This window comes from Aotus nancymaae, unplaced genomic scaffold (assembly GCF_030222135.1).
Source record: "Aotus nancymaae isolate 86718 unplaced genomic scaffold, 86718_ANA_hifiasm-v0.15.2.pri h1tg000010l, whole genome shotgun sequence".
NCBI lineage: Eukaryota > Metazoa > Chordata > Mammalia > Primates > Aotidae > Aotus > Aotus nancymaae.
In genome coordinates this window covers 78,322,395-78,376,893 of record NW_026988421.1, presented here as the reverse complement: position 1 = coordinate 78,376,893, position 54,499 = coordinate 78,322,395, and the positions used below count along the sequence as shown (strand labels likewise).

General features: G+C 42.6%; 1 protein-coding gene across 1 annotated transcript; it reads right to left on the bottom strand.

Annotated features, from left to right (window-relative positions):
• Positions 1-10,819: 10,819 nt before the first annotated feature.
• On the bottom strand, positions 10,820-41,763 carry LOC110568599 (wings apart-like protein homolog). Its single transcript, XM_064373647.1, has 5 exons — positions 41,679-41,763; positions 39,268-39,285; positions 15,361-16,386; positions 12,880-12,998; positions 10,820-11,360 (listed from the first exon to the last, which is right to left on the bottom strand). Exons 1-5 carry the CDS (start codon positions 41,761-41,763, stop codon positions 11,142-11,144), a joined length of 1,467 nt encoding a protein of 488 aa, XP_064229717.1. The 3' UTR covers positions 10,820-11,141.
• Between the last annotated feature and the right edge of the window lie 12,736 nt (positions 41,764-54,499).

The following is a 54,499-nucleotide window of genomic DNA, read 5'->3' as shown; positions in this document are numbered from 1 at the left end:
GAATTCCAGAAAGAAGAGACCAATAGAGGGAGAACCCCCAAATCTGTATATAACTCCTCTCAAATTCTTGGCTGACAAGCTGCACTGGTACGGAGGAAGACTCCAAGGAATCCAGACGAAAACAGGCACTGACCAGAGATATCAACAGCCACCCTGAGCTAGAGAAACAGTGCAGAGCTCAGATCCCATCATGTAATATTAATTTCTTGTTTGTCATGCACATCACAAATATTTTTTCCTGGCTTGTCTTTTTTTTTTTTTTTTTTTTTGAGACGGAGTTTCGCTCTTGTTACCCAGGCTGGAGTGCAATGGCGCGATCTCGGCTCACCGCAACCTCCGCCTCCTGGGTTGAGGCAATTCTCCTGCCTCAGCCTCCTGAGTAACTGGGATTACAGGCATGCGCCACCATGCCCAGCTAATTTTTTGTATTTTTAGTAGAGATGGGGTTTCACCATGTTGACCAGGATGGTCTCGATCTCTTGACCTCGTGATCCACCCGCCTCGGCCTCCCAAAGTGCCTGGCTTGTCATTTAAATTTTAACTTTGCTTATTGCATTTTCCCCCATAAACAAGATTTACAGTTTTATGCACACAAATGTGTGAATATTTTTCAATGTGGCTTTGTTTTGCTGAAATGCTTGGGCAGCCTATAAAATTATGAAAATATACTCTATAATTTCTTGATTGGTAGATTTGATTTTGTTCATATTATTGTTTTTTTTTTAATTTTGTTATGGCTGATGTTTTTAAAAAACTATTAAATCTTTGCTCTAAATTAATATCTGATATTTTGGCAAAAGTGATATCTCTTATTAAAATAGATCAAAATCGGTTCTTTAAGTGTTTAACAACATTTATTGAATAATCAACTCAGGTTAGATGATCTTGGGAGGTGGGCGTGGGGGTAAGGAACATGATCGTCAAAGGATGCAAAGTTTCTGTTAGGTGGACTCAGTTCAAGAGATCTATTTACAACATGGAGATTATAGTTAGTCACAAAGTACAGTATTGTATTCTTGAAAATCACTAAGAGAATAGAGTCTAGGTGTTCTCACCACAAAGATGATAAGTATATGAGGTAATATAAATGTTAATTAGCTCAATTTAGCCATTTTACAAGGTATACATATTTCTTTTCTTTAATCTCCTACAGAAAGGATCTATACATATTCCAAACGTCATGTTATATATAATAAATATACATAATTTTTGTCGATTTAAAAAATTTATTCATTTATTTATTTTGAGAGAGTGTCTTGCTCTGTTTTCCAGGCTAGAGAACAGAGGTGTGATCAGAGCCCACTGCAACCTCTACCTCCCAGGCTCAAGTGATCCTCCTGCCTCAGCCTCCTGAGTAGCTGGGACTGTAGGTGTATACTACCACGCCCAGCTAATTTATATGTATATATATTTTTTGTGGAGATGGAGTTTTGTCATGTCACCCAGGCTGGTCTCAAACTCGTGGATCCAAGCAATCCACCCACCTCAGCTTCCCAAAGTGCTGGAATTACAGGCATGAGCCACTGTGCCTGGCCAAAAAACTTAATTACTTTTTAAAAAGGAAAAGCTTGGTAAACTCTTTGGTTTTCCATTAAAATCCCAGAAAGGACACACCTCAGAGTAACGGCTACTTCCCAGGACTAAGGACTATGCCTGAGGACTAAAGGCAAAATTGAAATAGACCTGCTCTGAAAAGTCTAAAATCAAGTTTCCATAGGATCAAAATGAGGTGCCTGTGATTAACCTTCCTCCAAGAACAACAACAACAAAAAAATTCTTTTTTTTTTTCTTTTTTTTGAGATGGAGTTTCGCTCTTGTTACCCAGGCTGGAGTGCAATGGCGCGATCTCGGCTCACTGCAACCTCCGCCTCCTGGGTTGAGGCAATTCTCCTGCCTCAGCCTCCTGAGTAGCTGGGATTACAGGCACGCGCCACCGTGCCCAGCTAATTTTTTGTATTTTTAGTAGAGACGGGGTTTCACCATGTTGACCAGGATGGTCTCGATCTCTTGACCTCGTGATCCACCCACCTCAGCCTCCCAAAGTGCTGGGATTACAGGTGTGAGCCACCGTGCCCGGCAAAAAAAAAATTCTTAAGTGGCAGATAACAGAATTGAGTCTCTAAAATGTATCAACCACAGTATTTAGAGGACAACAAAAATTTGCTAGCTATGATAAAAAGCAGAAAAATGTGACCCACAATATACATTGTCATTAGAAGCAGACCAGCAAATGACACGAGTGTTGAAACTGGGCAACAAGAATTTTAAAGTAACTATTATAAATATATTAAAGAGTATATGGAAAAAGATAAATATAAAAAAGCAAAAGACAGGAATTTCAGGAGAGATATGGAAGCTAAGGAGAGAAATTGAAACTGAAAAAAGGAACCAAATTATAAAACTAAACATATACAATATCTGAAATCAAAAATTTATTGAAAGAACTTAAAAGTAGATTGGACCTGCAGAAGAAAGAATGAACTTGAAGACAACCAATAAAAATTATCCAAACTGAAGAACAAAGAATGAAAATCAAGAAAATTGAACAGAATCTCAATGACTTGTGAGACGCTATCAAGCCATCTAATATATATACAATGGGAGCCCCAGAAGGAAAGGATTAAGCAAGGAGATGGAAGGAAATTATTCATTATTTGAAGGAAAAGAATGAGAGAGGGTAAGTAGGAGTATACTGTTGTAAGATTCTAGTATTATATTTGAAATGGCATAATACCAATTCAAAGTAGACTTGATATGCCAGTCACAGTGGCTCACACCTGTAATCCCAGCACTTTGGGAGGCCAAGTCAGGCAGATCACTTGAGACCAGGAGTTCAAGACCAACCTGGCCAACATGGCAAAGCCCCATCTCTAATAAAAATACAAAAATTAGCCGGGTATGGTGGCATACAACTATAGTCCCAGCTACTTGGGAGGCTGAGGCACAAGAATCACTTGAACCCAGGAGGCGGGGAGGTTGCAGTGAGCTGTGATCACACATACCATTGCACTCCAGCCTCGGCGACAGAGTGAGACTCTGTCTCAGAAAAGGAAAAAAAAGAGAGAGAAGGAAAAGTAGATTTGATAAATTAAGTTTGCATATTGTAATCTTTAGAGAAACTACTACAAATATAGTAGAAAGAGCTGTAGACAAAATACCAGTAAAGGAGAGGAAATGCAGTACTGAAAAACAATGCCCTGTTGACCCAAAAGAAAGCAAGAGAGAAGATACAAAGAACAAGTAGCACAAATAGAAAACAAACAGCAGGATTGTATTCTTAAACCCAACTACATAAAAATGACATTCAGTGAAAAACAAATTAAACAGAAGGAATAAATTGTGAAACTGTATACTATCTGTTATTTACAGAAGATACAAGTTGAAAACAAAATGGAAAAGCTCTACCCTGAAAACACTAAGCATAAAAAAATCCTGGCATGCCTATACTATTAATATTATCAAAGAGATCTTAAGGCAAGGATTTACCATAGATGAAAAGGTACATTTCATAATGACAAAAGGGTTAATCAAGATAACACGAGAATCCTAAATGTATATGTACATGATAACAAGGCTTCATGTTCTATGAAAAAAAATTAAAGAAATTAAAAAGTGGGATTTAGCTGTTCTATGAAAAAAAATTTTTTTTTTAAATTTTAGCTTCAAAACACATTAACAGAAAAAAAGGACAGAAATAAAAGAGGAAATAAATAAGTCCTAAGAGCTGGAGATTTTTGACTCCCAACAATGAGGGCCTTTCACGAGTATGAAAGCAGAGAGGGTTGAAGAGTTGGGACAAGTTATTCAATGTACCTCAGTGGGAGTGAGAAGTACAATTTCCAGCTTCAGTTGTAAGAGGTAAGATGAGGCTAAGTAAAGAAGATCTTCGGCAAGGTTGGAGCCCAGAGTATCAGAATCAGTGAATGATTCAGCATGAGGTGGGACAGGGCAGGTGGCCCGATGAATGCTGGCCTCAGCAAGGGCATAGGAACCCACTTTATGCAATGCCAGGTGGGAGACTTGCACAAACCAGAGGTCCCTGAAGAGCATCCTTTGTTCCTTTCTGCACTTCCTGGTAGTTCCACAAATGCATGCTGGACAGAACTACTTACTCCATGTAGGGAAATATCTAGGAGGGCCCCCTGGTATGGAAGGAAAAGTCCAATTACCTCCTCACTTTGGTTTTTTCAAACTATTATCTGTGGGACCCTGCTGCAGAAGTGTGGGAAATGCCAGATACCATTTCCATCTCAGAGAGTTATGATGCACAGTGGCATAAAGGTTATTGGATGCCTGTTGGAAATATAGCTGGGTTTTCTTTTGTCTCTTCTGTTTATGAGTGTATGAGGTAATATAAATGTTAATTAGCTCAATTTAGCCATTCCACAATGTATACATGTTTCTTTTTAAACATCTCCTATGGAAATGATGTATGCTTATTCCAAATATCATGTTATACGTGATAAATATGCATTACAGAAGTAGCACATAGATTATGATAGAACCAGGATGCTGGACACGGGACCTCAGCTTGATCAATCAGATTTTTTTCCCTGAGTCTTTGAAAATTGAGCTGATATTGCAAGAACACTAGGATAAGTCAGAAGCCTTTCAACACATGGCTGTGCGCAGTGCGCAGTGGCTCATGCCTGTAATCCCAGAACTTTGAGAAGCCAAGGCAGGCAGATCACCTGAGGTAAGGAGTTCAAGACCAGCCCAGCCAACACAGTGAAATCCTGTCCCTACTAAAAATAGAAAAATTAGCCGGGCGTGGTAGTGCAGGCCTGTAATCTCAGCGACTCCAGAGACTGAGGCACGAGAATCACTTAAACTGGTTAAACCCGGAGGTGAAAGTTGCAGTGAGCCAGGAGCACACCACTCCAGCCTGGGGGCACAGAGTAAGACTCCGTCTAAAAAAAAAAGAAAGAAGCCTTTCGGCACAGCCAGGGTAGCCCATGAGCAGAGGATATTTGCTACATTTCTTCTTCCCTTCTTCTTTATCCTCTGTAGCTCTTTTGGTCATTTCTATTTACAAGCCCAAAATAGATTAGTCCTCCGATTCGTAAGTATATTTTGCTTCAGTTATCCAGAATTGGCTGGGTGTTTTGTTTTGCTTTGTTTCATCCCAGAATCTCAAATGACATAGAAAGTGGTACAAGTGGTTCAAAAGAATGGGCTGTGGGCTACAGAACCCCAAGGGAAAGGGAGGTGTTTGGCAATCATGCAGCCATGAAAATAGGACAGTGAAATTCTCATTCATATTCCAGAGTGAGAATATAGTAGCCTTTTGTATCTAGTTACAAAAGAGTTAAGTTCCCTGATGGACCTTCAGAACAGCAAAAAAATTAAAATAAAAGTAAATAAAAAAGAGTTAAGTTCCTGCTTCTAGTCAAATAAAATTAAGTGTCCAATTGAGGCCAAATTCTAGAACACATATCATCTTCCACAGATTATTATGAGAGGTATAAGGAATTCAAACAACCCAGCATAGGGTCACTGCTTCCAAATGTGTAACTTAGAACATGATGACAAAATTGATTCCCTAAATTCTGATCTGAAAGCATGGAGCAAAACTGAAGACTGATTCTGGTGAATAATTTTCTAAATTGTGATAAAAAGATACATGGCATAAAATGTATCATTTTAACCATTCTTAAGTGCACAACTCAGGGGCATTAAGTAATGTAACATTGTTGTGTGGCTATCACATCTACCCATCTCTAGAATTTTTAAAAATTGAAACTTTGGGCAGGGCACGGTGGCTCTCGCCTGTAATCCCAGTACTTTGGGAGGCCAAGGCGGGGGGATCACCAGGTCAGAAGTTTGAGACCAACCTGACCAACAGGGTGAAACCCTGTCTCTACTAAAAATACAAAAATGAGCCGGGCATGGTGGTGCTAGCCTGTAATCCCAGCTATTCAGGAGGCTGAGGCAGGAGAATCACTTGAACCTGGGAGGTGGAGGTTGCAGTGAGCCGAGATGGCACCACTGCACTCCAGCATGGGTAACAGAGTGAGACTGTCTCAAAAAAAATGAAAATAAAAAATAAAAATTGAAACTCTGCACCCATCAAACAATAACTCCCTATTCTCCCCCTCACAACAGCCACTGGTAACCACTATTTTACTTTCTGAATCTATGACTTTGCCTATTCTAGGTACCTCGTATAAGTGAAATGATACAATATTTGCCTTTTGTCTTCAGTGTTTTTTTATGGAGTTTCTATTCTCTGTATTATTTGTCTCTGCTTGAACATTATTTCCTTCCTTTTGACAGCTTTGGGTTTAATTTGTGCTTTTTCTAGTCCCTTAAGGTGTAAAGTTAGGTTGTTGATTTGAGATCTTTTTCTTTTTGTAAGTAATCATTTATATCATTTATAGCTACAAATTTTTCTCTTAGGAGTGATCCTGTAAGTTTTGGCATGATGCTTTTTTTTTTTTTTTTTTTTTTTTTTTTTGAGACAGCTTCTTACTCTGTCACCCAGGCTGGAGTGCAGTGGCATGATTTTGGCTCACCACAATCTCCGTCTCCTGGGCTCAAGCCATCCTCCCACCTCAACCTCCCAAGTAACTGGGACCACAGGCATGCACCACCACACCTGGCTAATTTTTCATATTTTTGGTAGAGATGGGATTTCACCCTGTTGCCCAGGCTGGTTTCAGACTCCTGAGCTCAAGCAATCTGCCTGCCTCAACCTCCCAAAGTGTTGGGATTACAGGCGTCAGCCACCACACCCAGCCTGGCATGCTGCATTTTTGTTTTCATTTGTTTTAAGACACTTCCGATTTTCCTTTGAGATTTCTTTTTTGGCCTGTTGGTTATGTAAAAGTATGTTGTTTGATTTTCATGTATTTGTGATTTTTCCAGCTTTTCTTCTGTTATTGATTTCTATTTAATTCTATTGTGATCACAAATGATACTTTGTATAATTTCAATCTATTAAAATTTATTAAGAATTGTTTTGCTCTCACGCCTGTAATCCAAGCACTTTGGAGGCCAAGGCGGGCAGATCACCTGAGGTTGGGAGTTCAAGACCAGCCTGACCAACACGGTGAAACCCCGTCTTAAAAAAATAAAAATAAAAAAAGAATTGTTTTGTTACCTATAATGTGGTCTCTCTTAGAGAATGCTCCATGTGCTCTTGAGAAAAATGTTATATTCTCTTGTATGAGTCTGTTAGGTTCAGGTGGTTTGTAGTGTTTGTTTTAGTCTATTTAGACTGTTATAACAAAGTATAATAAACTGGGTGACTCATAAACAACAGTAAATCTGGCATCTGGTGAGGGCATGCTTCCTCATAGACAGCCATCTTTTCACTGTTACTTCTTGTGGTTGGAGGACTGAGGGATCTCTCTGGGCTTTTTTTTTTTTTTTTTTTTTTTTTTTTTTGAGATGGAGTCTCAATCTGTCACCCAGGCTGGAATGCAGTGGCGCACTCTCAGCTCACTGCAACCTCCGCCTCCCGGTTTCAAGCAATTCTCCTGCCTCAGCCTCCCAAGTAGCTGGGATTACAGGTGTGTGCCACTACTCCCGGCTAATTTTTGTAGTTTTAAGTAGAGACCAGGTTTCACCATGTTGGTCAGGCTGATCTTGAACCCCTGACCTCGTGATCTGCCCACCTCAGCCTCCCAAAGTGCTAGGATTACAGGCGTGAGCCACCGCCCCCTGTTTGGGGTCTCTTTTTTAAGGGCACTGTTCTCATTCATGAGGAATCTGCTGTTGTAACCTAACCTCCCAAAGTCCCCACCTCCTGATACCATTATGTTCAGGATTGGATTTCAAGATATTAATATTGGGGGAACATAAACATTCAGTCCATTGTGGTATTGCTCAAGTCTTCTATTTCCTTACTGATCTTTGATCTGGTTGTGGTATTCATCATTGAAAATGGTATATGTAAGTGTCCAATTACTTTTATTTTTATTTTTTTGGGATGGAGTTTTGCTCTTTTTGTTCAGGCTGGAGTACAATGGTGTGATCTCGGCTCACCTCAACCTCCGCCTCCCAGGTTCAAGTGATTCTCCTGCCTCAGCCTCCGAGTAGCTGAGATTACAGGCATGCACCACTGTACCCAGCTATTTTTGTATTTTTAGTAGTGACAGGGTTTCTCCATGTTGGTCAGGCTGGTCTCGAACTCTTGACCTCAGGTGATCTGCCCACATCAGCCTCCCAAAGTGTTGGGATTACAGGTGTGAGCCATCACACCCAGCCAAGTGTTTAATTATTTTTGTAGAACTGTCTATTTCTTCCTTCAATTCTGTTGGTGTTTGTTTCATATATTTTGGAGATAGGATGTTAGGTCCATATGTTTATAATTGTTACATCTTCTTGCTGTTTTAACCATTTTATCAATATATAATGTCTTCCTTTGTTTATTGTAACCATTTTTAATTTGATAATCTATTTTGTCTGATTTTATTATAGCCACCCCAGTCAATCTTTTAGTTACTATTTGCATGGAATATCTTTTTCTCTCCTGTCATTTTCAGTCTGTTTGTGTTCTTAGCTTTAAAATGAGTCTCTTGTTGACAGCATGTAGTTGAATCATATTTGTTTTTTAATCCATTCTCCCAGTCTATTCCTTTTGACTGAGGATTTTAATCCTTTTACATTTAAAGTAGTTATTGATAAGGAAAGATTTACTTTTGCTGCTTGTTTGTATTTGAATGTATTATAGCTTTGTTGGCTCTTACTTGCTTCTTTACTATCATCTGCTGTGTTTAGTTACATTTTTTCAGTGACACATTTGGATTCTTTTCTCATTTCCTTTTGTGTTTATTCTATCAATATTTATTTTACTTTATTTTAAGTTCTGGGGTACATGTACAAATGTGCAGGCTTGCTACATAGGTAGACATGTGCCATGGTGGTTTGCTGAAGCAGGAGAATTACTTGAATCCGGGAGGCAAATGCTGCAGTGAGCCAAGATGGCACCATTACACTCCGGCCTGGGTGACAGAGTGAGACTCCATTTAAAAAAAAAAAAAAAAATCAGGACATGCACACACACGTGAAGGAGAGACAATGTGAAGACAAAAGAAGAAGATGGCCATCTAGAAGCCAGGGAGAGAGGCTTCATAATGAAACCAACCCTGCCAAACCCTTGATCTTGCACTTCCATAGAAAAATAAATTTCTGTTGTTTAAATCACCCAGTTTGTGGTACATTTGTTATGACGACCCTGGCAAACTAATACAGAGAGCAACACTTTTGTTCTTTTCTTCCTGAGTATTACATCCAGTTGAGAGGATCTCTACATCCATTGAGAGATTTTAATGATGGATGTGACAGAAATAACCTTGGTTGGATCCTTGCCTGAAATATGAGTTCTAATAGTCTTTTTTTGCTAATATTCCTCTAAATTTTATAGTTTATTAATTGGAAATAAAACACATGCCACTCTCAACCCTGCAAATTGCTGAGTTTCTACACTCTCTATTCCCTTCTATTCCTGCCCTACAAATTAATTCATTATTTTCTTGGTGCATCTCTTTCTTGAATTAGCATGTCATGCAGCCAACACTAATATTTTGTTTTCTAGTCTCTTCTCCTGGAGCTACAAGCATACAAGGTTCATTATCTACCTTTCAAGTTATTGTAGGTGAGGGTTTTGTCAAATGTACCAAGGAAAACAGGTTCCAAAATTAGTTTTCTTGCCCCATCACTTGATTTCTAAGCCAATGCCACAAGAACCAGGTTTTTGTAAAGATCCTTCATCTCTAGGCATCAATTTTTGTAGCAATCAAGACATACTAGGCTATGTCAAAGTCTTATTGACATAGAATAACAAAGATTTATTTCTTATTCATGCTGGATGTCTATTGGTTGCTGGGGCCTCTTCATTTGCCATCTTCTTACACTGGGATCTAGGCTAATGGAGCAGTCATCATCTTGAACATTGCCTGACTCCAAAACAAAAAGACAGAGCGCTCCAGAGGGTGATAAATTGGTAATTAGATGCTCTGGCCCTGAAGTGATGACACACATCATCTGCTTATAGCTGATTGGCCGGACTAGACATATGGTCCCACCAACCACAACAGAACCAGGAAGTGCAACTAACCAGGTGCCCCAAAGGTGGAGCATGGAAAATATTTGGTCAGCAGCATTAACCTAACTGCATATTAACCGTATAATCAAATGCACCTAGGTCTGGTGACTTGAGGCCCAGCTTCGCGAGAGTTGCAGCCCCTCACCCATTCAATTCCCAGACTTAAGAGGCTGCTGGTGAGCTTTAATGGCACAAGTACATAGTGTACACGTTTCTGCTAGTCTTCCACAAAGGAATATGTGATTATTTTGGTAAGTAACTCTGCCAAGTGAAGAGTAATCCCCAAAATTTTCAGTTACAATTGACCATGGCTCTGTGATAAAACCAATTCCTTGGTACCCAGACCACCAGGTTGGTTCACCAATCAGGGTTCTCACAGTCTCAGGTAATAAATGAAACTGATCAGAGTAAACAGTCCCATGGGGCAGCAGCAATCATTCAGGGTCATTTCCTCAGTTTTTGGATGTGTAGATGGAGCAGATGGCCTCACTGCCATGGAATTGCTTCCTGATTTAGGAGGATAAGTCTATTGCAACAGGAAAAACCAAGCAGAAGCCACTGGAATACCTCCCCTGGCTAAGGGAGGAAATGAAAAAGAAGTTAACTCTCTGACTCTTGAGGCTTGAGGTTGTTGGAGTTGTATTTGCTTCATCTCTTTGAATTTTTATGTCAGCAATTGCTCCCACGTAGCATCAAGGGTGTGTGCAGTGAGGGGAAGTGAGTCCGAGAGAAGCCAGTAGAGACTCAGATAAAAGCAGTAGAGCCAGTGGTACCAGGGCGTGGCCGATAACCAGAGACCAAATCCGGGGCATCCTCACAGAGTTCTTCATGTGGTGCATGTGAGAGACCTGATCAAGGGCAGTGGTAGGAGGAGTGACTTCACAAAGTCAAAGACAGAATGTTAGCAGGACAGGGGGAGGTGGGGCCCTCTCAGGGCATGAGTCTGTCCTATAACTGGAACAGCACCTTATGCAACCCCTGGCAAGACTGTTCCTTATGCAAAGCTCAGGTTTTCCAACTTTAGTTCATCACAAGTATACAAAACTTCTGAGTTGTAGAAGAAACAGTTATGTCGGCCAGGTGCGGTGGCTCAGCCTGTAATCCTAGCACTTTGGAAGGCCGAGGCAGGCCAACATTTCACCATCTTTACAAAAATGCAAAAAAAAATTAGCTGCGCGTGGTGGTGCACACCTGTAGTTCCAGCTACTTGGGAGTCTGAGCCAGGGGAATCACTTGAACCCAGGAGATGGACGTTGCAGTGAGCAGAAATTGCACCACTGCACTCCAGCCTGCAAAACAGATCAAGACCCTGTCTCAAAAAAATTAAAAAAAAGAAAAGAAAAGAAAAAATAATTATGTCTATGTATACCTAATTTGTTAATTTAGTTACTCAACACTTTAAACCACATATCATAGAAAGTAATATTTCCATTTATACACGCTGTATTTCCCCATTCCACATTTTCTGAAACAATTTTATTTCTAAAACTTCTACATGGATCAGGGACTCCAGGGTCTTTATCACCCCTGGAGCCTCATGTTGAGTTATCCAACAGGTTTCTTGAAAACCTCGTTTCTTGAGACCAACAAGACCAAAAAGCCTTGAGGAGTTCAGTTCCCTACTTACTATCATAAAGGTCTCAAGGAAATGAGTTTTCAGATGCTACACTTATTGTAGGTGGAAATGGGGACTGCTTGACCACTCAGCAGAGGTGTGAGGCTGGCTAACACCAAGGGAACATCCAAAGCACTGTTTACTAAAGGGTGAGAAAAGCTAAGGACTCTGACATTTGCAACATGGTCACAATGGATTATCTCATGGACGAAGGATTTACAAGGGTTGCTCATGTTAAAAAAAAGAGGGAAACTTTGAGAAAGTTGTTTTTTTTTTTTTTTTTTTTTTTGAGACAGAGTTTCGCTCTTGTTACCCAGGCTGGAGTGCAATGGTGCGATCTCGGCTCACCACAACCTCCGCCTCCTGGGTTCGGGCAATTCTCCTGCCTCAGCCTCCTGAGTAGCTGGGATTACAGGCACGCGCCACCATGCCCAGCTAATTTTTTGTATTTTTGTAGAGACAGGGTTTCACCATGTTGACCAGGATGGTCTCGATCTCTTGACCTCGTGATTCACCCATCTCAGCCTCCCAAAGTGCTGGGATTACAGGCGTGAGCCACCGCGCCTGGCCCGAGAAAAGTTTTAAGAGTCATGTCAATATGCCAGGCGCAGTGGTTCACACCTGTAATCCCAGCACTTTGGGAGCCCAAGGCAGGCAGATCACCTGAGGTAAGGAGTTCAAGACCAGCCCAGCCAACACAGTGAAATCCTGTCCCTACTAAAAATAGAAAAATTAGCCGGGCGTGGTAGTGCAGGCCTGTAATCTCAGCGACTCCAGAGACTGAGGCACGAGAATCACTTAAACCTTAGAAACATTAGGCTTAGTGAAATAAATCAGACACAAAAGGACAAATATTGTATGATTCTACTTACACAAGATAGTTAGAAAAGGCACATTCCTAGAGAGAGAGTAGAATAGTGTTGACTAGGCGTGAGGTGGGTTATTGGTTAATGTGTACAGAGTTTTTGTTGGATATGATAAAAAGGTTTTGGGTATAGATAATTACCATCATGAAAGTAATGCCACTGACTTGTACACTTGAGAATGGTTTATTTTACCACAATTTAAAAAAGAAGTTACATTTGAAAAAATGACTTACATATATCCTTTGAAAGACAGTTGCTGTTTATTAGTGACTTTCAAATTAAAAATTAAGAGTTGAGCCCTCCAATAACAAATAAATAATAAAAATCACTGATAGTGCTTTACTTACCCGTTTGGGGCCACTAAAAATCTTTCTGGTATTTTCTTTTGATTTATCTCCTTGTTTATTTATGGATTTCTTCACACTTTCAGGCACACCAGGCAAGTCCTCTGTAAAATCCAAGTTTTCTGAAATGGTAACCAAAACTATCTAGCTTACTAACATTTCAAATTACCTACCAGACAACCCATGAAGATTAAATATATATGAATGAATGAAAATGGGAATTAAAGAATAAAGGAATCAGAGCACCACAGAGCTGACAAAATACACCCCAGAATAAGAAGTTTCATTCTGCCAGTCTTCTCCCTTCCTGCTTGTTCCTTCCATAAGAGAAATCATAAACCTGGTTGCTGTCTATGTGTTCTAGTCCTATTTTATGTTAAATGGCAAAATTAAATCTTTTCCAAAATAATTTTCTTACTTTCGAGAGGTCACATAACTGCTGGATATCTATGGATACTGACACTGAAATGGTCTAGTTTATATACACACAAAGCGTCATGCGGTATCCACCTGTAGCATTTTTTAGGAACTTTAAATCCACTAAATCATGTTGGCCTTCAAAGAATGTCTGCTGGCAACTATAAAAGCCACATTTAAAACACCAGAAAGGGAGGACAGTTATCCTTGGCAAGAGATTTAAAATGACCTAATACAACAATGTTTAATGATTTGTCGGTCTTCAAACACAAATGACCAAGAATCAGCTTATTTCCCAACTGGTTAAAAATATGTATCTTTATCTAAGATAAACAAAAAGAGGAAACTATGAAGACTTTTCTCTATCCTAATGCTTAAAATTTTTTGCTGTTTCACATATGGTATGAAGACTGAAATTTTAATTTTCAGTAGATCAACTAAATGGCCTCTAATTTTCAAATGTCATTTATTATCTTCTTTAAGTTTCTCAAAGGGAGTCTAATTTCACATTTTGAAGCTTTAAAAGTTTTACTACCCGAGGTGTAAATTTCAGCCACATATCTTCAATTGCAGACTAGGATAACTTGCCATCCAAGTCAGAATAAAAGCTAAGTAAACTGCAGCAGGACAAGGGCACCGGTATTGTATAGCAGCATTTATCATTCTCCTGGGGAACCAAACGTCTAGCTATTCTGCCCCCAGATCTCAAGAGACTACAGTAAGGCTGCTGCAAATTTCCATTATCCAGAAAGGATTCAAACATAACACTGGATGTATTCCTTTTGGTGGGGGAGGGGGCAGGAGTGAGCCCCTAGGGGTACTCCTGTGTATGTCTAGTTTTTAAGAATAAATTGAACAAAACTATTTTTAGGCCAAATAAAGCAAAATGGTAGATAATCTCAAGAATGACTTATACTCTACAAGAGAATCTATATTTTAAAATACTATTATAATTCTAATTTACCATAATGACACTTCTGTGGCCCTATCAGGACAAAAACTTTACTTAATATGTAAACCAATCCAGAAAAACTGTATTTGGTTAAGAAATCATGTATCCCAGAGGCTTTCACAAATTCTTCCTCACTGGACAGTCAATCCACTTCATAAAGTCCTTGTAAGGTAACGACTTAATTATAGCAGAGCTAACCTATTTCTTTTGTCTGTCTCTCACAGTGGAGACTGAACTCCCAGAGGACCATTAGTCATTCCTGGGTCTACAATCTCCCACAGATTAAATTTCCACAGCTAAGAGTGAATGCATACTTACCTGGCACTTTTCAATTTTACTGAACCAACTTAAGAGGGTTTGAGGGTATTTTGAATGTTTATTAGTTTTAACTCAACCACAAAGGGTTTTTCAATTCTAATCTTGTTATTTCCCTCATTATAACCATCTGTTATCAGGATAGTTCCAAAGGTCCAAAATCTAACCTATGTCTTCACTGCATTTGGATTTGTCAAAGTGAAAACATCACTATGTTTGGTGCCCCTGCCCCATATACCTATATGCTTTAAAATTCTCAAGTGCTAAAGGTTAAATTAAAACTCAAATATGAAGACTCTCCAATTTACAAACTGGTTCCTTACAACCTGGGACCTGATCATTAACATTTAAAATGCTATACCTCTGGATAAGGTAATTTGTGGTTCTCAACAGGTACTTTTAATAAATATAACAACCTAAAATTGAGTATCTAGGAAGAAACTATATAGCTGTTGATTTAAGCCTGAAAAGCACACTTAAAGTAGTCCCCCTGCCAGCAATAGGCGACACATGCCAGTCCCTAGTAGATGCCTAAAACCATGGAATAGTACACCAAAACCTGTGTGTACTATGTTTTTTAATATACATACCTATGATAAAGTTTTAATTTATAAATCAAGCACAGTAAGAGATTAACAATAACTAAGAATAAAACAATCATTATAACAATATGCTATAATAAAAGTTATGTGAATGGGGACTTTATCTTCTTATGCTATACTCACCTATTTTCAGAATGTGGTTGACCTTGGGTATGGGGGGGACTACAGTACTTATTATATATTTTTTTAAATTCTTACCTGCATTATTAGTACCAGACTGACTGTCCTGGGAATTATCATTGCTTTCTAGGGGAGGCTGCAAGGAGGGTGATGGAGCCATTTTAGTTCTTCTTTTGCTTGTCTTTCTTTCCACTTGACAGTCTTCATCTTCATCATCTTCGCTTTCACTGAGATCATCAAAGCCAAAATATTTAATTTTGTAATTAGAACTTCCAGAACCTCCTTCATCACCTCCTGTCTCATGATCTTCAAAACCAAAAAATTCAAGTTTAACATCCTTTTTGGATTTAGTATTACTAGGTCGAAATCTAGTGGTGGTCTTAGAAGTTGCAATATCTGCCTTTTTTCTGAGACGACCAGCTTCTCCCAAATCTGCAGGAGTGGATGCAGTGAATTCATCCATGCTGCGTTCCATAGTATCCTGTATAGTAACATTACAAACTGACAAGCAAGATGGATGTAAAACAGTATAATCTCTAGTCCGTCCAACTGTCCCTCTAAAACTGGTCCCACAACTTACACCGCCTTTCTTTGCCTGATTCAGGCCATCTTTACTCGATTCACTGTTTGCTTTGGCTAAGGCCTGACTGGTGCCGTCCATCAGCTTATCAAAATTTGATGCTCCTTGGGAAGATTTCGCTTTATTGGCCCTACAGTACGTCCTACAATTGGTTGGCCTAAGAACACTTTGTACGACGTCATCCTCAATGGCTTCATTCAGATTTTCCAATCGATTTTTAAAATCGTCATCCTTCATCTCCAAAAGGGAATCACCATCCAAACTTAAAATACAGTCTTCTGATCTGATATCTTCAAAATCATTATCCCATTCATATAAACCAGTTCTTACAGATCCCTTGATTGGAGATATTTCTGATGGTGATTCTGGCCTTTTCCCAAACTGGGAGTTCCAAGTATCATTTGTTTCCTCGATTTCAGAAGCCACTGTAGTTTCTGCACTGGGCTTCTTAGTACTGTCGTCAGCATTTTTGTGAATACGGTGACTGTTCTTTTCATGTTCTTCATGAAAATTCTCTACTTTATCTGTAAAAATAAGTCAAAGGATAAAAACATGAGTGGTATCGATATAAAAGTTAATAAATAGTAGATATGTGGTTAATCGATAGTATATGATCAATCTTGAAAGAACTGTAATCAAGTTGTGAAGAAATTAACGTTTAAATATCAGACATTTCCTCTCCTACCTTTTCAGTATATAGCTCTCATGTCTTCTACTGACCTTTCCTCAGCAACCAAGTCCCTTAAAATTGTAAACTCACAAGAAATTTCAGCAGGGTTAAGCAACTGAATCCAATCAGAATGGCATATAAATGACTCAGCCAAATCTTCTTAGGGGTATTATGGGCTTTTCAAATAAAGATGCTTAAATTAAAAAATATTTAGTAAAACCTAAACCAGTTGAACAGTTAATAAAAACCTTCCACTAGCGTTTGTATTTATCTGGGATAGGGTTGCCCATAAGGTACCCTGGTTCTATCTAGAAGCCTGTCCACAGGATCAGGTTTCTCTAGCTATTTCTGTTCTTTTTTCTAATCCTAAAAGCCATATAGCCTCAAGGAACTTTTAGCAGTAGTTCTGGTGTATTAGTTAAATGGCTAACAGTGGCTATTTATGCATATCAGCCAGTAATAAATCCTTAGCCTGACTATTCATCTTGTATGTGGAGAATTCATTTTTGTTGCCTTCAATTTTTACTATCAGAAACATTCTTTTAACCTTTCCAAATGAGATACAAATATGATTCCTACTGGTATTATGATTAATTCCCTCAGTACTTATAGAAAAACACTGGCAAATGTATACCCTATGCCAAGCAATAAAATTACTTCCACAAAATACATCTACAGTTATGAAAAGCTATTTATAAATCTCAGTATCATCAAATACAGGTGAGAGGGATGCTTTACATGGACAGATTCACTATATACTTTTTAATGCTACCCCAGTAGGTTTTCTTCCCCAAGACAGGGGCTCACTCTGTCACCCATATTGGAATACAGTGGTGTGATCAAGGCTCACTGCAGCCTCTGAGACCTCCGGGCCTTAAGTGATCCTCCCACCTCAACCTCCTGAGTAGCTAGAATACAGGTATGCACCACCACACCTAGTTTGTTTGTTTATAACAGATGGGGTCTCACTATGGTGCCTAGGCTGGTCCTGAACTCCTGAGCTCAAGAAATCCTCCTGCCTCGACCTCCCAAAGTGCTATCATTACTGGCGTGAGCCACCTCGCCCAGCCTCCTATAGGTTTTAATATAATTTAACAGGTTAAGATTTGGTAACATTTTTTCAAACTAAAAATGTGCATGTGAAAGAAATGGAGTTAAGTCTTGAAGCCAGCAGTTTCATTTATAAGTATTTAGAAATAACAAGAAACTCACTACAATACTGTTTCCTGGTTTTTGCTTTCATAAACAATACAAATACCAATCAATAAAGAACTAATTAAATTACAACATACCCACACACCTGAATACTATGTAGTTGTTAAAAAGAACGAGGCAGTTCTACATTTTTTTATACTGTATTAAGTTGTCTATTCAAAAGCCAAAACATAAAAACTGCCAAAATTACACATTAAATACCTTCAAGTGTATTTTTTGAGGTCTTTATCTGTTAAGTATATTTATGAATGAAATAAAACATCTAAGGCCGGGCGCGGTGGCTCAAGCCTGTAATCCCAGCACTTTGGGAGGCCGAGGCGGGTGGATCACGAGGTCAAGAGATCGAGACCATCCTGGTCACCATGGTGAAACCCCGTCTCTACTAATACAAAAAAAAAAATTAGCTGGGCACGGTGGCGCGTGCCTGTAATCCCAGCTACTCAGGAGGCTGAGGCAGGAGAATTGCCTGAACCCAGGAGGCGGAGATTGCGGTGAGCCGAGATCGCGCCATTGCGCTCCAGCCTGGGTATCAAGAGCGAAACTCCGTCTCAAAAAAAAAAAAAAAAAAAAAAAAAAAAAAAAAAAAAAAGAAATAAAACATCTAGAATTTGCTTTAGTGAGGATAAAAATAAAACAAGACTGGCCGGACGTATTGGCTCACACCTGTAATCCCAGCACTTTTGGAGGGCGAGGCAGGTAGAACACGAGGTTAAGAGTTTGAGACCAGCCTAACCAACATGGTGAAACCCTGTCTCTACTAAAAATACAAAAATTAGCCAGGCATGATGGTGGGTGCCTGTAATTCCAGCTACTCAGGAGGCTGAGGCAGAAGAATAGCTTGAACTCGAGAGGTGGAGATTGCAGTGCGCTGAGATTGTTCAACTGCACTCCAGCCTGGGCGACAGAGCAAGACTCTGTCTCCAAAAAAAAAAAAGAAACAAGACTGGCAATGAACTGATGTTTGTTGAAGCTGAAGATATAAATAGATACATATATATATATATATAGAGAGAGAGAGAGAGAGAGAGAGAGAAAGATTTTTTCCTAGACATATACACAAAAATGTATACATCTGTGTAATGTATACCAGGTCTATACACACAAATACATACATACTTCCTTCACCCTTCTTATAAGAAAATGAAGATGGCTGGGCGCGGTGGCTCACACCCGTAATCCAAGCACTCTGGAGGCCAAGGTGGGCGGATCACCTGAGGTGGGGAGTTCAAGCCCAGCCTGACCAACATAGTGAAACCCTATCTTTAAAAAAAAAAAAAAAAAAGAAAGAAAGAAAAAATGAAGATATTTCCTTTGACTACTTACCAAACCCATCATTACACAGATGAGAAAAAGAGACCCAGAGAAGCTAATGACTGCAGAGGTGGCCAATTAAACCAACAGCCAAAAGAGACTTCATAAAAAGACCCATACAAAGCTGTATTACACTACCTCTAGTGCTGACTGTAAGGCCGGCTGCCTCGCGGGAAGCTCAGATGCATACCCCCCAACCTTTTTTCTGAAAGCTCGGACATGCTCGGGCATGTTCCCTTTTCCCTTTCTTGCACAGCCTGGCTTTTCCTTAAAGAACCCAGTACGCAAGTGGGGTCTTGTGATTCTAGCCAATAGCAGCTGAGTCTTTCTAACCAATAGCAGCCGAGTCTTTCTAGCCAATAGCAACCGAGTAATTCTAACCAATAGCAGCCAAGTCCTGTATGCAAACAAAGGCTTGTAACCTTACCCAATAGTAGTCCTGCTCTCCCACAACCAATCGAGCTCCTTCACTCCCTATAAAACCCCACGTCTGGCCGGGCGCGGTGGCTCAAGCCTGTAATCCCAGCACTTTGGGAGGCCGAGGCGGGTGGATCACGAGGTCAAGAGATCGAGACCATCCTGGTCAACATGGTGAAACCCCGTCTCTACTAATACAAAAAATTAGCTGGGCGTGGTGGCGCGTGCCTGTAATCCCAGCTACTCAGGAGGCTGAGGCAGGAGAATTGCCTGAACCCAGGAGGCGGAGGTTGCGGTGAGCCGAGATCGCGCCATTGCACTCCAGCCTGGGTATCAAGAGCGAAACTCCGTCTCAAAAAAAAAAAAAAAAAAAAACCCACATCTGAGAGGAGTCCGTGCAACTTCTCCGGTCCCTCCTGTCAGACTGCAGAACCTCGCCCAGGAGACTGAATAAATTCCTTTATATTGGATCTTCTTGTGTTGGCCTCAGTTTCTTCCCTTTTAAACTCGACAAGAGCAAACCTCACATTAGTAAGTAGAAAACGGGAATCAGCCAGGATGGAGGAGCCAGAATGGCCAGGGCCACACGCCAGCTGGCCCCTTCATGCCAGGTTAGGGCTTTGGAACAATCTAAAAAGAGGAGACTACTAAGCTTCCTTCACAGTTACAGTTCTCCAGAACAGGACTTGGCAAACTTTTTCTGTAAAGGGCCAGATAGTAAATATTTAAGGTTTCACTGGCCTTTTGGTCTCTATTACGATTGCTCAGCTCTGCCACTGTGGCATGAAAGCAGTCCTAAATTATATATAAAAGAGTGGATGTGGCTGTGTTCCAATAATACTTTATTTGCAAAAAGGCAGCAGGCCAGATTTGGCCCACAGGCTGTTGTTTACTGACCCCTGCTCCAGGACAACAAAGAGAGGCTGGGCAAGCATCTGCCCAGCATGGGTGCTGGTGGGGAGGCAATGCCAGTTGCTGCCTTAGACTCTGTGGGTTCAGGAGCAGGGCTCTCCGCCTAAGGGTCCTATGGCTGTGCAACCAATTCAGGAAAAACTCCTACATCTCAGTTGACAGTGAAGCACTCAATGAATAGCTCAGCTTTTAAGTTCAAGACAAGCTTTCCATTTCACTTTTAGGTCATGTTTTCCTAATGGGTAGAGTACAGCCCCACCAAAAAAAAATAGTTAAGCCCCCCAAGAAGAAAAAGCAAGTGAGGGATATAAAACTTGATTACCAATAACTTATGGAGCAGTAAATGAAGTCTTCTGTTGGAAACTGAAGGCACAATATTGATATATGACTGTGAGAAAGCTATGGAAGTACAGGACCAAGTTCACCAAGAGGGATTAGATCCAGAGATGGGTGAAGACTTCTGTGAGACAACTGTTCTAAATGATATAGAAGCTGGGCATGGTGGCTCATGCCTGTAACGCAAGCTACTCAGGAGGTTGAGGAGGGAAGATTGCTTAAGGCCAGGAGTTTGAGACCAGCCTGGGCAACAGAGGGAGATCCTATCTCTAAAAATAAATAAATAAATGATATAGGTCTTCTTACCTGATCAATCATTTAAGCCTAGTGTTCCATTAAGTATGTGGAGTTATTTATATCCTACTGCTCAAGGTCATCGCCAAGGTCTCATTGGAAGAATGCAAAAAATTGCAACCTCAGGCATAAATGGGTTAATTATATTGTGGAAAACTTGCAAATAATCTAACAAAACTGCAGCAAATACCCCAATTCAAACCCACTCTAGCCATCCTCTCCCACCAAAGGGGGGAGAAAAAAATTGAGAAGGTTGCCTACAGTGGCTCACACCTATAATCCTAGCATTTTGGAAGGCCAAGGTGGGAGGAATGATTGAGCCCAGGAGTTCAGGACCAGCCTGAGCAACATAGTGAGACCCTGTTTCTACAAAAAATTTTAAAATTGGCCAGGCACGGTGGCTCACGCCTATAATCCCAGAACTTTGAAAGGCCGAGGCAGGTGGATCACAAGGTCAGGAGATTAAGACCATCTGGTCAACATGGTGAAACCCCGTCTCTACTGAAATATAAAAAATTAGCTGGGCGTGGTGGTGCACGCCTGTAGTCCCAGCTACTCAAGAGGCTGAAGCAGGGAAATCACTTGAACCTGGGAGGTGGAGGTTGCAGTGAACCAAGATCGTGCCACTACACTCCAGCCTGGCTGGCGACAGAAGGAGGATCTGTCTGTCAAAAAAAAAAATTAAAAATTAGCCAGGCATGGTGGCACGCAACTGTAGTCTCTGCTACTCAGAGGCTGAGGCAGGAGGACCACTTCGGCCCAGTGAGCTGTGTTTGTGCCACTGCACTCCAGCTTGGATGACAGAACAAGACCTAGCCTAAAATAAAAATAAAGTAAGAGAGACACTCTTGCAGTTCCCAGTCTATAGGCATGGCTCACTAAAAGACTGAGATAGAAACATAGGACTTTAGAAAATTTCCCCTCCTTATAAACCTTACCACTGCAGGACTAAAGGCCCATTTACAAAAGTTCCTTTCACCTAGTGCATTATGTCTGGCTATTAAGAAAGTATTACAGGCTGGGCACAGTGGCTCATATCTGCAATCCCAGCACTTTGGAAGGCTGAGGAGGGTGGATCACTTGAGGTCAAGAGTTTGAGACCAGCCTGGCCAACATGGCAAAACCCTGTCGCTACTAAAAATACAAAAATCAGCTGGGCGGAGAGATCCAAGATGGCTGATCACTAGCAGCTTGGGATTGTAGCTCTCAGTGAAAGTGCAGAGAACGAGAGGATGCCACACTTTCAGATGAATACGAGTTTTTGTTGCTCATGGACCAGGAGATTCCCAGCAGAGGAGCCCCACGGGTCGCCAGCGCGACTCTTGTGGCCGGCGCAGCAGTTTTGCCAGCGCCTCTGTGCAGCAGTTCTTGGTGCAGAGTGAGCGGGACTGGGTCCCCTTTTGGCCGATGTTGTTTGGAGCTCTGGGAAGACAGAGTCACCTATTCAACTGATTGAAGGACGGACTCAAGAAGGGAGCTAGACCGGAGATTCCCGGGCAGAAAAGCACCATCAATCTTAACACCGCTGTTTTGGCTGGTGCAGTGGATTGCTCAGATTTCAGCACTGGGAATCAACAAGTTGGATGTCCACTCAGAGACCTAATTTGAAAGTCGGTAATCATAAAGACGACAGGTGGATAAATTTACAATCATGGGAAGAAACCAGTGTAAAAAGGCTGAGAATACCCAAAATCAGAATGCCTCTCCCTCTACAGGGGATCACAGTTCCTCACCAGCAATGGAACAAGGCCTGATGGAGAACGAGTGCATTCCATTAACAGAAGTAGGTTTCAGAAGGTGGATGATAAGAAACTTCCGTGAATTAAAAGAACTTGTTCTAACCCAATGCAAAGAAACTAAGAACTTTGAAAAAAGGTTTGACGAAATCTTAACGAGAATAGACAATTTAGAGAGGAATATAAATGAATTAATGGAGCTGAAAAACACAACAAGAGAACTTTGCGAAGTATGCACAAGTTTAAACAGTCGAATTGATCAAGCAGAAGAAAGGATATCAGAGGTCGAAGACCAACTTAATGAAATAAAATGAGAAGTCAAGATTAGAGAAAAAAGGATAAAAAGGAATGAGCAAAGTCTCCAAGAAATATGGGACTATGTGAAAAGACCTAATCTATGTTTGATAGGTGTACCTGAATGTGATGAAGAGAATGCATCCAAGTTGGAAAATACTCTTCAGGATATTATTCAGGAAAACTTTCCCAACCTAGTAAGGCAGGACAATATTCAACTCCAGGTAATACAGAGAACACCACAAAGATATTCCTCAAGAAGACCAACCCCAAGGCACATAATCATTAGATTCACCAGGGTTGAAATAAAGGAGAAAATTCTAAGAGCAGCCAGAGAGAAAGGTCAGGTTACCCACAAAGGGAAGCCTATCAGACTTACAGCAGATCTCTCTGCAGAAACCCTAAAAGCCAGAAAAGAGTGGGGGCCAATATTCAACATCCTTAAAGAAAAGAACTTTCAACCCAGAATTTCATATCCAGCCAAACTAAGCTTCACAAGTGAAGGAAAAATAAAATCTTTTTTTTTTTTTTTTTTTTTTTTTTTTTGAGACAGAGTTTCGCTCTTGTTACCCAGGCTGGAGTGCAATGGCGCGATCTCGGCTCACCGCAACCTCTGCCTCCTGGGTTCAGGCAATTCTCCTGCCTGAGCCTCCTGAGTAGCTGGGATTACAGGCACGCGCCACCATGCCCAGCTAATTTTTTGTGTTTTTAGTAGAGACGGGGTTTCACCGTGTTGACCAGGATGGTCTCGATCTCTTGACCTCGTGATCCACCCGCCTCAGCCTCCCAAAGTGCTGGGATTACAGGCGTGAGCCACTGCGCCCGGCCTGGAAAAATAAAATCTTTTGCGAACAAGCAAGTACTTAGAGATTTCTCTATCACCAGGCCTGCTTTACAAGAGCTTCTGAAAGAAGCACTATACATATAAAGGAACAACCAGTATCAGCCTTTCCAAAAATATATCAAAAAGTAAACAGCATTAACATAATGAAGAACTTACATCAACTAATGGGCAAAACAGCCAGCTAGCATCAAATGGCAGTATTAAATATCATATATATATATCATATATATTATTAACTGGATAAAAAGCCAAAAAAGCATACCAATAAAAAGCATACATCGGTATGCTGTATCCAGACCCATCTCACATGCAACGATACACAAAGACTCAAAGGGATGGAGGAAGATTTACCAACCAAATGGAGAGCAAAAATAAATAAATAAAAAGCAGGAGTTGCAATTCTCACCTCTGATAAAATAGACTTTAAAGCAACAAAGATCAAAAGAGGCAAAGAAAGATATTACATAATGGTAAAAGGATCAATGCAACAAGAAGAGCTAACGATCCTAATAGTGGGAGACTGTAACGTCACATTGACAATGTTAGATGGATCAACGAGATAGAAAATTAATAAGGACATCCAGGATTTGAACTCAGACCCGGAACAAGTAAACTTAATAAACATTTATAGAACTCTCCACTTCAAATACACAAAACACACATTCTTATCAGTACCATTTCACACCTATTTCAAAAGTGACTACATAATTGGAAGTAAATCACTCCTCAATAATTGCACAGCATTTCATAGGTTTAAATGAAATATTGGTTGGCTGCTTGTTTGTTATTTTCTTCCCTTATTCCTTCCTGTCTCCATTGTTAAACACAATTATTGGCATAAAAGAGGTTTTCAATTCCCATATTTAGACTGCATTCTAGCCTGGGCAATAAAGCAATACTCCCATTCTCTCTCCCTCTTTCTCTTCCTTTTTCTTCCTCTTCTTCATTCTTTTTTTTTCTTTCTCTCTTTCTTTCTTCCTTTTTTTTTCTTCTTAAAAAAAAAAATTAGCTGGGCGTGGGAGCGGGCACCTATAATCCCAGTCACTTGGGAGACTGAAGCATGAGAATCGCTTGAACCCAGGAGGCGGAGGTTGCAGTTAGCCAAGATTGCACCACTGCACTCCAGCCTGGGCAACAAGAGTGAAACTTCGTCTCTAAAAAAGAAAAGAGAAATGCTTACTTAGATATGACACCAAAAGCATAAGCAAAGAAAGAGAAAAGGATAAATTGGCCATCATCAAAATTTAAAACTTTTGGAACTCAAAAAAACACCATCAAAAATCTGAAAAGTCAAGGGGGCATGGTGGCTTATGCCTATAATTCCAGCACTTTGGGAGGCTGAGGCAGGTGGGTCACTTGAGGTCAGGAATTCAAGACCAGCCTGGCCAACAAGGTGAAACCCGGTCTGTATCAAAAATACAAAAATTTACATGCCTGTAATCTCAGCTACTCAGGAGGCTGAGGCAGGAGAATCACTTGAACTAGGAAGGAGGAAGTTGCAGTGAGCCAAGATCGTGCTACAGCACTCCAGCCTGGGTAACAAAGCAAGACTCTGACTCAAACAAATAAATGTGAAAAGTCAATCCATAAAATGGGGAAAAACAATTGCAAATTACATGTCTGATAAAGACTATTTCCAGAATACGTAAAGAATTCTTACAACCTAAAACAAACAAACAAAAAAGCTGGTTGGGCATAGTGGCTCACTCCTTAATCCCAGCACTTTGGAGGATCTCTTGAGTTGAGGATTTAAAACCAGCATGGGCAACCTAATGAGATCCTATCTCTCTTGGAAAAAAAAAACAAAAAACCCAAACCAAATTTAAAAACTACCACCACCACCAACAAAAGAACCTCTAGAAATCAAGAAGTCAAAGACCACTAGTTTTGTAGAAAAATGCAGGCCAGGCACAGTAGCTCACACCTATCATCACAGCACTTTGGGAAGCTGAGGAAGGTAGATCACTTGAAGTTAGAAGTTCAAGACCAGCCTGGCTAAGATGGCAAAAGTCAGTCTCTACTAAACATACAAAAATTAGCTGGGCGCAGTGCCATGCACCTGTAGTCCCAGATACTCAGGAGGCTGAGGCAGGAGATCGCTTGAACCCAGGCAGCTGAGGTTGCAGTGAGCCAAGATCATTCCACTGCACTCCAGCCTGGGTGCTGGAACAAGATTCGATCTCAAAAAAAAAAAAAAAAAAGATTTGCATTTCTCTTATTATGAGTGAAGCTGAACATTTTTTCACATGTTTAAGGGTAATTTTCATTGCTTTTTTCTAAAAAGTATGTGCATACTTTTTCTGCATTTTTCCTTTTCTTTTTCTTTTCTTTTCTTTTTCTTTTTTTTTTTTTTTGAGATGGAGTTTTGCTCTTGTTACCCAGTCTGGAGTGCAATGGCGCGATCTTGGCTCACCGCAACCTCCACCTCCTGGGTTCAGGCAATTCTCCTGCCTCAGCCTCCCGAGTAGCTGGGATTACAGACACGCGTCACTATACCCAGCTAATTTTTCGTATTTTTAGTAGAGACGGGGTTTCACCATGTTGACCAGGATGTCTCTATCTCTTGACCTCGTGATCCACCCGCCTCGGCCTCCCAAAGTGCTGGGATTACAGGCGTGAGCCACTGTGCCTGGCCTGTATACACTCTTTAACCTTGCAATCTCACTTCAAAAAATGTATCTGACAGATATTCCTGCATATGGACAAAATAATGTGTGCTTACCATAAGACTGGGTTTTAAAACAACGATTTATTTATTATGAGATTATTTATTGTATTACTGTATTTACTACAGTTTGCTATAAGATAAAGTTTACTTATTGCTAAATTATTTTTAATAGTAAAATACTAGAAACTTCCTGAATGTCCATCTGTTGGTATTTAGTTTAATAAACCGTAGTTCATCTATAGAGTAGATGAAAGTATTTTTAAAGTAAAAAAAAAAAATGAAAACTTTTTATATGTTGATATAAACATTTCTTGGCTGAGCACAGTGGTTCACACCTGTAATCCCAGCACTTTGGGAGGCCAAGGTGAGCAGATCACTTGAGCCCAGGAGTTCAAGACCAGCCTGGGCAACATAGTGAGACCCTCCCTGTCTCTACAAAAACTACAAAAATTAGCTGGGCATGGTGGTGCACTCCCTGTAGTCCCAGCTACTTGAGAGGCTGAGGCAGGAGGATCATGTAAGCCTGGGAGTCAGTGGCTGCACTGAGCCAAGATCACGCCACTGCACTCCAGCCTGGGCAATAAATAGAGTGAAACCTGAAACCCTGTCTCCTCCAAAAAAATTTTTTCTCTAGAAAATATTGTTAAATGTAAAGGCAGGATGCAGAACAGTAAAAACAACATGCTACCTGTTTTTGTAAGAAAGTCAGAGAAATAAGAGTACATACTTATTTATATTTTATTTTATTTGCATAAACAAACACTGGAAAAAAAACAGGCCTGTAATCCCAGCACTTTGGTAGGCCAAGGTGGGTGGATTGCTTGAGTCCAGGACTTCAAGACCAGCCTGGGCAACATGGCAAAACCCAGTCTCTATAAAAACAAAACAAACAAAAATTGGAAAGATTCACTAAAGTGGTTCTCTACAAAAGGCCAGTAGGGAGGTAATGGGCTGGATGGTGACTTAAGTGTAAGCAAGACTTCTAAGAAAGAAAATTTTTATATTGAACCAGATGAGTATACTGCCTATACAAAAATGTAAATTTAAAATATCAGCTGGCATAATGGCTCATCCCTGTTCTCACAGTGATTTGGGAAGTTGAGGCAGGAGAATGACTTGAGCCTGGGAGATTGAGGCTGCAGTGAGCTATAATCATGCCACTGCACTCCAGCCTGGGCAACAGAGCAAGACCCTGTCTCTAAAAATAAAAATTAAAATCTGAAAAAAAAAACAAATAGGGCCAGGCACGGTGGCTCACGCCTGTAATCCTAGCACTTCTGGAGCCAAGGCGGGCAGATTGCTTGAGCTCAGGAGTTCAAGACCAGCCTGGGCAACACAGTGAAACCCCATCTCTAAACAAAACAAAAAGCAAAAAACAAAAACAATAATAGGACAGGTACAGTGGCTCACACCTCTAATACCAGCACTTTGACTTTGGGAGGCCAAGGCAGATGGATGACCTGAGGTCGAGAGTTTAGACCAGCCTGAACAACATGGAGAAATCTTGCCTCTACTAAAAATACAAAATTAGCCTGGCATGGTGGCACATGCCTGTAATCCCAGCTACTCAGGAGGCTGAGGCAGAATTGCTTGAACCCGGGAGGAGGAGGGTGTGGTGAGCTGAGATCCCACCACTGCGCTCCAGCCTGGGAAACGAGTGAAACCTCATCTTGAAAGCAAAACAAAACAAAACAAAAAACCAATAATAATATCAAACATAGTGAGGATGCCATAAAATTATTACACACACAAATGTTCACATTCATGTTCACACCCTGCCTCCATCCAAGCAAGTGTCTTTCACTGCCAGCATCAGAAGTCATTCTTCAGTTAATTTTTTTCTTTAAATCTTCAGGAACTCTGCTGTGCACTACAAGGAAACATGACATCTAGATAGTGACTAGCACAGTAACTCAGGAGGCTGGAGAAAATCTGGTGAAGATGGGTGAAATGGAGTTTTGACTTTTCTTTTAAGCCTCTTTTTAGTGGGAGACAAAGACCTTAATCTTCAACTATAGAAGCCAGACACTTGCTTTTCCAGCTTCTTTGCATGTAGAACATGGGCAACTAAAATACAGGCTTGGCCAATCAACTGCATCCTGCCCAGATCTGAATTGGGATCTTGTGTTTCAAAGAATCCTTTCTAGGATCATGAACCACAGCAAGGGCACCATCCAGGTTCTGGGGCAGTGGAAATGTCCTGGAACAAATGTTAGAAAATCCAGGGCTGACAGTGGTTCAACAGTGATGTGGCATTAAGTACATTCACGATGTTGTTCAACCAATGCCACTATCCATTTTCAGAATTTTTTCATCACTCCAAACAAAAATCCCTCGCCCATTAGACAGTAACTCCACATTCCTTCCCTCTAACCCTTAGTAACCTCTGTACACTTTTTTTTTTTTTTGAGATGGAGTTTCACTCTTGTTGCCCAGGCTGGAGTGCAATGGTTCAGTCTTGGCTCACTGCAACTTCTGCCTCCCAGGTTCAAGTGATTCTCCTGCCTCAGCCTCCCAAGTAGCTGGGATTACAGGCATGTGCCACCATGCCCAGCTAATTTTTTTGTATTTAGTAGAGATGGGGTTTCACCATATCTATCAGACTGGTCTCGAACTCCTGACTTCAGGTGACCCACCAGACTTGGCCTCCCAAAGTGCTGGGATTACGGGCATGAGTCACTGAGCCCAGCCACTTCTATACACTTTCTGTATGGATGAATTTGTCTACTCTAGGTATCTCATGTAAGTGTGATCACATGACATTTGTCCTTCCGTGGCTGACTTACTTCACTTAGCATAATGCTTTCAAGGTTCATCTGTATTGTAGTATGTATCCTTTTTAAGGCTAAGTAATATTCCATTATATGAATATATCACATTTTGTTTATCCACTCATCTGTTGATAGGCACTTGGGTGGTTTCCATCTTTTGGCTCTTGTGAATAATGATGCTGTGAACCTACAAGTATAGATATAGTTTTAGACCACTGCTTTCAATTCTTTTGAGTTTATACCCAGAAGTGGCTGCTGGATAATGTGATAATGCTATATTCACCTTTTTAAGAAACTGTCATACTATTTTCCATAGCAGCTCATCTTTTTATATCCCCACCTGCTGTGAACCCTGAAAATCTGAGGCAGGTCTCAGTTAACTTAGAAAATTTATTTTGTCAAGCTTGGGGACGCAAGGCCCATGACATACCCTCAGGAGGTCCTCACGACATGTGCCCAAGATGGTCAGAGCACAGGTTGGTTTTATGCATTCTAGGGAGACATGAGACATCAATCAATATATGCGAGATGTCCTAGAACGGCAGGACAACTGGATGCAAAGACAGGACAAAGCCAAAGCCAGGAAGGGGGTTTCCAGGTCATAGGTAGATAAGAGACAAATGGTTGCATTCTTTTGAGTTTCTGATTAGCCTCAAGGAGACAATCAAATATGCATTCATCTCAGTGAGCAGAAGGTTGACTTTGAATAGAATGGGAGGCAGGTTGGCCCTAAGCAGTTCCCAGTTTGACTTTTCACTTTAGTTTAGAGGTAGGTTTAGAGGCCCCAGGATTTATTTTCCTTTCACACTGCAATATATGAGCGGTCCAATTTCTCTATTACTTTCACCAACATTTTGTAAAAATAATGGCTGTCCTCATAGGTATAAAGAGGTATCTGGCCAAGTGTGGTGGTACACTCCTGTAATCCCAGCAGTTTGGGAGGCCGAGGTGGGTGGATCACCTGAGGTCAGGAGTTTGAGACTAGGGTGGCCAACCTGGTGAAACCCCATCTCTACTAAAAATATAAAGAATTAGCCGGGCATAAGGCAGGTGCCTGTAATCCCAGCTACTTGGGAGGATAAGGCATGAGAATTGCTTGAACCTGGGAGGCAGAGGTTGCAGTGAGCCAAAATTATACCATGGCACTCCAGCCTGGGCAACAAGAGTGAAACTCCATCTCAAAAAGAAAAAAGAAGAAGAAGAAGAGGTATCTCATTGTGGTATTATTACTTTTTAATGCATGAACTTTACAAAGCAAGAGATGCACACCTAAGCCCATCTGACCCTGAGCTTTCCACTCCACATCCTGGCCCTTCTGATGTGACATGGTAAAAGCCCCATAAAACTGCATACCTTAACCATACCTCGGCTTTCTATTGAAACTGCTCTCTATAACCAAAATGTGAATAAGTAATTAAGGACTGTAATTTCCACCCTACCCAGACAATGTGTAAGCAAATGCTAATCTTGACTTTTGTGAACCACTTAAGTAACAATCAGAATATCAAAAAGTCCCCTGGCCCTCAAAGAGTCCAGAGCCCCTCACCCTCATCTCTGCCCAGGCAGTGGTTTACAGAATCCACTAGCCCTCAGAACGTCTGAAGCCCCTCACCCCGACCCCTGCCCCTCACCCTCACTCCCAAGGTGATTTTATGGGTATAAAAGATCTTGACACCCTCCTTTCGGGGCCACGGGTTGGAGAGACTCAAGTCCTCCGTGGTCACCGGCAATAAAGACCCTGCAATTTGGCATACTTTTGTCTGGGTGTTGACTTTCTATGCTCAGGCCAGTACAACACTGAGGCCCAAGCACATTTAAAAAAAAAAAAAAAGCAGACTTTCGGCCAGAACCCCCATCTTCCAGTAATTCACCAAAATGACGAAGGCAAAGGGAAAGAGAAGAGGCACTTGGTATATGTATTCTAGGCCTTTTAGAAAACACGGAGTTGTTCCTTTGGCCACGTATACGAGAATCTATAACAAAGATGATATTGTAGACATGAAGGGAATGGGTACTGTTCAAAAAGGAATGCCTCACAAATATTATAATGGCAAAATTGGAAGAGTCTTCAATGTTACCCAGCATTGTTGTAAACAAGTAAGTTAAAAGCAAGATTCTTGCCGAAAGAATTAATGTGCTTAATGAGCACATCAAGCACTCTAAGAGCCGAGATCGCTTCCTGAAATGTGTAAAGGAAAATGATCAGAAAAAGAAAGAAGCCAAAGAGAAAGGTACCTGGGTTCAAGTGAAGTGCCAGCCTGCTCCACCCAGAGAAGCACATTTTGTGAGAATCAATGGGAAGAAGCCTGAGTTGCTGGAACCTATTTCCTATGAATTCATGGCAAAATAGGTGTTTAAAAAAAAAAAAAAAAAAAAAGCAGAATGTTTCCCCAGAATTGCAGGACTTAGCTTAGCTATGCAGTCTTTGGTGTTGAATGCCGTGTATCTCATATTCGGGATTTGCCTAATTGCATCCTCTCTTTCCAGAAATGCAAAGTACTCCTGAATCATCTTTCAGCCCAGACCTTAGTGTAGAAGAAACCCTTGGCAAGAAGGAGTCTGTGTGACTTGGTCCAACAGCGTTTCCCCCACACTTGGTATCAGAAGCTCTTCAGCCATAGAAGTGGTAGGGGGAGAGTGAAACCACCGTTGCAAAATAACTGAGACAATGAAAGAGATCTAATTTAACCAACTCCATCTTGCTTCTAACCTCCAATCTGTCCTCGTTCTTTCCTGGGGATAGGCTTAACTAACTCTGGGGAGGAATTTAGTTTATAGTTTAGAACAGAGAAAATAATAGCCTTTTCCCAAAACAAACCCTCTTCTTGCCTGGAGACTTGTCCTGCCATTGTTACATAGCTGGAGGCTACATGACTCCCCAAATTGCTCCTGGGAATAACATCACTATTGTGAAGCCTAAGATCAGTGCTTGAGATATTTTGCAGACCCTGCACTTGATGGATCAGCTGGCACCACCCAGATCTATAAACTGACTCATCTGATCCTATGGTCCCCACCCAGGAATTTACTGGACACAAGACAGCTTTGACTTCCTATGATTTCATCTCTGACCCAACTAATCAGCACTCCTGACTCACTAGCTGCCTCCTCCACACCCACCTACCAAATTGTCCTTAAAATCTCTGATCCTCCAATGCTCAGGGAGACTGATTTGAGTAATAATAAAACTCCAATCTCTTGCACAGCTGGCTCTATGTGAATGACTCTTTCTCTATTGCAATTCCCCTGTCTTGATAAATTGGCTCTGGCAAGCTGAACCCATTGGGTGGTTCTATCTGCCTGAAATGACCCAAGTTCCTTCAGTGAGACATGCACAGCTAACAAGACAAATCCCAGAACAGAGCAGGCTGGTCAGTGCCAGGATTCCCCAAAGGGAAAGACAAGGTAGTTGTCTTTGCTCCAATCCTGACCCACACATCCATATTCTTAGAAGCCTCTGGAGGGATTCCTTTTAGAGCCATGTGGGAAACATCAGGACCTAAGGCCCTCTCAGCTCTACCCAAGCACTACACTGGGTGCAAGGTCTCAGGAGCCAGCTCTGAGCACAGGACAGCTGAGGCCAAGGCCAAGCAGAAGTTGAGGGACAGGGGCAATTCCTAAATGCAGCTCTCTGAGAGCTTCTGCTCACTCTGGCACCAATAGGCACATGTGTGACCAGAAAAGCACTGCAGCCTGAGAACTAAACTCTGATTTTTTTTTTATCTTACCCAAATACTTATTGAAGGGGTCTGGGGAGTCATGCCCTACAAATTATAAATTCTCATCAGATGGATTTTATATAACCCTATATATCATTATTTCTTTTCTTTTCTTTTCTTTTTTTTTTTTTTGAGACGGAGTTTCGCTCTTGTTACCCAGGCTGGAGTGCAATGGCGCGATCTCGGCTCACCGCAACCTCTGCCTCCTGGGTTCAGGCAATTCTCCTGCCTCAGCCTCCTGAGTAGCTGGGATTACAGGCACACGCCACCATGCCCAGCTAATTTTTGTATTTTTAGGAGAGACGGGGTTTGTTGACCAGGATGGTCTCGATCTCTTGACCTCGTGATCCACCTGCCTCAGCCTCCCAAAGTGCTAGGATTACAGACGTGAGCCACCACGCCCGGCATTTCTTTTCTTTTCTTTTTTTTTTGATGATACAGAGTCAGGCTCTTATGGTCCAGGCTAGAGGGCAGTGATGTGATCTTAGCTCACTGCAACCACCGCCTCCCAGGTTCAAGCAATTCTTCTGCCTCAGCTTCCTGAGCAGCTGGGATTACAGGCATGTGCCACCATGCCCCGCTAATTTTTTGGTATTTTTAGTAGAGACATAGTTTCATCATATTAGCCAGGCTAGTCTCGAACTACTGACCTTATGATCCACCAGCCTTGGCCTTCCAAAGTGCTGGGATTACAGACATGAGCTACTGCACATGGCTGTGATTTACTTTCCAACCTGACTCTGGCATAACATTACAAGGCAAGGAAGAAAATCAAAATATGTTACCGCAAAACATGTTTCTTTGCCATATTTTGAAATAGCCTTGCAAAGCTGTTCTTGGTGGGGGGAAAGTTGCCTCTGTAAAGAATCTCTATTAATACAGCTAGACATTTTTCTTCCAGACCCTCCCAATCCTACAGAGATTAAAATCTGAATAGGAAACATTTGTCATCTAAGGGCAGCCACTATAATACTTAAAAGAACTTTGGTCTCCACAATCTTTTACCTTAACTTGAACATTCCCTTTCTATCAATCCCAGGTCTTTAGACAAACTCAACCAATTATCAACCAGCAAATGTTTAAATTTGGCTGGGCAGTGCCTCTTGCCTATAATCCCAGTGCTTTGGGAGGCCAAGGTGGGTGAATCACCAGAGTTCAGGAGTTCATGACCAGCTTGGCTGACCTGGTGAAACCCGTCTCCACTAAAAATAAAATCAGCCAGTCATGGTAATCCCAGCTACTCAGGAAGCTGAGGTGGGAGAATCCCTTGAACCTGGGAGGTGGAGGTTGAAGTGAGCCCAGATCATGCCACTGTACTCCAGCCTGGGCGACAGAGTGAGACTCCATCTCAAAAAAAAAAAAAAAAAAAGAAAAAGAAAAAAAATGTTTCAATTCACCTGTAGCTTGGAAGCCCCTGCTTTGAGTTGTCCCACCTTTCTGGACCAAACCAATGTATTTCTTAAGTGTATTTGATTGATGGCTCATGCCTCTCTAAAATGTGTAAAAGCAAGCTGTGCCATGACCACCTGGGGCACATGTTCTCAAGACCTCCTGAGGACTGTGTCACCGGCCATCGTCACTCGTATTTGGCTCAGAATAAATCTCTTCAAATATTTTACAGAGTTTGATGCTTTTTGTCGACAAATGCTTCTCACTTTCCTGGGGCCCGGCCCTGAAGAGATGCATAGCTTACTTCTGATGCTTTTTCCTGTCCAAGGAGCTCCCGCACAGATACTGCAGACTTCCACTTTGCTCAGGACCCAGGAATGGGTCTTGCTCTTGTTATGAGGCTCAGAGGTGCCCAAGGCTCACATCCAGGTCCCTAGATCACAGCTGCTTCAGGTCATAACCAGAGGCAGGGGCCAGAAAACTCACGCCAGAGAGAAATGCACTTCAGCGTTCTTCCACGAGGTTGAAAACAAAATACTCAAAGATCCCCAGGCCTGGACTCTTTCTCACAGGGAAATATCACTTCTGTGCAACAGGTCTAAAGTTCAGAAACCTGAACCCAAGGAAACTATAGTTCAGGCTTGAGCTGCTGGGCAGAGGGGCCCGAAGCTCCAATTTTTCTTTACTTTTTCTTTTTTTTTTTTGAGAGAAGATCTTGCTCTGTCATCCAGGCTGGAGTGCAGTGGTGTGTGGCTTGATCACGGCGCACTACAACTTCCACCTCCAAGGCTCAAGAGATCCTCCCACCTCAGCCTCCCAAGCAGCAGGAACTACAGGTGCACCACTGTGCCCAGCCATGCATTTTTTGTAGAAATGGGATTTTGCCATGTTGCCTAGGCTGGTCTCCACCTCCTGGACTCAAGTGATCCTCCAATCTTGGCTAGTCAAAGTGCTGGGATTACAGGCATGAGTCACTGCACCCAGCCAATTTTGCTTTTCAGTTAGTCCTGGGATTTGCAGGGTAGGGTGTTGTGATTAAAGAACTTTTAGGTGTTTGGACTCCAGGTTCTGTAAAGGCAAATAATATTTTTGTTTGGGGTCCCCTTTGCTCTAATTTGGGCTTTTATTCAGTGTAGTCTGAGCCACAGCTGAAGCGCGGCAATGGCTGTGCTGAGAGGAGGAACACAGAGGGGAGCTGGGGATGGTGGGAGAGGCCAACCCTCAGAGTGGGGGCCAGATCCCTGACCAGCCCATGCCCAGAATCCCACTGCAGGCATTTTGGGAAAATAAGCCTCAAGAAGGTTCAACTTTGATATTCACTATACTTTTCTGACTGAGTTGTCCTACATGCAAGTACATGTTTTTAATGTTGTCTGTCTTCTGCACTGTTCCTGTAAGTTTGCTATTAAAATACATTAAGCTATTAAAAACAAAACAAAAAAAGGCTGAGTGTGGTGGCTCACACCTGTAATCCCAGAACTTTGGGAGGCTGAGGCGGTCAGATCACCTGAGGCCGTGAGTTCGAGATCAGCCTGGTCCACCATGGTGAAACCTCATCTCTACTAAAAATACAAAAATTAGCTGGGCATGGTAGTGGGTGCCTGTAATCCCAGCTATTCAGGAGGCAGAGGCAGGAGAATCATTTGAATGGAGAGTTGGAGGTTGCAGTGAGCTGACAGATTGTACCACTGCACTCCAGCCTGGGCAGAAGAGCAAGACTCCATCTCAAAAAATAAAGTCCATAGTTGGGCCTGATAGTTCATGTTTATAATCTCAGCACTATGGGAGGCTGAAGTGGGAGGATGGTAATATGGTTTGGCTGTGTTCCCACCCAAATCTTTGAATTCCCACTGTAAGGTTTGAATGAAGCAACCAAGGTTCAAATGCAGCAACTGAGGCCAGTTATTGGAATAAAGAAATATAATCAGCTCCTGGGAAAGGTTCTGCGGTCCGACAGGAGGGGCCGGAGAAGTCACGTGGACTCCTCTCAGATGTGGGGTTTTATAGGGAGTGGAGGCTTTTGATTGATAGTGGGAGAGCAGGACGTGGATGTGACAAGCTGCTATTGGCAGGTAGGCGGGATTTCTGGTGAGCGGGCCACCCAGGGGGAGTGGGACCTAGATGGGACAAAATGCTATTGGGCAGGTTCTGGTGGGGCTTCTTTTGAATTTTGGCGGGGTTTTCCAATGGCGGACTAGGTGCTGAGTGCAGAGCCTAGTGTTGAGTGCAGATTTGAGTGCTGAGTGCAGAAGTGGGTGGGGAAAGTTATGTGGCGGAGCTAGGTGCTGAGTGTGGGGCTTGGTGCTGGGTGTGGAGTGGTGACATAGTTTCTAGGCGTGGAGAGGCATGGGCATGTTCGAGTTCCCAGCAAGGCGACCCACCTTACACCCACGTGTTGTGGGAGGGACCTATTGGGAGATAACTGAATCATGGGGGCAGGTCTTTCCAGTGCTATTCTCATAATAGTGAATAAGTCTCACAAGAGCTAATAGTTTTAAAAAACACAAGTTTCCCTGCACAAGCTCTCTCTCTTTGCCTGCTTGCTGCCATCTATATAAAATTTAACTTGCTCCTTTTTGCCTTCCACAATGATTGTAAGACCTCCCAGCCATGTGGAACTGTAAGTGCATTGTCTCTTTTTCTTTTTCTTTTTCTTTTTTTTTTTTTTTTTTTGAGAGGTTTAAAAATCCTCTGTTGCCCAAGCTGGAGTGCAGTGGTGCAATCTTGGCTCACTGCAACCTTTACCTCCCAGGTTCAAGTGATTCTCCTGTCTCAGCCTCCTGAGTAGCTGGGACTATAGGCACATGCCACCATGCTCAGCTAAATTGTTTGTATTTTTCAGTAGAGACAGGTTTCACTATGTTGGTCAGGCTGGTCTTGAACTCCTGACCTTGTGATCCACCTGCCTTAGGCTCCCAAAGTGCTGGGATTACAAGTGTGAGCCACCCTGCCTGGCCTAAACCTCTTTTTCTTCCCAGTCTCGGGTATGTCTTTTATCAGCAGGGGGGAAATGGACTAATACAGTAAATTGGTACCAGTAGAGTTGGGTGCTGCTGAAAAGATACCCAAAAATGTGAAACTGACTTTGGATCTGGGTAACAGGCGGAGGTTGGAACAGTTTGGAGGGCTCAGAAGAAGACAGGAAAATGTGGGAAAGTTTTGAACTCCATAAGGACTTGATGAATGGCTTTGACCAAAATACTGATAATATGGACAGTGAAATTAGGCTGAGGTACTCTCAGATGGAGATGAGGAACTTGTTGGGAACTGGGGCAAAGATAACACTTGTTATGTTTTAGCAAAGAGACTGGCAGCATTTTGCCCCTGCCCTAGAGATTTGTAGAACTTTGAACTTGAGAGAGATGATTTAGGATGTCTGGTGGAAGAAATTTCTAAGCAGCAAAACATTCGAGAGGTAACTTGGGTACTATTAAAAGTATCCAGTTTTAGGCCGGGCACAGTGGCTCATGCCTGTAATCCCAGCACTTTGGGAGGCCGAGGCAGATGGATCATCTGAGGTCAGGAGTTCGAGACCAGTTTGGCTAACATGGTGAAATCCTGTTTCTACTAAAAATAAAAAAATAAGGAAAAAATAAGCATTCAGTTTTAAAAGGGAAGCAGTACAGAAAATTTGCAGTCTGGCAATGCTATAGAAAAGAAAATCCCATTTTCTGAGGAGACACCCAAGCAGGCTGCAGAAATTTGCATAAGTAACAGGGAGCCAAATGTTAATACCCAAGACAATGGGGAAAATGTCTCCAGGGTGTGTCAGAGGTCTTCATGGCAGCTCCTCCCATCACAGGCCCAAAGGCCTAGGAAGAAAAAGTGGTTTCATGGGCTGGGCCCAGGGTCCCCATGCTGTGTGTAGCCTAGGAACTTGGTGCCCTGTAGAGAGCCAGAGTGGCCCACCTCCTCTGGGGGAATCAGCAGCAAGGCTGCTGTGAACTTTGGGTGAACTCCAGAGAAGCAAAACCATAATAGGGGAATGTGTATGTCTCGAAGAAGAGCAGAGAGGCCTAGAAAAAGATAACCAGCTCTCACTGACCTTGCTGCAGGATAGTTGTTAGCTGAAGTATGTTAACTGAAGTATGAGAGTTATAACCACAGGCTGTTCTAAGTAAGTGCATCCTCCCTCTGCTATGTGCTTTGTGAACATATAAAATAAAGTACTCTAAGGCAGGTCGGGGCCAAAGAGACTGACATCATCAGCTTTTTGGACCACCTGGCCCAGCTTTATATATGTCTGTCTGTATGTATTTCTTTATCCCCTGTTATTCCCTCTTAGGTCTTTGAACCCTTGTGCAGCACGGGATGCAGCGCATGCCAAAGTGCCCTGTGTCCCAGCTCCTCCAGCTGCTGCAGCCGTGGCTGAAAGGGGCTAATGTAGGGCTTGGGCCACGGCTTCAGAGGGTGTAAGCCCTAAGCCTTGGCAGCTTCCACATAGTACTGAGTCTGCCAGTGCACAGAAGTCAAGAACTGAGGTTTGGGAACCACCTCCTAGATTTCAGAGAATGCATGGAAACTCCTGGATGCCCAAGCAGAAGTTTGCTGCAGGGGCATAGCTCTCATGGACAACCTCTGCTTGGGTAGTGCAGAAAGGAAATGTGGAGTTGGAGCCCCTACATAAAGTCCCTACTGGGGCACCACCTAGTGGAGCTGTGAGAAGAGGGCCACCATCCTCCGGACCCCAGAATGGTAGATCCATCAACAGCTTGCACCATGTGCCTGGAAAAGCTGCAGACACTCAATGCTGCCCGTGAAAGGAGCCAGAGGGAGGCTATACCTGTAAAATCACAGGGGTGAAGCTTCCCAAGACCATGTGAACCCACCTCTTGCATCAGCATAACCTGGATGTGAGACATAGAGTCAAAGGAGATCATTTTGGAGCTTTGAGATCTGACTGCCCCACTGGATTTCAGATTTGCATGAGGCCTGAAGCCCTTTGTTTTGGCCAATTTCTCCCATTTGGAATGACTGTATTTACCAAATGCCTGTACCCCCATTGTATCCAGGAAGCAACTAACTTCCTTTTGATTTTACAGGCTTGTAGGTAGAAAGGACTTGCCTTATCTCAGATGAAACTTTGGACTGTGGACTTTTGAGTTAATGCTGAAATGAGTTAAGATTTTGGTGGACTGTTAGGAAGCGTGACTGGTTTTCAAATCTGAGAACATGAAATTTGGGAGGGGCCAGGGGCTGAATGATATGGTTTGGCTGTGTGCCCACCCAAATCTCATCTTGAATTTCCATGTGTGGGAGGAGGAACCCAGTGGCAGCACGGGAGCAGATCTTTGCCATGCTGTTTTCATGATAGTGAATAAGTCATGAGATCTGAGAGTTTTTAAAATGTGAATTTCCCTGCAGAAGCTCTCTCTCTTTGCCTGCTGCCATCTGTTTAAGACATAACTTGGTCCTCCTTGCCTTCCACCATGATTATGAGGTCTCCCCAGCCATGTGAAACTGTAAATCCATTAAACCGCTTTTTCTTCCCAGTCTTAGATATGTCTTTATCAGCAGCATGAAAACTGACTAATACAGATGGCTTGAGGTCAGGAGTTCTAGGCTGCAGTGACCTATGGTTGTGCCAATGCTCTCCAGCCTGGGTGACAGAGGGAGATCCCAATTCAAAAAATAAATATATAACAATTTTTTAAAATGTCCATGAGAACTTTTATTAAGCCACCATGCCTGGCCGAAAACATTTTTTTATAAAAGCAAAAAAAAAAAAAAATTGAGGAAAGGAACATAATAAATATATAATAAGGGAATAACTGATGAATTACAGTATATCATCTCAATGGATATTATGCAATGATTAAAGATTCATAATTAGGAAGTCTTTGTGGTGTCTTTGTTGAAAAACAGAAGTGGAGTAAATAGTCTATAACTATATTATAATATGAAGTTACAAGAGCAAAGTAACTGGTTACATCCTCAGATGGGTTCCAAGAAAGGGATGATGAGAAATGTGGCATCCAGGCTGGGTGTGGTGGCTCATGCCTGTAATCTCAACACTTTGGGAGGCCAAGGCAGGCAGATCACTTGAGGTCAGGAGTTCGAGACCAGAAAGCAAACTTGCAAAAAAGGGGCTGATGGGGGTGTGGTATTATAAGTGATTTTCTTTTTTAAAAACACCATTCATGTCCTTATATTGCATTTCCAATAAGAAAAGGGAAGGACAGAAGTGAAGCAGACACTTTCCTGAGGTTGGCTGCCAGGTGACAACTAAATGTCAGTTCTCATTTTTGTCAGGAAACACGGCTCACTGCGGTTTAGAAAATTTTTTTGCATCCTCTGCTGGCACTTTTTATGTGGTTACATCCTCAGTTGGTTCCAAGAAAGGGGTAATTAGAAATGTGGCACCCAGGCCAGGCATGGTGGCTCACATCTGTAATCTCAGCACTTTGGGAGTCGAAGGCAGCGAATCGCTTTGAGATCAGGAGTTTGAGACCAGCCTGGCCAACATCCCTGTCTCTACTAGAAATTACCCAGGCATGGTGGTGCATGCCTGTAGTCCCAGCTACTGGGGAGGCTGAGGCAGGAGAATCTCTTGAACCCAGTTGCAGTGAGCCAAGATCATGACACTGCACTCCAGCTTGGGTGACACAGGGGGAGTCTGTCTCAAAAGAAACATGGCATCCAAATTCCAGGAGGCCTAGACAAACCTGTCCAATTTGCCTGGAAACCACTACTTGGGTTTGTAACAGTTGGTTTCATGGGAATATCTAGAATTCCCATATTTTTCTATGTATTTAACAACCACTAGATGCTGCTCTAGGCTGTGGTGTGCCTCCCAAACAGGATATATTTGCCTTTCTGCCTTCCAGGGGGCAAATTATAAATGTTCAAAATGTTTTGTGTTAAAACACACTTGTGTGCTTTTCTTTTTTTCTTTTTTTTGAGACAGAGTCTTGCTCTTTCATCCAAGCTGGAGTGCAGTGGTGTGATCTCAGCTCAGTGCAACCTCCACCTCCCAGGTTCAAGCGATGCTCCTGCCTCAGCCTCCTGAGTAGTTGAGATTACAGGTGCATGCCACCACACCTGGGTAATTTTTGTATTCTTAGTAGAGACAGGGTTTCACTATGTTGGCCAGGCTGGTCTCAAACTCCTAACCTCAGGTGATCCACCCGCCTTAGCCTCCCAAAGTGCTAGGATTACAGGTGTGAGACACTGCGCCTGGGCTATTTGTGTGCATTTTTATGCAAAGTAAGCCCAGCACCTTTTCTACACCTTTACTTACTTTCTCTATTAAGTAAAGATTTGATCAGGGAGTTGGAACTAAGGTCTACTGAGTATCTTCTCTGGGCTAGGCTGTTTTTATCCATTTTTCGTGTAATCTCTGTGTTAAGTATCTTGTTTGGCCCCCCAGATTGGCTCTCCACTCAACCCCCAGAAGCTGAGGCTTTGAGAAGCTCAGCATTGGCAAGCTCCTTCCGCCTCTGGCTTCCCCTGGCACCAGCAGGAGGTGACAGACCAGAGTTGGTACACGGTCCCTGGTTCCCTCTGCAGAGCCTTTACTGACTGGCTGTGGGCAGCACTGACAGTTCCATTTTGATACAGGTGTGCCCTGCACACAGTCTCTCTGTCTCTGGGTCCTGAAAACCATTCCCCTTGCTGGCCCCTTTATGCCCAGTGGAGGCAATGCCCTATTGTTCCTAGTCCCAGAGTACTGGAGTACTGCACTATCCCTCCTGGTTACTCTACACCTTACCCTTACCTTTGTAAATAGTCCTTTTATTAAACTCTCCTCAAATTACCCAATCGAGGGTGTCATCTGTTTTTTGCAGGACCCTGACTGATAGGATCCCTAAAGAGATAATGAGTAACTCATCCAAGTTTGAGTGTTAGTAGGTGGCATAACCAGGCTTGGAAACAGGTCTGTCTGCATTCAAAGCCCATGTTTCTTTTGCCAAATCAGATTGCACTGCCCAAGAAGGAGCCGGCCTGAAAAGCAAGCAAGTTGGGCACCTGGGATGAGATCCAGTACTGGGAATAGAAAATGAACTCTGTTTGTGCTCCATGCCCTAGACCACAGCATGCCCAGAGTCTGTCCCTATGTCTGTCTTTGCTAAAGTTAGTGTGCACCCTGCTCATTATTCAGCTGTCATTGCATTTGCCTGGGAAGACTTCACTTGCAGAGCCCAGAGCAGCCAGTTTAATGGCTCCTGTGGTGGTTTTTAAAACATGTCCACGTGTCCTTGGAGATTTGTTATATCAAGAGTGGAGTCTAAGGCTGGGAGCAGTGGCTCACTTCTGAAATCCCGGCACTTTGGGAGGCCGACGCGAGTAGATCACCTGAGGTTGGGAGTTTGAGACCAGCCTAGCTAACATGGTAAAACCCTGTCTCTACTAAAAATACAAAAATTTGCCAGGTGTGGTGTGGGCACCTGTAACCCCAGCTACTCGGGTGGCCAAGGCAGGAGAATCACTTGAACCTGGGAGGCGGAAGTTGCAGTGAGCCCAGATAGCACCATTACATTGGGTGACAAGAGTGAAACTCCAGCTCAAAAAAAAAAAAAAAAAAAGAAAAGAAAAGAAAAGAAAAAAGAATGGACTCTTGATTTCCCTTCCCTTGAATATGGGCTGCTTTTAGTAATTTGCTTTTAACAAATGGGATACAGAGGAGCTGATGCAAAATGACTTCTGAGGCCAGGTTACAAGAACGGATCAGCTGCCACCGAGGCTTTCTCTCCTTGGGACACTCATACACAGATCCAGCTGCTGTGCTGCAAGGAAACCTAGGCCACAGGGAGAGAGGCATATATGGATGATCTGGCTGAAACCCCAGCTGAGAGGAAGCCTGCAGGCCCCAGCTGTAGCTTAACTACAACTGCCTGAAAGATCCCAGCAAGAACAGCCTCGCTGAGCCCAGTCAACTCCAGAAACAGAGTGAGGTAACGAAATGATGGCTGTTAGTTGGTCCAAGTGTTGTGGGTTATTGTTAAGCTGATAAAATGATGGCTGTTGCTTTAAGTCACTACATTTTGGGATAATGTATGCAGAGCAATAAAAAATTGATAAACTCTTTTTTTCTTAGGACTGGTGGAGCCACCAATATTGATTCTCTTTGGGGTGTTCAATGCCTCCTGTGAAATTGCACTTTTTTAATCCTCTTAAAAATCTCCAAATCATCAATCGATAGCCCCTCCACAACCTTGCCCTCGGTTTTGTTATTGGACACTTGAAAAGTTGATGACTACTTGAAATTAAATGTACCTGAATTTTTAAAAATGTTCTAGAATGTACTTTTGTCATCTAGTAACATATTGTTGACAACTTTCCAAATGAATATATATAAATATCCTGTTATAAACAGCTCCCTGGCCAGGCGTGGTGGCTAATGCCTGTAATCCCAGCACTTTGGGAGGCCAAGGTAGATGGATCACAAGGTCAAGAAATCGAGACCATCCTGGCCAACATGGTGAAACCCTGTCTCTACTAAAAATACCAAAATTAGAGGGGCGTGGTTTGCATGCACCTGTAATCCCAGCTACTCAGGAGGCTAAGGCAGGAGAATCACTTGAACCCAGGAGGCGGAGGAAGCAGTAAGCTGAGATAGCGCCATTGCACTCCAGCCTGAATGACAGAGCGAGAGTCTGTCTCAAAAAAAAAAAAAAAATTGCTGAGCGTGGTGGTGTGTGCCTGTAATCCCAGCTACTCAGGCAACTGAGGCAGGAGAATCACTTGAACCTAGGAGGCAGAGGTTGTAATGAGCCGAGATTGTGCCACTGCACTCCAGCCTGGGTGACAGAATCTATCTCAAAATGAATAAACAAACAAACAAACAAACAAACAGTTTCAGTTTTTGAGGGATTTCCCAAGCCAAATATGCCACCAGGTAACATGCACTTACTTCTGGAGATTTTGTTAATTTATTCACTTTTATATTTATCCTTTCACTTACTCATTCAAAAGCCATGATGGGGTGGGTGTAGTGACTCATACCTGGAATGTTAGCACTTTGGGAGGGCAGATGGGAGGATAACCTGAGCCCAGGAGTTTGAGACCAGCCTGGGCAATATGGAGAGATCTCATCTGTGAAGAAAACAAACAAACAAAAACCATGATGTATTCACTACATACCTAGTGGTCATTTTTGAGAATATAAAAAATTCCTTCGAATTCTAAGCCTAATTTTTTTTTTTTTAAAGACGGGATTTCACCATGATGGCCAGGCTGGTCTTGAACTCTTGACCTCAGGTGATCCACCCATCTTGGCCTCCCAAAGTGCTAGGATTACAGGCATGAGCCACTGTGCCCAGCCTAAGCCTAACTTTATAGAGACCATTTTTGCTTAAGTTAACCAGAATTAGTTTTTAACTTTGCAATCAAGAATTCTGAATAGAACAGCAATTTATATGAGGTATGAGGTATAAGCAGTAGACTCAGGGAAATGGAAAAAATCTGAGACTGGTCTTCGTCCCTAGATAGGGCTGAAGATAAGATTATTGTGGTAGGTTGCCTTTAAGATGGTTCACCATAAATTAGCCGGGTGTGGTGGCACATGCCTGTAATCACAGTTGCTTGGGAGACTAAGGCAGGAGAATTGCTTGAACCTGGGAGGCAGAGGAGCTGAGATTATGCCAATGCACTCCATTCTGGGCAACAGAGCAAGTCTCCATCTCAAAAAAAAAAAGATGGCTCACCAAGATCCCTGCCCCCTGGTGTTCACCCATGTAATCCAGACCCAGTAATTTGCTCCTAACAAAAAGAATATGGCAGAAGTGATGGCCTATCACTTCCATGATTAGGTTATAAAAGACTGTGACTTCCGTCTTGCTCTACGCCTTCTGTGTCTGCACGCTTTAATGAAGCAAGCTGACATGCCAGAGAGCACCAAATGGCACCAAATTGAGGTTGATCTCTGTCAACCACTTGTAAAAACCAGAATCCTGTCAACAAGCAGGTGAGTGAGCTTGAGCATGGATCCATCCCCAGTCTTCAGATGAGTATGCAGCCTCAATTGACACCTTGACTGCCACCTTGTGAGGGCTGGCACAGAGGACACAAACTGTGCCCAGATTCCTGATCCACCAACGCTGTGAGATAGCAAGTGTGTGTTGTTTTAAGTCTCTAGCAGAGACTTAAACCTTTAGGTAGAGGTTGCAGTGAGCCAAGATCACACCACTGCACTGTAACCTGGGCAACAGAGTGAGACTCTGTCTCAAACAAGCAAACAAACAAACATTATTCTGGATGTCTGTGAGAGTGTTTCCAGATGAGATAAACATTTGAACCAGTAGACTTAGTAAAGCAGATGGCTCTCCCCAGTTTGTGTGGAACTCATCCATAAACAGGTAATTTACTTTTTCTACTTGACCGTCTGTGACCTGGGACATCAGTCTTCTCCTGTCTTTGACTCATTCCTGAACTAGAACTTACACCATCAACTCTCCTGGGGCTCCAGCTTGCCAACTGCAGATCTTGGGACTTCTCAGCCTCTATATTCATATGAGCAAATTCCTTATAATAAATCTCTTGCTGGGCATGATAGCTCACCCCTGCAATCCCAGCATTTTGGGAGGCCGAGGTGGGCAGATCACTTGAGTTCATGAGCAGCCTGAGCAACACAGTGAAGCTTCTTCTCTGCAAAAAATACAAAAATTAGCAGGACATGGTGATACATGCCTGTAGTCCCAGCTACTTGGGAGGCTGAGGGTGGGAAGATGGCTTGAACCCAGAAGGCAGAGGTTGTATTAGGCTAGATTGCAACACTGCACTCCAGACTCTGCAATAGAGCCAGATCTTGTCTCAAAATAAATAAATGAATCATGTGTATGTACACACACACACACTATATATATATATATATATATATATATGTATATATACACACACATACACACACACACACATATATTTGTTTCTTTTTACATGGGGAACCCACATTATTACGGATTTTGGTGCTAAGAAGTGGGGTGTTGCTGTAACAAATACCTAAACGTATGGAGGCACCTTTGGAACTGGATAACGGGTAGAGGCTGGAACAGTTTTGAGGTAAGTATTAGAAATATAGACATTAAGGGAAATCCTGTTGAAGCCACAGACAGAAATAGGAACATGTTATTGGAAACTGAAGGAATAATGATCCTCATAATAAAATGGCAAAAATTTGGCTGAATCATGTTTCTGTGTTTTGTGGAATATAGAACTTGTAGGTGATTAAAACTGGATATTTAGCTGAGGAGATTTCTTTCTTTTTTTTTTTTTTTGAGACAGAGTCTTGCTCTGTCGTCCAGGCTGGAGTGCAATGGCACAGTCTCATCTCACTCACTGCAACCTCCACCTCCTGGGTTCAAGTGATTCTCTTGCCTCAGCCTTCAGAGTAGCTGGGATTACAGGCACATGCCACCATACCCAGCTAATTTTTGTATTTTTAGTAGAAACAAGATTTCATGAGATTGGCCAGGCTGGTCTCGAACCCCTGACCTTGTGATCTGCCTACCTTGGCCTCCCAAAGTGCTGAGATTACAGGTGTGAGCCACAACACCCAGCCAGCTGAGGAGATTTCTAAGCAAAGTATGGAAAGAATGGCTTGGCTCCTCCTCAGTGCTTACAGTAATGTGTGAGAAGAGAGAGATGAATTGAAGAAGGAATTGTTAAGCAAAAAGGAACCAGAACTTGCTGGACATGGTGGCTTGTGCCTGTAATCCCAGCACTTTGGGAGGCTGAGGCGGGCAGATCACGAGATCAGGAGTTCAAGAGCAGCCTAACCAACATGGAGAAAACCCATCTCTACTAAAAATACAAAAAATTAGCCAGGCGTGGTGGCGCATGCCTGTAATCTGAGCTACTCGGGAGGCTGAGGCAGGAGAACTGCTTGAACCCAGGAGGTGGAGGTTGTGGTGAGCTGAGATCTCATCATTGCACTCCAGCTTGGGCAACAAGAACAAAACTCTGTCTCAAAAAAAAAAAAATAACCAGAACTTGAAGATTTGGATAATCCTCACTCAGCCTGCCAGTATTGCAAAAAATGAGAAAGCTTGTTCTAAAGGGAACACTAAGGGTGTGATCGGACTACTGCTTTGTGAAGGGTTTATGGGATTATATAAGCAGGCACATTGCCAGTTTGAACAAAAGATATGGGATGGATATTGGATGAAATGAAGAAAAAGACAGATACAGGATGAAATGAAGAAAAACTGTAGGACTTCTTAGATTCTACAAGACAGGACAATGGAGCCGTTTGGCTGCAAAATCTGTGCTCTTCTTCAAAACTATGGAAAAATGACCTTGAGAACCCCAGTTGTCAGGGGCCGGTGAGAGCGGCACGTCTGCCGGGGTCTCTTGGCCTGCAAGAGGGTCCCAATACCTGGAAGAGAGAGTGCGCGGAAGAAAAGAAAAGACAGGACAGCTGGAGTCTGGAGGGCTGGCCCTAAAACCAGCAACTTTATTGTACACTGAGTTAGTATATATATCTTTTTCTACCTCATTTTACAGGAACATTCTTTGCCCCACCTCATTTACATAAGCATTCTTAGTCCCATCTCAATTATCAGAACAGATGCCATTATCTTAATAAAGGGAAGAGAGAGCCATCCGGCTACAAGCTTAGGCAGCGGAAAACACACAATGGGTACAATCAAGTCACACAATGGGTACAATCAAGTCATGGAGGTGGGTCTCATTATCAGGGTGAGGAAACCTATAGTTAAAATGTTAATGATCTATGCAAGTCATCAGAGAGGCGATAGACCCATTAACTTTGCAAATAGCAGTCACAGGAACAAGCACGGGACCCATCAATAGAGGGTAAACAAAGTCATAAAACTAGCCCAGAGCAGGTACTTCAAGAAACAATGCCTAGTAAAACCACACAGCTTTCACCCAGCCTTTTAGGTCAGTGGGCCAGAAATAGGCTTCTGCAAACTCAAACTTCTATTAAATCTCTCTTTCACTGGTCTCGACTGCTTCCAGGGGGTGAGAAACATGTCCGGGCTCAAGCTCCATTATGGCGGGGACACCGAGTGGTCTCAACGCTGGAGCGATCCCCACACCCAGTGATGATTCAGAGACCTGCCTCAACTTCAGCTGGCCAGATGGCCACCACTTGAAGCCTTGGGGGTGGAACCATCATGCAGAACCTTCAGACTAGGCTCCCAGAAACTGGGAGGTCACACCCTGCCTGGCAGAGCTGCAGAGGCAGGACCACTGTCCCAGTGAGCCCTGAAGGTGGACCATCACCCCAGTGGGTCCACACAGCAGAGCATATAACCAAAGAGGATTATTCTCAAGGCTTTAGATCAAAGAGAATACACCTTGCTAAGTTTTGAATTTGTTTGGGACACATCACCCTGTCCTTTTTTTATTCCCTTTTTTTCTTTTTTTTTCTTCAACATTTCCAGCGGAATCACCTGTCCTTCTTTTCTATTTCTTTTTTTTTTCTTTCTTTTCTTTCTTTTTTTTTTGAGACGGAGTTTTGTTCTTGTTGCCCAGATTGGAGTGTAATGGCACAATCTTGGCTCACTGCAACCTCTACCTCCTGGGCTCAAGTGATTCTCATGCTTCAGCCTCCCAAGTAGCTAGGATTACATGTGCCCACCCTCACACCTGGCTAATTTTTGTATTTTTAGTAGAGATGGGGTTTTGCCATGTTGGCCAAACTGGTCTCAACTCCTGACCTCAGGTGAGCCACCCACCTCAGCCTCCCAAAGCGCTGGGATTACAGGCATGAGCCACTGTACCTGGCCTCCTATTTCTTCCTTCTGGAAGTTGTAATGTTTATCCTATGCCTTTCCCATCATTGTATTTGTCTGGTTTCACAGGTTGAACACTGGAGAGGAATTTGTCTCAGGATGAAGAACACCTCAAGTCTCACCCATAGTAGTCTAGATGAAACTTTGGACTTTAGATTTAGAGTTGGTGCTGGACCAAATTAAGACTTTTGGGACTGGTAGGATGGAATGAATGAATGAAGATTACAGTTTGGGCTACTGTTAAACTTTAGCGCACTTTTAAGAGGCCAGGGGTATAATACTATGGACTGAATGTGTTCTCCCCAAAATTCATATGTTGAAACCCAAATCCCTAGTATGATAATATTTAGAGATGCAGCCTTTGGAAAGTAATTAGGGTTAGATTAGGTCATAAGGATGGGGCCCTCATGATGGGATTATTGGCCTTTAAGAAGAGGAAGAGAAGGAGATCTCTCTTTTCACATACATGCACCTAGGCCATGTGAGGATATAACAAGAAGGCAGCCATCTACAAGCCAGAAAGAGAGAGACGTACAGCCCATTACATTTCTACAGGATCAGGTATAACTAAAAACTCTAAGTCTGGCAAACAGAGGCTTGACTGAAGCCATCATGATAAAAAGCAACAGTTCTTGTTCCAATTTCCAAGCCTGAGTCAGCTCTCAGGTCCAGAGTCCCTTGAATAAATGCACACTGAAGGAAAGAGCCTACAATAACTTTCTGAGTATACAGTGTAGCACTTCCTTCAAGCCTTCTTTTTTTTTTTTTTAAGACACAGTTTTGCTCTTGTTATCCAGGCTGGAGTGCAATGGTGCGATCTCGGCTCACTGCAACCTCCACCTCCTGGGTTCAGGCAATTCTCCTGCCTCAGCCTTCGAGCAGCTGAAATTACAGGCATGTGCCACCATGCCCAGCTAATTTTTTTGTATTTTTAGTAGAGACGAGGTTTCACCATATTGACCAGGATGGTCTTGATCTCTTGCTTCGTGATCCACCCACCTCGGCCTCCCAAAGTGCTGGGATTACAGGTGTGAGCCACCGTGCCCGGCCCTCCAAGCCTTCTTTAGGAGGCCTCGTGTTAATCAACTTGGCCTGCTAAAACAAAATATGATAGATTGGGTGGCTTAAACAACAGAAATTTAACTCTCACAGTTCTGGAGGCTGGGAAGTCCAAGATCAAGGTTCTGGCTGATTCAGTTTCTGGTGAGGTGATTGTTTTTTTAAATTCAAATCATTTTTTTTCTATTCTGTCAATCACATGAGGAACCCTGGTTGAGAAAGCTTGCACTAAAGGATTAGGGGATAATCACATCAGCAACTTGCTCTCAGATGGTTCTTTGTTGGGAGGGGGGAGGAAATCCGAGACTATTTCAAGTTTAAAAAGAAAGAAAGACCAAGAAAGAATATGCTATAAATTCTCAATCTAAAGCATGGTCCAGTGACTTTCTGTGATTGTGTTAAAAGAATCTCTATCCTCTTATTGCCACAGGGCTGAAGTAGCCAAAAATTAGACCTGATATTTGAGCAACAGTTTGATAAATGATAGTATCAGTTGAATTCATAGCCTCACCAAGTTTCTTAGGTTGAAGTGAAGGCAATGATAAGTAAAGAGGAGGATTCTCAAAAGTGCACTGAGGCTTACAGTACTGCACTGAGCATCGGTTATCTGCGGAGTCATCTTGCCTGAAGAGCTCTTAGAGACCTCACTAGAGGAATGACCTGCCATAGGAGTTGAATTCTGCACATCCCCACCCAGTGCTAATCCAGACCTACTACTAGAACTGTGGTTCTCAATCAGCTGCATATTGAAATCACCTGGGAGCCTTAAAAAACACTGGATCCCATCCCCCCAAACTTCGATTTAATTGATCTGGGTTCTAATGTATTTATTTATTCATTTTTATTTTCATTTTTTTAAGACAGAGTGTCACTCTGTCACCCAGGCTGGAGTGCAGTGGTGTGATCTCAGCTCTCCAACCTCTGCCTCCCGGGTTCAAGTGATTCTTGTGCCTCAACCTCCCAAGTAGTTGGGATTATAGGCACAAACCACCATGCCTGGCTAGTTTTTGTATTTTCTTTTCTTTCTTTTTTTTTTTTTTTGAGATGGAGTTTCACTCTTGTTACCCAGGCTGGAGTGCGATGGCGCGATCTCGGCTCACCGCAACCTCCGCCTCCTGGGTTCAGGCAATTCTCCTGCCTCAGCCTCCTGAGTAGCTGGGATTACAAGCACACACCACCATGCCCAGCTAATTTTTTGTATTTTTAGTAGAGACGGGGTTTCACCATGTTGACCAGGGTGGTCTTGATCTCTTGACCTCGTGATCCACCCACCTCAGACTCCCAAAGTGCTGAGATTACAGGTGTGAGCCACCGCGCCCGGCTACTTTTTGTATTTTCAGCAGAGAAAGGTTTTCTCCATGTTGGCCAGGCTGGTCTCGAACCCCTGACCTCAGGAGATCTGCCCGCTTTGGCCTCCCCAAAGTGCTGGGGTTACAGGCATGAGCCACCGTGACCAGCTAGCTTGTAGTTTTCGTATCTTCTTAATCTCCCTCACTCTGAAACAGTTCTTCAAGTCCTTCCGTAACTTTCATATCCTTGATATTTTTGGTGATTGCAATCCAATTATTTGGTTATAGCCCCAATGTTGGTTTGTCTGCTGTTTTGTCATGACTAGAGTCATGTTTCCACAGAAGTGATGCTGAGCTCCTCTCCTTGCATCCAATCAGGTGGTGCATGACTTTAATTTGTCACATTAGGAATGATGTTTGCCCTGCTCACTTAATTAAGGTGATGTCTGCAAGGCTTCTCTGGTGTAAAATTATCCATTCCCCCCTTGTAATTAATACATATTTTGTGGATACTCTGAAACTCTATAAATAGCCTGTGCCTCATAAAATTTCTCACTTATTTATATATATGAGTATGGGCTCATGCTTTCCTATTTTATTTAAAATAGGGCTATACTTTCTTAATTTGATTGGTTCACATTGTACCAGATTTGGCCAGCAGAAGCCCCTTGATGATGGCTCATGGGTCCTTTCCATATGCCCCTAATATTCTTTAAGCAAATCCTTGCTTTTAGTACAAAAAGATTTTTCGGGCTCATCTTGCATATTCCCTGCTCCAAGCCTGGGATCCACCATTTCTCTCATTCCTTTTAGGGAAAACGATATTTCTGGGTCCTAAGTGTACTCAAGCCAAGATTTGAGTGCCAGATATGCCCATTGCTGTTAGGATTCTGCTCCTCCCAGGCCCTCTCCTGTACAGCAATAGGACAAATAGGACACACACACACACACACACACACATACACACTTGTTTATATCTATGTACCTCTATCTATCTTGCAAACTGTGAGTTCACACTGTTACTTCCAGTTCTCAATCCAACACCACAGAATTTATGTTGGATTTCTCACTTTCCATATTTGTAATTCACTCTTCTGATAAGGAGAGAACTGGCTTCAATTATTCTTTTTTTTTTTTTTTTTTTTTGAGACGGAGTTTCACTCTTGTTACCCAGGCTGGAGTGCAATGGCGCGATCTCGGCTACCGCAACCTCCACCTCCTGGGTTCAGGCAATTCTCCTGCCTCAGCCTCCTGAGTAGCTGGGATTACAGGCACGTGCCACCATGCCCAGTTAATTTTTGTATTTTTAGTACAGATGGGGTTTCACCAAGTTGGCTAGGATAGTCTTGATCTCTCGACCTCGTGATCTGCCTCCCTCAGCCTCCCAAAATGCTGGGATTGCAGGTGTGAGCCACTGGACTGGGCTAGAGCTGACTTTTAATGAATACAATATGATGGAAATGATACTATATGACCCTCTAGGCTAGACTGTAAAAGGGATAAAGGGATAACTTCTTGTCTCACTCTCTAGAAGTGCTCACTCTAGCAGAAACTAGTTACCATGTTGTGAAGACACTCAACAGTCCTGTGGAGGGGGCCATGTGTAGAAAGACCATATATGGAAAGAATCTGACTTGCTAGTAGCAGCTCTCCAGGTATGTGTGAAATAAGCCACCTTGAAAGCAGATCCTCCAGCCTCTTAGTCAAGACTTAAGAGGATTTCAGTTCCAATGCAAGACACCTGACAAAAGAAAAAATTTAATTAAAAAAAAAAAAAAAAGAGGATTTCAGGCCAGGTGTGGTGGCTCACGTCTGTAATCCCAGCACTTTGAAAGGCTGAGGTGGGCAGGTCATGAGGTCAGGAGTTTGAGACCAGCCTGGTCAACATGGTGAAACCCCGTCTCTACTAAAAATACAAAAATTAGCTAGGTGTGGTGGCACGCACCTGTAGTCCCAACTACTCAGGATGCTGAGGCAGGGGAATTGCTTGAACATGGGAGTTGTAGGTTGCAGTGAGCAGAGATCATGCCATTGCACTCTAGCCTGGGTGACAAGAGTGAAACTCCATATCAAAAAATAAATATATTAATTGTCAATATATGTATGTCTCATTTCCCTATTGTCTTGTTCATTATTCCATATATATTTTGGAGTACCAATTACACATCAGGTGCTGTGGTAGGTCCTGAGGGGCACAGAAAGAAAACCAGATGAATCCACCCTTGAGAAACGCAACCTATGTAGGGCTTGACTGGATGTGGCCCACACATGCGTACTGTATAGTGACCTGGATGTATATTGTTTATACAGTGAGCAGTGCTTAAATAAAATTAGAATTAGTTGGCAACATTCAAAAATCAAGAGACTTCTTGTCTGTGAGGGAAAAAAAAGAAAAAAAATCAGGAGACTTCACAAGAAAAGCTAGATTAATCATGTCTTTTGAAATATGGAAAGATCTGGCAGTTCTGAGTCCTCTCTCTCCCATAGCTATTGTCAGCTGGAGGGGAGCATCTGTCATCCCTTTTGGCAGGGCCTGAGTTTGCCTAGTTCCCTGCAGGCCCCACTACCCCCTCCACCACTGAGAGAGAAGGCACAGCTTGGCACAGGACCAGTTCCTGTCCTTCCAAACCATGTGGGTGGCTTTGCCCTCACATGGTTGCTGCAAACTAAGCAAACAATTCTAACTGTCAGTCATTTAAAAAGGAATAGTATTCCTCACGGGATTATTAGGCCGGCATGGTGGTGGGCACCTATAATGCCAGCTACTCGGGAGGCTGAGTCATAAGAATTGCTTGAGGGGCCGGGCGTGGTGGCTCATGCCTATAATCCCAGCACTTTGGGAGGCCGAGGCAGGTGGATCACGAGGTCAAGAGATCGAGACCATCCTGGTCAACATGGTGAAACCCTGTCTCTCCTAAAAATACAAAAATTAGCTGGGCATGGTGGTGCACGCCTGTAGTCCCAGCTACTCAGGAGGCTGAGGCAGGAGAATTGCTTGAACCCAGGAGGCGGAGGTT

Bases quoted from the DNA above. Each gene is read 5' to 3' on its own strand.
- LOC110568599 (XM_064373647.1), bottom strand. From the start codon at position 41,763: ATGGATAAAAACAGCCTAGCCCAGAGAAGATACTCAGTAGACCTTAGT. The intron at 12,999-15,360 runs GTAAGAATTTAA...TTACCATTTCAG, and splicing joins GTCTGGTACTAATAATGCAG to AAAACTTGGATTTTACAGAG. The intron at 11,361-12,879 runs GTAAGTAAAGCA...TTTTTGAGACAG, and splicing joins TTTTTAGTGGCCCCAAACGG to GGTCTTGATCTGTTTTGCAG.